Consider the following 72089-nt stretch of genomic DNA (forward strand, 5'->3'; position numbering starts at 1 on the left):
GGAAGTAACGTCTGGATATGGAACCAAATTGTTCCCAACCCCAGAGGGAGTAGTAACATATCCTTCATTTTTTATAGCAATATTTACACTGCTGTCTTTGTTTAACTATGGTTTTACTAAAGCAACTATTTTTCTTATAGGAAAGAGCCATGGTGTTAAATGAGCTACATAATGTAGTACAGCAAAACACAGGTAAGATTATAATTCTCATGTCTTATCAATTTTGAAATCTTCGCTAGTTTTGTCCAAAAATTTAAATTTTTTATTGCCTGTTTATTTCCTGTTTCATTTACTGGATTTTCTTTTTCAAAACTGTAGCACACATTGAAACTACAGCTGCTATAAACATGAGTTTTGCTTGACAAAATAAAACTTTTAGTAAATACTTTTTACCTTTCATTTTTTTATTTAGTAATAGTAAAAAAATGAATTCTAAGGTATACAATTTTTGCATCATATTAAATGTTGTTAATACTTTAAACCAGGGTTTCTTAACCTGTGGTTCATGGACCCCTTAGGGGTCCATGGGTCATATTTTGAGGGTCCACCGACTGCTCCTAATTTTTAAAACGTTTGGATCAATAATATTTAATTAACATTGTTTTTTTTTCTTTATAAAACGTGAAAATACATACATATTTGAAACTATGTGATCGAGATATCCCAAATTCAGTAAGGACTGCACCACAGCCCTCTAATATCCCTGTCATATTTTTAACATCCTCCACTAACCGGCTTTCAGTTTGCACCATCAGGGGCGACCCCCTGATGACGTCCGCTGTACTATTTTTATTATCCCCTATCAAGCTACGTACATTTGATACCTTGTTCAGGTTACTAGATCTAGAATTTTTTACTAAGAAGAAAGCCCAGTTTTTGAAATCTGGAACATTAGACAAACTTGGATTTGGTATTCAACAAAAACCTCTGGTTGAGGCATCTCTCAAAATTGCATATCATATTGCTAAAAGCAAGAAACCGCATACTATTGGAGAGACGTTAATTAAGCCATGTGCGCTGGAGATGGTTGAATTAGTTTTTAGATTGGAACAGAGAAAAAAAAACTTGAGGCAATTCCATTTTCAAATAATGTGACACATTCAAGAATAGTTGAAATTTCCTGCAATATCTTGAAAAAGATCATCGATGAATTGAAAGTATCGCCATTTCCCTTTAGTATGCAACTGGATGAAACTACAGATATCTCGAATTATAGTCAGCTTCTTGTTTTTGTTCGTTACGTGTCTCTTGACACTATCAAAGAAGAATTTTTATTTTGTGAGTCTCTTTTGCAAACTGCAAAGGCAGTTGATGTTTTAGCAATGTTAAATGTTTTCTTTATCAAGCAAGACTTTAGCTGGAAAGAAAAACTTCATTCACTTCGTACAGATAGAGCACCTGTGATGCTTGGCAATAAATCTGGTTTTTCCCTGTTGATAAAAAAAAAGTCTCCTAATGTTCTTGTTACTCATTGTTTTTTACATAAACATGCGCTGGCTACAAAAACTCTGCCAACCAGCTTAAAAGAAGCATTATCAAAAGTTATTAAAACTGTAAATTTTATTAGACGTAGAGCTCTTAATCATCGTCTCTTTAAACCGCTGTGTCAAGAAATAGACGCAGAACATGAGGTGTTTCTGTATCACGCGGCATTGCGCTGGCTGTCACGAGGGCAGGTTTTGAAACAATTTTTCATGTTGAAGATCGAATTATCACTTGTTCTAGAAGAAAAAGATAACTCATTCTTCGAATATTTAAACAAAAAAGATTTTATCTATAAATTGGCTTACCTGGCAGATAATTGTAACCACGTGAGCAATATAAGTCTTTTAATTCAAGGACCCAATATCACCATTATGGATGCAACTGAGAAATTACAAGCATTTTAATTGAAGATGCCACTTTGAAAAAAAAAAGAATTCAAAATGAGATATATGCAAACTTTTAAATGTTGGACGAAGTGTTTTCTGAAAATGGATCTTGGCAAGATAATTTGTTACTGAATAACTTAAAATATAAAATCTGTGAACACCTGGAAGTATTTCAAGTTTCATTGAAAAAATATTTTAATTTAGATGAGATAAAGATAAAAGATGAGTTGTGGACTCGTCATCCTTTTCTTTGTCATATTGACTGTATCGATGATACGAACCTTGCCAAAGATGAGCTTATTGATCTTAGAACAAAGTCCTTGCTAAAAATGGATTTCGATTCAAAAACACTCTGAGAGTTCTGGTCTTCTGCGAAAGAAGCCTACCCATTGCTTGTAAAGCGAGCTATTTCAGCTATAATTCTGTTAGTTACAGTGTATCTTAACGAAGCCGGACTTTCCACAGTTGTGACAATAAAAACAAAACATCGTTATCGATTGAATGTTGAACATATTATGCTCGTTGCTTTGTCGAAATTAATCCCTCTATTCAATTTATTAATTAAGGAAAAGCAGTAACAACCTTCAGACTAAAAATTTTAATTTTAAATATTTTGTATACTATTGAAATAATAAAATTAAATGCTAAAATAAATTAAATACTAAAAATTGATGGTATTTGCAATTTTTTTTTCTCAGAGGGGTGGTCCGTGACTTCTTAAGAAATTTTAAAAGGGGTCCATTGTAACAAAAAGGTTAAGAAACACTGCTTTAAATGGTCTAATACAACATTTGAGCGATGTTGACCGATTAGTTCCTGAGAAATCAATTTTTAAATATAAGACTTTTTCAAACAATACGACTCAAGTATTTTTAAGAATACCACTTTTTCAAAATTCGATTTCTTAGGAACTATTCGTCCGATTTCATTAAATTTTGCATTTCACCATTTAAAATTGCATTATTTAAAATGATGCAGAAAAATGTACACCTTGCAATTCAAAATTTCTTCGGGCATTTTTAAATAAAATAATAAAAAAAAAAATTAAACATTTTTGCATTGAATTATCTATAGATAAACAAATTTTATAATTTTGTACGGATTTTTTTTAATTTTCGTTAAAAGTTCTTGAGATATAGCGTAATGCGCAAAGAGGTAAAATTAATATTAAGAACGAACAACCTGCATACGAAGGGTAATCGAGTAATGTTGATTATTTTGACAAGTCTATAACTTAAAACTTTCAAAAATCAACTGAGCATGTTCAAAATTAACCAGAATTTATTAAAATCATAACTGAAAATTAGCTTAAAACTAAAATAGCTTCACGTGACTCAAAAAGAGGCGGGATTATGACGTCAGAATCCACTTCCTTTTTAAACGGATTATGCCAAACCACAACTTATCTTACGTTTAAAGTGATGTTGCTTACAAAGGGTGTTTGATTCTATTCTTTTTTTTTGAAAAAAATTATTTACATTTTTTAAATATAATGCAAACTGAGAAGGATATTTGGTTTGAGAATTGATATTTTTTTTCCTCAAAAATTTCAATTTTGTTGCGTCATTTTGAATTATAAGTAAACTGGTTTATACGTAAGAAATATCTATATATACATAAGAATTTTTTTGAAATTTTTTTTCACATAAAGGTTTGATTACAAATAGGAAATGGAAGTAATTAAGATTGAGATTTTTAAGTACTGCCAGGATACCCTGCTTGTTAGGTTGTTGGGCCCATGTCCAAGTGATCGTGAGTTCGATCACCGCTGGCCGAAGACTCCGTGTAGTAAGTGGTGACCGATGCCCGTTAAATCTGTCGGGTCACAAAGTCTTCTATGTTCACAAAACAAATCATATTTTTGGGGTACTGAATTGGAGATTCTCGAGTTCAGGTGAAAATTAGGAGACGTGGATGAATAAATGGATATATGAATGGGTTCGCCCTGTAAATGGACTGTGACGTATGTGTGTACGTATCTGAATAAGTATTTTTGACCATAGGTGGCTCCACTGAAGCACAAGAAACGCACCTCTGCCTAAAATTTGCTTAGTTTCACCAAGCAGGCTTGCAGATATTGGCTAGTAGCATTAGAAACAGAAATTTAAGCAAATTAAAAAATTAATTAAGCAAAAATAAAGACTTATTTTTTTAAAAACCTTTCTCCCTAAAAAACTGCAAAAAATAAATACTTATTCATTTATAATAACTTTTCTTAAGTATAATATTGAATTAATTCAGGATAATAAACTGAACACGAAAGTTGTATTTTTAAATTTTATGCTATTATTACCTAAAATATGTAAGCAAAATGCATTTTGAAAAATAAACGTCATACAAATTTTTTTTTAAAATAAATATAAAATCACAATGGCAATTTTTTGTATGTGTTTATACCATAGGTAGTTTAAAGAATTTAAAATGTGACGTAAAAAAAGTATTAATATATCTCAAAGAATTAAAACAGAGTGTGATTTTTAAATTTTCCTTTTTCAAAATTTGAATATTGTTAAAATTGGAGAAAAAAAAGTTTTGAAATTTTCTGTTTTATTGACAACGATTGAAATTTTTTTTTTTTAATTTCAAAAATGAAGGAAGCAAATTTGAAACATGATTTTTTAAATATTTTTTTCGGTTGAATTGTTTTTAATGCTTACATGATTGTTGCTAATATTGTTTGAACAGAATTACACCATACCTGCATTTTAAATCAATTCAAATAACTTGTAATAAAATTATGAATGAAGAATTGACATTTGATAGAAAATTCTTCATTTACCTATCAATTTACGAAAAGCAACGTGAAATTGCCTATTAGTACAATACACTCATTTCAAACATATTTCACTAACTTCGTTTAATACCAAAATAACTTGAATGAAGTAAAGGCATAAAAACAAATTATTTAATGCATATAAAAGAAAATGCTTTAAAAAAACCATAAGCATACTTCTTTGCAGTACTTTTTTCATACATAAATCTACAAGATTTTTATTTTATTTTATAACCGGCTTTGAACAGCTGTTCCAATTATTTGTTTACGACTAATAATAATAAACTCCACAGCCTTGTAATTTTGAACCTAATCCAGTAAAAAAGGATCTCATGGATTAGGTATTGGGACAAATTTTGCCTTAGCGGAGAATGATGGACTTTTGATGGAACTAACCCACATTTGTGTTTTATGAGGAGGAAAACCTCCCATGGTTAGCCTGACGGCAAGGGGACCCATGATCCGTCTACCTCTGAGGATATTTTTACTTCAGCACTGCGGTCGGTGCAAGCCGGGTGCGGAATTCGCATTGACCAGCCATCGCTGGGATTCGAATCCGGTTTACCGAAGACGAACGCTCTATCTTCTGAGCTACCTCGACTCTCTACAAGATTTTGAGATATTTCCTTTAAGCAATATAAATCTTAAATCGATTCTAATACGCGTACTTCTGACACATATATATATATATATATATATATATATATATATATATATATATATATATATATATATATATATATATATATATATATATATATATATATATATATATATATATATGAATGGGTCAGCCCTGTAAATGGGCTATGATGTGTGTGATAGAATTGGTATTTTTGACCATAGATGGCGCCACTGAAGCATTAGAAACCCGTATTTGCCTTAAATTCACTTAGTTCACAGAGCAAGCTTGCCGCAACAACAGAAATTTTTAATTTTTACTGGAGATGCAAATAGTTCTTATCCCTTTATTTATTTATTTTTGCTTATCTTTTTTTTTTTAAAAAAAGCCTTTCTCCCTAAAAAACTGCAAAAAATAAATACTTATTCATTTATAATAACTTTTCTTAAGTATAATATTGAATTAATTCAGGATATAAACTGAACACGAAAGATGTATTTTTAAATTTTTTGCTATTATTAGCTAAAATATGTAAGCAAAATGTATTTTGCAGAATAAAAATCATACAAAAAAATTTTCAAAATAAATATAAAATCACAATAGCAATTTTTTGTATGTGTTTATATCATAGATAATTTAAAGAATTTAAAATGTGACTTAAAAAAAAGTACTACATCTCGAAGAATTAAAAATAAGTGTGAGCTTTTTAAATTTTCCTTCTTTTAAAATTTGAATATTGTTAAAATTGAAAAAAAATTGAAATTTTCCATTTTATTTACGAGGAATACATTATTGAAATTACTTTTTTAAAATTTCTAAAATTAAAGAAACAAATTTGAAACATGATTTTTGAAATTTTTTTTCCGGACGAATTGTTTTTAATATTTACCTGCTTGTTACTAATACTGTTTGAACAGAATTTAAACCATGCGTTTATTGTAAATCAATTCAAATAAGTTTAAAATAAAATTAGGAATAGCGTTACATGAAGAGAAAAACCACCTATGGTTAACCTGACGGCAAGACTTAAACCCATGATACGTCTACCTCTGAGGATATTTTTACTTCAGTACTGCGGTTGGTGCTAGCCGGGTGCAGAATTCGACCAGCCATAGCTGGGACTCGAACCCGGTTCGCTCTATCCATTTGCCTGACTGTTAAAATGTTTTACATCCAAAATGAGTTTTAGTTTATTTTTGACCTGGAAATCACGAATGTATTATGTCTCAAAACGTTAAGCCCATTACAGGATATCGTTAACCCATCAAACCATTTTTCCAACAATTAAAATATGGCCAAAGCCAGTTATCTAGTTTTTGATTAAATTATTTCAAACTGGAATTTTAACTCGAAAGTTAATAAATTTTTGAACATCGTTAACTACCTTCTAAAAAGTAGTGAAAATGAATTTTCAATTAATATATAATCTTAAAAGCAAAAGTTTAAATTTTTCTTCGAAATGTTAGTCCATTGATCAAAATAACTAGCTCACCGAATATTTCGGTGGCCCATTAGGCAAAAAAAAAAAAAAACTATTAGTCATTCTTTCGATCGACGGTGATGAATCTGAAGTTTCCAGCAGTTAGTCTTTTAGGATAGTTTAGGATAGTTTAGGATAGTAGATTAATCCGTGATAAACGATATTGGGTTTTTAAAAGAGAGTTTTCAGAAAGTTTGAAAGTTTCAAAATATTTTTTAAAAAAAACCCTTTTAAATTTTAATGTTAGACTGACTTTTTACTTTGTTGCTTTCGCGTGTCGTTCGTGGCACTTGTTGGTCACTTTTGCGTTAACCCATCTGTAATTATCGCTTCCTTAAATAGGATAAAAATAATTTTTTCAAAACCAAGCTATATAAGTCATTTCTGACAACAAAACCCGTAAGTTTGAAATTTGCCTCCAAAAAGACATCGTTAGTTCATGTTAAACTATCAAAAATTTAATTAGGCAAATGTTAAATTTCATGGCTAAAAAAATTTTATTACTGCTTACATCTAAACATCTTTTTGCTGGTCACAGATAATTTTTCTACCAAATTTAAACATATTATTTAGAACTGTTAGCTTATTAAGCCTCTCATGTTTACCCGCTAAACATTTTTTCTCAGCCAACCCCTCCCCCCCCCAAAAAAAAAAGCAACGGCAAAAAATGGTTTTCAGCAGCAACAACAACAAAAAAAATAAAGTTTGAATTTTGTCTCAAAACGTCAACCTGTTATAAAAATCGTGAGAAATCAATCACCAAAACTTTTCTAAACCAAAATACGTTTTAGCTAATTAGTGATTATAAATTTAAACTTTTAATATTGCTTTTAAAGTTTGGTCAATATTAAGACCTTATAAGCCCATGGTAGATAACCTATTGAAAAACAATTTCCAAAGCAGCATTTTGTACATATTTGATAAATCTTGGCATTTATTTCTAAGTTTAAAATATTAAAACATATTGTACACCCAATTAAGGAAATCGTTAGCCCACTTAAACTTTACAACGAAACAAGTTGACTGAAATTTTACTGAAAAACGAAAATTATCAATTCCGTCATTGTTTATCCATGCTCGAAAATCGTTACCCTATCTGAAAAAAAAATTTAAAACAAATATTGGCTATTTTTTAACCCATAAACAAGCTCGAATTTGACCTCCAAACCTAAACCAATAAAAAAATTGTTATCCTGAGGTAAAGCACCCACCAAGAATAGGTTACAACCAAAACAAGTAAAAAAAACCTGTCTAAATTTTGTCTCCCCCCTGTCAAAAAAATCGTTAACTATCCCACCCCAAAAAAAAAACTATGGCCAAATAGTCTTAGCTTATTCTTTTGCCTACAAAACACGATTAGAATTTTCTTCTAAACAATAGCCCTTTGTTTTTAAATAGTTACTCCATACCGCTAAAACAATATGGAAACAGTTTATTTTTAACCAAGAATTTTCCCTACAAACCACTGTGGGCCAGAAGACCATAATCTTTGGCCAAAAGTCAAAATTAAATTTTCAACTAAAATATGTGTAAGCAGTTTTAATATAGCCCAAATTAAGTATTCATAATCATTTCAAACATTAGAATTTACTTTTTGGACCAACGAGAGTACAATGCAGTGAAAAATATGTTAAAAAACATTTTTTTAATGTAACTTTTAAATTTATATTTCAGAAATATGCATAGGAATTTCACCTTACTGTTGCATTTTTATCAGAGTAACTAGTCTGAAATTATAGAACAATTTTTCAATTTGTTGGATTAGTTAATACTCTTGATAAACTTATAGTTTATATCTTATCATTTGACATTTTACAATGTTTGAATCACTTTCGAAACTTATCTCTAAAAAGTTTCACGAGGTAATCTGCTAGACTTTTTGTTGTCTTCTTTGATTTTTCTTCTTTCGAAAAAAACCTGCCCCATTTTGCCCATATTGCAAAGGTGATCTAAATATACCGAAAAAAAATTATGTTTTTTTTCTTCATGTTTCCGCGTTATTTTGTAATTAATTCGCGTTATTTTGTAATATTACTTCGGAATTATAATTTGCTTTTCATTTTTAATATGAAATTACGAAAATTATTATATTTTCATTGATATATTTAATTATTTAAACGTACTATTTTATTTATTTTTTTTGCTCGCCATATTTCAGCCGCCATTTTGTTTTATTTTTTTAGGGAATTTTGTAACTTGTGCTCTTGTAAATACTTATTACAATTCTAGATTTGATTTCTAGATTTGATCTATTTGATTTCGAGTTATTTATTTATTTATTTTTTTGCAATTTCAGGTTGTTGATGTTGCTTTTATTTAAGAGGAAAGAGAAAGCCTTAAAAATGCGACTATTTGACACTCTGTTCCAGGTGAGGAGACAGTAGCTATTATTTTAACAATAAATTGCTCGAAAAGTCAGAAAAAAGACGAATTTATGAAAAGATAAATTTAAAATGTTTTTTTATTCCTGCTAAGCTAATAAGTTGCTCCATATCTAACTATATAACTCGTATGCAAATATAAGATTTCGAAAAAAATCATAGGCAAATGGTCGAAAGGCGATGAATAAATTCATGAAAAATGCATAGTGACAGATTTTAATTTGTATTAAAACCTTCCCTAGCAATATCAAAAAGTGATAATTCAACTTCCTATTCTCATGACGTAATAACATAATATATCAGAATTTTATTATAATAAAAAAATCAAAATAAAAAATATTTTCAAAAACCACGGTTTTGTAGTGGAAAATAATAATTAAAAAATAAAAATTTGAAAAACGAAAAACGTGGGGTGCATGAAATACATAACAGTAATATTATATTAGTGTGTGTATGTGTGCTCATGAGAATATGTGTATGTAAATCTGTAATTGTATCTGAATGTGGATGTGTATGTGGAATATGTTTGTGTATATGCGTGTATGTGGCTGTGCATGTGTATGATTAAGAAAATTTGTATATGTACTGCTATGTATTTCATGCACTCGACGTTTTTCGTTTTTCAAATTTTTATTTTTTAATTATTATTCTCCACTACAAAAACGTGGTTATTAAAAATATAATTTTTTATTTTGATTTTTTTTACTCACTTCCAAAGTCTCTTTTCACTCACTGTACACAAAACTTTTCAACTGACATGTGACACTCATTTGAAATAATCGAATCGACAACAAAAGACAATCGTCTTCTTCTTCTTCCTTATCCCCAAAATTAGCAGGGCTAAACTATGTCCATGAAATTCATCACCCGGAGGAAGTCGGCCACCATAAGTGTGTTATTAAGAATGTCCCTTTTGTCCAGACCTAGACAGTCCAGTATATGTTGGGGGGAAGCCTGCATGTTGTGGCACCTGGGGCAGTTAGGGTAGATTTTAATACTACCCTCAAAAGAAAGGGACTTAAGGTGGCCGCTGATAAGCCTGGTAAGTGCAGTCTGGTCCTTGCGGTTGCACCGAATGTTGAGTGCACCTCCTGGACTGGTGCTCTGGTACCAGTGATGTTTGGGGGGTACGAGCCAGGAAGCGAGGTCTTCTTTTTTCTTTTTTGATGCCAGCTCCATGAAGGTGAGGGAATTTGGACTTATCAGATTTTCTTTCGTCCCCTCCTTAGCCAGAGTGTCGGCGATGTCATTGCCCAGAACCCCAACGTGAGAAGGGATCCATTGGAGGTGGACTTCACGCAATCGTGAGAGGATTTTAATTTTTTGTAGGATTGAAGCACCTGTTTTGTCTCTCACCTTCCTCCAATGCGTTAAGTATTGTATGGAGCTGAGGCTGTCAGAGAGGATCCAGATGTTATTTTGATCCTGTAGTGTTAGAAGAGAATCCAGGGCAGTATCAATAGCAATGAGTTCACTTCTAAACACCGAGCAGAAATCAGGATTCCTTTTGGAGAGACAATCGTGAAAATATTAATTTTTCTTTAATTTTATTTTACTTTGTATGCCTTTTTTCTTTTCATTTTCATGCATTGTCATCCAATTCTGTACTATGTGCCAGATTTGAAGTCTGTAGCTAGTCGGGAAGTTAGTTTAAAATCGATTATAAAATTTCATCCGAACAGACATGGTCGAAGGCAAGTTAATGTAAACGTGGTAAAAACTATAGAAAATTGACTAAAAATAATCAGTAAAGACGTCGAACTATTATTGAATGCCTCAAATTAAATATGTCAGAATGATAATTCGAAGTTCAAGCGTCGCAATCTCATATAAAATAGTATTGAAATTTCAAAATCCATGAGGAAATGATCAGTAAACGACATGGGTTAGTCGCTATTCAGCGTGTTAGATCAGCAACTTCTAGACAAAAGGTCTCGGCATGGATCAATTTAGTTCTCAGACATAAAGAACATAAACTGCGCAGTGGATGAAAAATAGGAACGATGTCACTGCGTTCGGGCTACTAACAAGGGAGACTAAGGAGGTGTGACTCGACAATTTTGAAATAAACTAGTGGGATGTATGCCTTGGTTTGGACAGACATATCGACCTTCATGTGTTCGATAGAAGTACAGGTCAACGATGCATGGACGCTATCCTTGGCCCCCCATGTGAGACTTTTCCGCACAGTATATGAACCAAATTTCAACTTTATCTACGATAACGATCCTACACATAGGGCTCAGTTCGGAACGAATACCTCTAACCGGATGACATACCACGATTGGCGTCCCTGAGATGTCCCCCGATCTGGATCCCATCGAACAAATATAGAGACGCAAATCAAAGTTCAAATGCTATGAGGCTGCCTTGGTGCATGAGTGGGTGTGGTTGCCACAGTGATTAATAAGGACCCAAGTAAGAAGTATGAAAAACCGATGAGAGAGTGGTGTAACTGTTAAAGGTGATCATACACGCCATTAGACATGTATTTCTCTGACAGGGTGTCGGTCTGCTTCTTTGCTGTACAAATGACCAGTTTCGTTATTTAGGGTACTGATTTTGCGTATATTGGTCTAATGTCGAATGATATTTTGGCCAGGTTTGGTTTCCTTCTACTTTTTGTTTTTTTATTGTAAAAGGAAACTAGGAAACTATGTCTCATCAAATGTTGTCACCAGTTTATATCACAAAAAATAAAGTTCGAACAAAATGGGTCTAATACTTTCTGACAAATAGAATTCTAAGAAAGATTTTTTTTAAAATTCTATCTAGAGACGAAAGCTAGCTTCCATAGACATAATCTAAATCACTTTCCCAAGGGTTGGGAGACGGGATCTGTGTATAAAGAAAAATACAACCTTTAGGGGCACAGGCGATGAAGATCTTCTTAAAACTGGTTTGCGCCCACCTCTCCCATCCGCAGCTGAGATCGGGATCAGGAGGAATGTTTTAGATTCACTTAAAAAATTCCCAAGATGCAACGAAATACGCAAAAAGTTAAATCAACATAAAGGAATCCAAACTTACGATCGCAAAGAATCCGAATTCGACGGGGAAAAAATGTAGGTTTTGTGTCTGATTTCGTAACTCAAATGGTTATGGTTATCTCGTAACTTAAAATATTGTCTACACTAATGCTGCGAGGGATAGTAATGAACCTAAAGGTGAAAGAAGTTAAACGTTTTTGAAATGTTCATCAGTCTGCTATGAACGATTAGTGTTTTTAATACCGTTGATTAGCAATAGTCAAGTAACAAATATTCATAAACAAAAATTATGTAGGAAAAATTCATTACAAACTTTAAATAAAATTTTCTCCTTTCTTGACATTATTCAATGCTGTTTTACAGTGCTCCAAAAAAAAGTATAAAGTAGAGCTGAAAGTCACCAAATATGAAACACCGCTGTTATAGCTCAATATACAAATATATTTTCTGCTTGCAAATACAGCGTCGAATTGCTTAACATGACAAGTTTTTTTTTATTCCATATGGATGGTTAACTGAATATAAACAATAAAAAGCTTCTTAAAACCGGAAGAAATTTAGAAAACTTCCGGTGTATCCCTCCGCTCATGTTACGCTTACGAGGCGACGTGTGAGCAGGCTTAATATTCTAGGAAGTTTTATTATTTCGATTTGTGTTTAAATTTACGCGCAAATTTTACCACTCATAAGAGTTTTCTGTCATTTATAAATTCAAACAGGTCTTGAGCCAAAAATAAATTTTAAAAAATATGATAGCATAAATAAAGGGCAAGGTTATTTTTATTTTATTTTATAACCGTCGCTGAGCAGCCGACCCAATTTTCCGGTTTTCGACTACCAATGTTCAACTCCGTAGCCTTGTAATTTTGAACCCAATCCAGAAGACAAGGGAACTCTTGGATCAAGTATTTAGAGAAATTTGCCTTCGTGGAGGATTTTTTGATGAAACTAACTAGCATTTGTATTACACCACGAGAACCTCCTTTATATTAATTTTATATTATATTTATTATATGAGAACCTCCCACGGTCAGCCTGGTGGCAAAGGGACTCAAACCCATTATCGGTCGACCACTGAGGATATTTCACGTCAGCTCTGTGGTCGGTGCAAGCCGGATGCGGATTCGTATCGACCAGCCGTCGCTGGGGTTCGAACCCGGTTCACCTCATTGAAAGGCGAACGCTCTATCCCCAGAGCCATCATGGCTCTAAGTGTAAGGTTAGCCGTGCTGTGAATGTTATCCCTTATTTGGCTATATTTGTGTAAAATAGCACCGTTTGTTATTTTTTAGATAGTATTATAGCAGGCTTGAGTAGTTTCCCGAATTTGTCATTTGTTTCATTGACACTTAAGTTGAAAGAACGCGTTATACTTGAAAACACTACAAGTATGATAATAATGGATGGTGCTTTTTCTTTCAAGCTTGGGCTTAAAAGACAGAAGTTGTAAACCGGAAGTCTTAGGATGAATTTTAACCCCTAGCGCCCATCGCTCTTGCGAAATTCGCATAGTCATTGAAAAACAATTTGGAAAAAAAGTTTTAGGTTTTAAAGGAATGATCTCGAGTGAATATCAAAATATCAGAATATTATACGGCCACTGTAAATAGCTTATCTCAGGAATCCTGAAAGCTGTGGCAGTAAAGAGTGTATTGAAGGGGGTAAAAATCAGAAAAGCAAGAAATTTGAATCTGGAAGCTTGCTAATCTCGGTACAAATTAAATGCAAATACCATGCAGAAGCCGTTCGGTTTAAGTAATAATCCAAACATTTAATTTAAAAATATTAAGGAAAACTCAGATTGCTAAATGACACGAAAATACTCGTTTAGCATATTGCAAAGAAATACCTTAGAATTGGAGTGAAGTGGTCTTTTCTGATGAAAAAAAAAGTTTAGATATATCAGATGGCTGTCAATATTTTTGGCTAATGCGGTACTCCATACTCAACTTACTCTTACTTACTCGAGTAATGTGTAATGCAATTCATTTCATTCTGGTATATTGTTCTTATTATGTCATAATCTATGATTCCACTTAGAAAGAATAGAATTTACGGCTGGCGTAGAATAGGTTTGTTAATAAACATCCAAAATACACAAAACATGGTATAACTGCCTTTTCCACTTGACATTCAGGAATTTATATACAGTGTAATCAGGAAACAGAAATGACGTAAGAATGAGAATATTCTAAAGCATTCTATAAATAATAACTAATAAATAATAACATGGAGAAACGAACTCGGGACCTCCGCGTTTCCAGGGTAGTGTTTTTAGCCCGTCAGCCATGCCAACACATTCCGTGTCAGTATTATAAAAAAAAAGGTGATATTGTGCATTTTTCTCTCGTGGACCTCTTGAACCAGTAGAAGTGCCACTCATCGTCTCGCCCTGTAAAATGTATATGTATTAATAATATATGTGAATGCGTCATAATGTAATTTCAGAAGAGAAAACCTAACAATCAATTGATATTCACAAGAAACGTACCTTGACATAACCTTAAATCCGTCGCATTGTCCGTGAGATTGTTTTCACTCATTTTTTACAATTATTATCCACTAAGTTTGAAAATAAAAAATACTACCCTATTAAATTATATGTGTATCAAAACAAACTAAAAAAATATTTATAGACAAGCAATACTTTTATGCCAGTGAGAACCAAAACACTATGGAAATGAATGAGGGAAAACGGAATTAATGATCCAGCATTATATGATAAGTTGACTCAATATTCCTTTTTTCACAATGATTGAAACGGGGGAAAAGCAGTTAATTGATATACATTATAATAACCAATTTTCCAGAGCTGATAAAGTAAAACTTGGTTGTTAACTTTATGGTTTTAAGGAGTATAAAGTGTATATATATATATATAATCTGGAAACTTTTCAGACGCTGTGAATGAAGTTTTGTTGCGACAAGCGGTAACTTAAAAGCTTAGACAGTTCCTTGTATGCAGCAAGCTTAAATAAATGAAAATACAGATTAAGCAGAGCGTTAATCCAAAATTATGAGTATATAGAGTTCACGAGCGGATGACAGTGCTTTACCTAGACTTTTATTTTAAACTAGGTTCAATGTATTCTGTACATTAAAATATGCCAAAGTATGTAACTTAAAAATGTAATATTTTTAACTAATATAATAAATGTACATTGCAATTTTTTATCAAAATGACCCTTAGATATTCAATCAATATAGAAATTACTCGATACGATAAGTATCAGCAATATTTACTCATATAGAATTACTTCGTATATGAGAAATTTTCATTCTCTAGAAAAGTTTATGATCAGAATTTTTTTACTGAGTTTTTGTTGAATCTTTAGAAATACGTAAATTTGTATCCTAAAAAAGGACATTGTTCTATGTAAACTGAAACAAGACACAAAAAAAAACCTAATAAAATGAAATGAAACCTAATAAATCTGAATAAAACAAAAGTAAAGTACAACTGTGGATATACTATAGTTTCAGTTTTCTAAACAAAATCCTTATTCAGAGAATGACGAAAATGCATTAAAAAGTGAAGAGACAATCGCGTACGAAATAAAAGGCGTTAATAAACATGCGTGAGGTGCTTAACCGGGAACCCCAAAGAACCAAAGATTAGTTGGATAAATTTCTAGATAATGAGATACTAGAAAGATCATTAACTAAACTATTAGAATTATTCAAAATATGGAAAGATTTCTGGAAGTAAAGGTTGGTAGATGAAGAACAAAGTTGAATGATTTTAGCAACAGAAAACTCTAACCTATAATTAGACTTACATGTATTTATTACACATTTTTCATGTTTTTTATGTCGAAATTTAAGAGTATACTTATACACAAAGACTACACTGGCAAAAAAAAATTAAAAAATATCCTAACTATTAATATAAACTATAATTTATTTGTTTACTTGCTAGAAAACAACTTTAAATCAAAATTGACTCAAAATCAGAAATTCGCTGACAGATTCTTGGGTAAAATAAAACAATCGACTTGATGAAGTTTGAATTAGAAATTGAAAAAAAAAATACTATTTCTATTTCAATGTTAAACCAATCCTTGCCTGAACAAGAGTTAAATAATAGCTCTTCTTTGCAGTTTTTAAATAGATGAGTCAAGGTCTTAAATGCCCCTTTATCATCACTAGTTTATGGTGTAATTTAATAGTAAAATCTTAATTTCAGATAAAAACTTTTCTGACAAGAACTTAATAAAAAATTTGGTTGTATTGATATTAGTAATGTGAATAGGAAATAGATGAGAGGAGATGAAAAACGAAGAGCAAAAATAGAAACAAATTATTTAAAAAAAAGGGCAGTTAGGGGAGAGTCGGGTAGCCCCGCTCACTTAAGGAGTATTGCTTATATTTCTGTATAATACTGAGTAACAATCAACATTTTTGTATGTTTCTATTTTTTATCATCTAATTAGATAATGCAAAAAGAATAAACCGAAAAAAGAATAGTTAAACTTAAAAAAATAGAAATTTAAAAAAACATGTTTTCCAGCTCTTTTCGAAATGTGTCGGGTAGCCCCGCCCAGTTACAAAAATTGTGTTTTTTGGCTATTTTTTCAGGTGTAAATGAGAATGACCAATGTATTGACAATAGATAAACCTCATTTATCATTTTTATCACAAAATTATTTTATTTATTACATATTTATAAACTTTTAGTGAATTCTATCATTCAATAAAAACAAATATCATACTTTTTATCATTATTAATGTATATTAATATATTATAATATTAATATATATTTTTATTAAATATTTAACGAAAATAATTTAATTTAAGTAACAATAATTAATAACAATAGTTGTTTTTCAATATAAACTTATTTGATTGATCTCTTCTTATAAACTTAATATAAAATACTTCTTATAAAATTACAAATTCACTTTGTATTTTGATTGCATTCAAATGCTTCTGTAGATTGATTCGTTCACAAATAAGTGAAAATAAATAAGTAAGCAAATAGCTTATCATAATATTTATGATTTCTTGATATTAAATTTAATTTGGATATATCAATTACATTTTAAAAATATTTAATTTTTCATTTTTAAATATATAAATTTATGTTTCATGTAATATTAAAACATATATTTGTTGTTAAAAATGCATATAACATTCAAATTTGAAGCAATAGAATAATAATCTTTGCAACCGTACATTTATCGACGAAATAAAATTGGGCGGTGATACCCGACATTCATGTGAGCGGGGCTACCCGAAATCCAATTTTTTTGTAAATTTGTAATAACTCGAACAATTTTTTACATACAAATTTCTTTCTTTGTGCAAATTAAACTTAAGACTACATACTTTAATGCTGTATGTATAGAAAAAATTATCTTTTTAGTATTAAAATGAAGTTTTATCGAAACATTCAACCAATTTTTCTTAATTTCACGACTACTGTATTCAACATATTTTCAAAACTATTGTTTACCATGTTAACAGCTGCATAAATACTTGAAACTTTGAAAATAATCTTTTTTTAATACAACAATTAATGTCCGATGGCCCATTGACTTGAAAAAATATTCTATACACATGAAATTGACTGTGGGTACCCGCTGGGCGGGGCTACCCGACTCTCCCCTACATATTTTTTACTTTGCTAAATGTAAGAGTCCAATTTAGGATTTTTCTTTTTGACTTACATGATTATGCAGGATGTATCAAAACTGTACACATAGCTCAAAAAAATGTTGCTAGGAAAATCTCCGTTATTTTATTTCTCGAACGTTTTCAGGTATGTGGAAAAATGTGTGAAAATATTTCAAAGTTTAAACTAATAGGTGAACAGTATTTTCTCCTCTGCTGTGTCACAGCTTGGAGGAAGTGTGTGTTTTATTATTCTGCTCTTAGTAGACGTATGTATAGTTTGTTAATTGTATTTTTTGTCTTTGTATTTAAAGTAAGGAAATGTTTACTTTTAATGTTTTAGATAGTGATCAGTTGGTGGATGAGGAAGTGATCCATCAAATATCACTTAATATCCGACGTTTGTTGATGGAGGAACTGGACAGTAAAATGGCCATCAATGAATTTTGTGAGAAATGCGATATGGTCACAAGATTCCCTGCATTTCAAAGATATGGAAGAATTCATTTAGGTGAGTTATATTAACTTTTTTAAATCATTTTCCTACATAAAGTAAAGAATTCTTTAGTATCCAAACCAGAGTACATAAATGATGTTGAATAAATGGATGTCTGCCAAGTCTCCTCTTTTTTAACAAAGACTCCTGTATTTTACTATTTCCCGTTACCCTGTATGTTATTAAATTTCTCCGTGCTTGTAAAAGAAACTTAAGAAAAGAAAAAAACAGATGATAAAATATCCACTGATGGCAAAAATACTTCTCTTATTACTCAACAGATGGTGCTATTGCCAGTATGCTGAGCGTTAATAGTTTAAGTTGAGCCGTGATAGCTCAGGGGATAGAGCGCTCGCCTTCCACTGAATTGAACCCAGGTTCGAATCCCAGAGATGAATGGCCGATACAAATTCCGCATCCGGTTTGCACCGACCACAAATATCTTCAGTGGTAGACAGATCACGGGTTATAGTCAGACTTATTGTGGGAGTTTTCGTGTTTTTCTTCTCCATGGAATATTAGCAACTAATAATAATTACTGACAACTTAACACTGAGTTTGTTTTGATGTATTTTTATAAGGCATTAACATATTTCAGCCAAAGGTGCGCAGACTCACCATTTCAATAAATATTTTTTTTATTAACACTGAGTTTGTTTTGATGTATTTTTATAAGGCATTAACATATTTCAGCCAAAGGTGCGCAGACACACCATTTCAATAAATATTTTTTTTATTAACACTGAGTTTGTTTTGATGTATTTTTATAAGGCATTAACATATTTCAGCCAAAGGTGCGCAGACACACCATTTCAATAAATATTTTTTTTATTAACACTGTGACATATATTTTTCACTCATTTTATTTTTCTGCTGTTGTCAGGGGTTCTGAAGACATCCATAAATTATTAGTAATTCAATTGGAGTAAACACTTTCTATTGAGAAATTTTTAAACTAATCTGGTTATTGACGAATGAAATTTTTTTAAATGTGTAATTATTCCTTTTAAGATTTATCTTATGTTTTTATAATGGATTAAAATTGCAAGTCAGTAAATAAAAAAGAAATAAACAAAACAAATTTCATAAGAAAACAAGCGTTCAACAAATGGTTTGTTCATTGATTTGGTGTGCATATGTTACCGGCAAAGTATGAAACCCCGGCATTGTATAGAATGACAAGGCATTGTATAGAATGCCTGACGTTTTTAGGCAAAGTATGAAATGTGTGCCTAGACATTGTATAGAATGCCTAGGCATTCTATACAATGCCGGATGCTATTTAGGCAAAGTATGAAATAAACGTCCTGATGAGGTTATTATGTAAATGATGTGCATGTTACAGTGAATAAGCGAAATCGGTGGTTGTTGACTTTCACCGGTGAATGTTGATAATCACATAGTCGCTTTGGTGAATGTCCGAAATATTTATTACATCTGATTTGATATTTAATTTATCACAGGATATAATTGCTTTTATTCGATATTATTTTAATACTTTCCTGACGATATATTAGAAGAAACATCAGTGTAGGGTATACCGGGCAAATGTATACAGTGCAATGGCGCTTAACTAGACCTAGTATATATTTTGGACATTTACCAAAGCTCCCGTCATACTAGTTCTAGTTAAGCGCCATTGCCCCGGTATACCTTACACTGATGTCAATATTACTTACACTAAGGTCAAGTGCCACTGCCCGATATGCATTTGCCCAGTATACCCTACACTGATGTCTTTTTAAGGTCAAGTGCCACTGCCCGGTATTCCCTACACTGATGTTTCTTCTATTCTATCGTCACTAAGTATTAAAATATCGAATAAATGTAAAACTACCGATTTCGGTCATTCACAGTAACATGCATTTATCAAAAATAAAAATATTATTCTGAAAAAATACTGAGTGCAATTGAATTTAAATTAATTTTTGGTTGCTTTAAAATTAGTTCGTGTTTTTCACCAGAATGTTTAGTAACATTTTGTAAAGTTAATTCTTAATAACATGTTTGGCTGGAAATAATTTTGTTAAAGTTCGTCATAAAAGTAAATATAACACGTTTGCTGGTCTAGTAGCGATATATAAAAACTTCCCGTTATAATTTTTTCAATGTTTTTGCCAATTTTTTTCATTTACTTTTTTTTGTCATTAATATACATGAAAAAATTGCAAATCTTAATTTCTGCACTTAATTTTACAGTTCAATTTCAATTAAATAATTTAAAATGGAATACAGATTAGTTTCATGTGTTAACTTTTACAATCTAAATGACGTTAACTTTTAACAATCAGAAATTTTTTATTTAAAAATCCGACCCGGGTTTGCAAAAATTGCCGGGTACTTCTTTGTTAAGTTAATTAATACAATTATATCACTGCTTACGTTATTATAAAATTGTTTATTGTTATTTATTTATGTTTTAGAAAGGTAAATAATTGGCACTGTCACTGGTGGCATAAGTCTTTAATTTTTCAAAAAAGTGCTTAATTTTTTCAAGAAAAAGTCCTTGAAAGTGCTTAATTTTTGCTTTGTTAAAAGAGTGGGAACCCTGTAAAAGTAAATTTATGTAACGAAAAAAAAAGTTTATATATATTCTGATTTAATAAATGAAATTTTAATACTTAGTAATTTGTATGCATACAAAAGTGGAATTCGTATCCTTTTATTACAGAATAATATCGGAAGCATTATAATTATAAAAAATAATAATAATAAAGCACTTTGTTCATATATTTCTCGTTATTATAGGTCGTATCTGAGCCGATTTGTGTCGGAGTTTTGATTCATTTAATCCGGTGTTAGAAGTTTTAAGTCCTTTATTTAAATAAAGCTGTTCTCAGAGAGCGCCCAAGAAAGCGTGGTTAGTTAACTAAAATATAAAGTGACTAGTGCTGAAAAGAAAGATACAATTTATTCTACTTTCGCTTTTAAAATGTATTTTGGAATTCATATTTGCCCAGACAAAAATTGAATTATCTTAACCCCTTGTCCGTATCCAATTCGGGCAATTACTACACGTAGTTTGTGATGCCCAACTTCGGGCAGGAGAAAAATTAACGTTTCTATTTTGCGAAGCCCGAGCTGAGTTCGTTTCTACTTTAGTATAACTTCATTCACTAATTTCCTTATAGTCCTTCACTATTTTCTCATTAGTGGTCTTAGTTTTTTACCGATTACGACTTCAGTCGAGGGAGGGAAATGTGCGTGGGGGTTTGGGGATATACCATACTGTAAAAGATTAATATAATTAAGGTATTGAAAATCATATTGTTGTGTTTTTATATTATATTTAACTTCAAAATTTTGTTTCATTTGCTTTAATTGATTTGTTTAATTGTTTTGATTGAATAAGACTAGTGCTAACGTCTAATTGGCAACGTCTAGTAGTAACGAAGAATATATATACATAAAGCTATTTTTAATAGTAATTTTTTTAAAAATAATTAAATTTTAAGTTGCAAAGTGTACAATTCATGTTACATTATTTTAAAATAATTTTAAATTAAAAAAAAATTAAATGAAATCCGCGAAAAGCTTTTGAGATATCCAATTTTTAAAAATGTTCGCGATAAATTCTCAACCGATTGCATTTAAATTTTGTATTTTACCATTGCAAATTATATACTTTAAAATATATAAAAATTTACATAGCTTGCAATTCAAATATTTTTAAACTGCTATTAATTAATGTAATAAAAAAAATAATTAAATTTATTCTTTATGTATATCTATTTTTGGATAAAGTAGTTTTATATTTATGTTCAATATGCTTAAAATATCTTTGAGATTTAATGAATTATGCTAAGAAGTGAATTTATATTTATGAGTCTTAAATTTTGATTGCTCCCCCGCGAAATTATTAGGAGCAGAGTACGACTACACCCATATTTTGGCAGTCAGAAATCCAAATTTCTTTTTAAAAAATACCTCTGCTCTACGTAAGAGCGTCGTTTGGTAAGAAAGTGCGTTTTCGCATCTGATTTTGTAACATAAAATATCGGGTTCTCCATATATTCAGAATGGTAGACTTTTGAATCATTAATATTGAGTCTTTGCAGGCGAAGAACCGATCATTAAATCAAGAGTTATTCAAGGAGTTTTTATCTATTTTTTTTTATTGTGTGCACTACGCATACTATTCAGGTGTCTATGATAATTATGTTATTTTCAATTATCCAGTCAAAATTATGAATGTACGAAAGAAAAAGATTTTGTTTCATATTAAGTTCCTTGATTATTATGAATCTGATTACTATGAATCCTTTGATAAATATGACTGCTAATCTGGATATTTTGATTTTAATAGTTTATAAAATTATTACTGATTGAAAAAAAAATAATATTTTTTATTTTTATCATGAAATATTTACTTTCCGTGTATATATCTTAAAGTAGATATTTAATATTTTTGATAGGGATCTAGTTTTGGTAAAAAAGTTTTTAAGTCCTGAGGTCCAGTTCATTCCTAGGTCTAGCGCAATCCATCTTATTTGCCTCAATTCGCTTTTTTAAATTTTTTTATCACTTTTAATTGTCTTAATTTTGTTTTTACTTCGGTCTAAAATTTCGTGTGGTCTACATTTAAATTCCAATTGATTTCAACCCATTTTCGGCCAAAGTTACGCAAACGCAACATTTCAATAAATGTTTTTAAATAACAATGTGATGTATATTTTCCACTACTTTTATTTTTCTGCTGTTATCAAAGTTCTTAAGACAACCAAAAATTAATAGTAATTCAATTTGAGTAAACACTTTCTGTTGTGAAATTTTTAAGCCATGAAAGTTTTTTTTTTTATAACTTATAACGGTTATTGACATTTTTTCGAAAATGTGTAATTATTTCTTTTGAGATTTTTCGTTATGTTTTTATGATGGATCAGTGAATAAAAAAAATTTCAGTGAAAACCAAGCTCTCAAGTAAATGGTTGGTTTATTGACTTGGTGAAATGGTGCCTATTTACGCCCCATTTTATTTCTTAAATAAAATATAATTTTTTATACGCGAAATTTTGTGTTAGTCTAAATGAATGTAATATAAGCATATTTCAATGAAAATAATACCACGTTTTATAGAATTTATATACTTGGCCTAAAATGAGTTAATTGACTTGAATGTGGCGTTAGGTAGAATAAGTAAGATGTCCCATTTTCATTTACAAGAAAACTGCATTTCTTTAATAATCACACAAGTAAACGCTTAGGGCATACCTTTTCATTTATTTCAAAGGCAAATTGTCCCAATTTCAGAAGGATATTATTTTTTTGTTAATGCAATTTTTTATTGCTGCTAAAAAACTCTTCTTAATTTTATGTTATTGGATGAACTTATTATTATGTTATTGGATGAAATTATAAATATTTCCGTTTTTTTTTTTTTAATTTTGAAAATATTGCCCAAATGGGTTACTTTACGAGCTTTGCGGGGAATACCGGGCCAATGCATGCTAGGCATCTTTCGAAAAAACGTCATTGAAGGATATATTGAGCAAATGTATATCAGACTCGTTTAAAGAAACTTATTTTCAATTGTCTGAAGTAGGGGGGCGCAACATGCGCACCGTCAACTCTCTATATGCGGCAGCAGCCTGAACAAAATGAGAAAAAAAAATATATCTTTTTTTTTTTATTAAAAAAATTCCGAAATGTTTTAATTGCACAATAAAGTTTTTGGTGTACCCAATCTCAACTAATGTTAACTAATCTCAACCAATGTCAACTAATGTTTCGATGGTTAATGCTGCGGATTTACGCATAGTTTTAAAAATTCCAATATTTTTGACGCTCTTCGTGAGTGCCGATTTACGCCGTGAATCCAATGACTTTTCTGTAACTATTGCTACCCATTTTCACGCAGTTGTACAAATTGCGATTTTTTTATGAAATCGAAATATGTACTAACGTCTTGAAAGTAATGAAACGCTTTACCTGCGCAAACTTCATCGCAAATCTTCTCCTGATCCTTTTTTCTGAAGTTATCGCGCCGCATTTCGCGTGGTTTTTAAACTTTGGATATTTTTAGCACGATATTATGAATAGCAAATAACGAATCGCTCTTTCAGATAACCATTTTTAACAAGCAATTATTGCTACACATTTCTGCAAGGTTTTGAAAGTCCCAGTATTTTTATATAGTATTTTTATAGCTATTGCGACACTTTAATTTTCGAATCCCGAATTTAAATACATAACTTTTTGACGCGCTATATTTATGCCGATTTCACTGTAAATATAGGTCCCGCAGTGGACTGATCGTTAAGACACGGTTCCCAGCAGATCACCAAAGTCAAGCATCACTGGCTGCGGTCAGTGTGCTGGTGGGCGACCACTTGGATCAGTCTGCGTAGGGACCGAGGGTGTGCGGTATGGGTCCTCGTTAAACTGTGCTACCGTAAAGTGCATCCTCAGGGATGTTTCCCAGACCGTCGCCAATAGCCCATTGTGCAGGTCTAGTGCAGGTCTACAGAATTGTAAACATAAAGGGATTTTAATAGTTTTTACGAAAGTTATTTCTATGCTTTTCCCCACGGTTTAAAAAAACCCTGTTATTTTTATTGCTATTGTTTCACGGCACGCGAGTTTTGAATCGTTCATTAAAATAATCACTTACGTGCTCTGTGTTGATTTCAACACAAATATAAGAATTTTTTCGAACGTTTATTTATTTATTTTTGGCCGTTAATTCTAAAAGCCACATGAATCGTAATTAATATAAAAGTCACACATTGTTATTCGTATTCACACGATCTAAAAATCGCATTTCGTATTTACATTAACGAGATCCAAAAATCATCCCTTGCGATTCGTACTCATGAGATTTAAAATCACAAGTCGCGATTCGTATTTTGGCGTTTACAAAATCATTCGCTGTTACTGTTCACGAATCCCAAACTCATTAAATTATTTGCCTTAAGTTTAATACTGCTCATAGCAACAGCTTCTGTCAAAAGAATGTTTTCCAAAATGAATTTGGCTTGTTCAAAATAAGGAATAGCAAAATTAAGGAATTAAGGAATAGGAAATAACTAAACTAAATCATTATATTATCATTTTAATGATCCGAAAAAGCTATCACATGATCAAGTAGATAAAATCATCACAATATTTGAAAATTTTGCAAATTGCTGGATAACCATTAAGAAATTTTTTAAACACATTTCTACCGACCATTTAATATCATTTATGATTATATGCTGCGAAATGATTTACATATCATTAAATTTTAAAATTAAAAAAATGCAATCAAGATAAGTAGCATGAAGTAATGTAAATTTTAATTTTTTGTTAATACATGATTATTAATTGTAAATAGCGTTATGATAAAGTATTGGTCCCAAAGAGTAATAAAAACAAGTATCCTATTAGTTTTTTATTATTAAGGAAAAGAGTTCCTTCAAAATTAATGTTCCTTTCTTAACCCCTGCTTCCTCCAATAATTTATTTAAAATATATACTTTAAGGCTAAAGTATATTTCTTAATAAATTTCGAATCTTTTATTTTGTGCTGAATGGGTTTTGTTTTAATTTTAATCATTTTTAACTCTATAAACTTTTTTTTATGTAGCTTTCATTAATTTTAATAACTAGAATTTTTTTTAAAAATTTAGTTATGAACAAATTTTTTTATAATGAAATTTGTTTGAATGGACTTAAGTATTATGTAATGTGATAAAAAAAACATGATATTTCCCATTTTCATAATTTTCTTACTGAATTTCCCCCCCCCCTGATAAATTGATTCAGATTGTATAGTTTATTTTCTAAGTAATCAGTTTTGAAGTTTTTTTATTTTAAACGTTAAAAAATATTTAATTTTATGCCAACATATTACGAGATTAACTGATAAAAAGAATTTAGTGCCTTGAACAATGATGTTTATGTAGCAATCACTACTTACAATTACTAAATATGTTTGTCTAAGTACTTTGACTTGCGGCCCATCGTTGGTTAAACTGCTGTCCATGTGGCCCTTCACTCAAAAAATTGTGAACCCCTACTAAATATACTTTAAAGACGCTCAAAAGACGCTTATAAAATAAATTGAATGAGGACGCATTTTCGGCTAATTATTTATCAAACATTTTTTACGCATTATTTAGTTAAAAGTAATGTAAACGCTTCATTTTCGAATTAGAACAAAGATTTTACAATATTAAAAATTTCGTTCACTTCAAAAACCAAATTAATAGGAAATAACAGTCGACATGTTTCAATCACCCAAAACAGGTGCCCATTTTCAAGACATGCCAAACGTGAATGAAAAGAAACAAAAGTGATTTAAAATAAGAGAAAGTTTTCCACGAAAAATGCAAATAAATAAAGTTGAGAAACAAAACAAGAAAAAAAACCACTCTAACCGAGAAAGATTAAAAAATCCACAGAACAAGAAAAACTTCAGTGGCCGAGGAGGGCAAATTAAGGTAAAATGCATTTCCACTCAGTATGGAGAGGTGGTGGGGATCTAATATTTTTAACAAGGGAATGAGCATTCATTTTAATTTTATTTTATAACAGTCATTGAACAGCCGATCCAATTTTGGGGTTTACAACTACTAATGTTCAACTACGTACCTTTGTCATTTTGAACCCAATCCAGAAGACAAGAGAACTCCTGGATCAACTAATGGGAGAAATTTGCTTTCGTGGAGGACTTTTTGATTTAACTAACCCGCATTTGCTTTACATGGAGAGGAAGACCACGAAGAGCCTCCCACGGCTAGCCTGACGGCAAGGAGGGACTCTAACCTGTGATTCGATTCGTCTACCACTGAGGATATTTCACGTCAGCACTGTGATGAGTGCAAGTCGGATGCGGAATTCGTATCGATCAGCCATTGGTGGGATTCGGACCCGGTTCACCTTCTTGGAAGGCGGACTCTCTATCCCCTGAGCCATCACGGCTCAAGCATTCATTTTAATAAAACAAGATTCCAAGACATCAAGATGAGCTGATGTGTCTGTAATAGAAAAAAATATAGCACTGTCTAAATTGAATTCATGCCCGTAATTTCCAGTGTTCAGAAATGGATGATTTTTATTGATAGTGGACTTTCATGTTCCTTTAAGTCTAAATTTTTGAAGTGCGTCTACTTAGTCCAATATAGACCCCCGTTTTCAAGACATGCCAAACTTGAATGAAAAGAAAGAAAAGTGATTTGAAATAAAACTAAAAAGTTGTCTATCAAAAATAGAAAAAATTAAGGTGAGAAGCAAAACTAGAAAAAACCACAGTAGCCGACAAAGGAAAAAGATCCACAGAACAAGAAAAACCACAAATCAAGGTAAAATGCATTTCCACGCTTTATGGAGAGGTGGTGAGGAACTGATATCTTTAACAAGGGATTAGGCATTCATTTGAATAAAATCAGATTCCAAGGCATCGAGAAGAGCTGATGCGTTTTTGATAGAAAAAATTGTCAAAATTTTATTTATATCCGTAATTTCAACAGTTGATGATTGATGACAGCAGCAATTGATGATTTTTTTTTTGATTAACGGACTATCGTGTTTCTTAAGTCTAAGTCTTAAAGCCCGTATAGTTTGTCTGATGTAGTAAATGTCACACTGACAATGAACGTAGTAAATGCCCCAGTGATCATTAAAGCTAATAGGAACTTTAAAAGAAATAAATTTGGTTTTTGTTAACAGGCCTAAAAATTACTTTGAAACCAAAACAGAAGAGCATGTTAGCAATTTCATAACGAACGAGAGAAAAAAAACTTGGAAGTTTTTAAGGAAGGATCTCTGTAAGTATCTGAAGAAGCGGGACGCTTTAATCTAGTGTGTTTGAATCAATAGGAGAGAACACTGTCAAGAGCACACGAGCGGAGGATGTTTAAGGAAGAAAAACCAGAATAAAGATTAATTGCATGGAAAATAGAAGCATGAAATGCAGAAATGTTCAGACTATTTGGGTGATTATAATTAATATGAGGTGACCAAAAGACGGCAAAACGATTACGATAAATTGAGGTGGAAAAATGATCAGGCTACTGTGGGTTTTTTCTAGTTTTATATCTTTCTGTTATTCTTTACAATTTTTCAAAAGCAGCTCTTCTTTTTATATTTCAAATCCCTTTTGTTTTTTTCTGATCCACATCTGGCAAGTCTTGCAAATGGGTGCTTGTTTTTTAGTGCTTGAAACATGTATACTGTTAATTCCCGTTTGAATATTTTTTGAAGCAAGCCAAGTTTTTAATCGAGTAATGGCTTACCGCTTTAGTTTCTTGAGATTATTTATTTAATATAACAGAAATATTTAAATTTTCGATAGATAATGATAAAAATTTAAAATTAATTTTTAAAAATGGAAAATAACTACTAAATTCTGCAACTAAAAATAAAACCATGCGTGTAGAATTCAACTTTAATTTGTTAAATAAATCAATATTCTCTAAAATATTACATGCAAAGTATAAATGTGAACATTAAATTAATACAAATATTTGCTTACCATCAAATGAATCAATTCATTTTAAATGTTTAGTATCAAACAAAATGTCGCATTTTATTTTTTAAAAAAAAAGATAAATTAATCAATGTAAAATGTGAATAAAAACTACTGCTATAAATATTAAAACGCATGATTTTAAAAAAAACAGTGGTTTTAGTATTTTAACTAAAACAACTGTTTTTTTTTTTACGAATACTATTACGAATTTAATAATAAAATCAAACAAAAAAAAACACCATTAAGAAAAAGATTTCAGACTAAAGATTTGAATTAACAAATGTTAAATTTTACGTTGAAAAGTTAGGAAAAAATTAGTTAACTTTTTTCAATGATTGATTGAAAGACTGATACTAGACAGAGTGACCTAAAAAATGCCAACTGAATAATTTTATGTTTCTGAAAAGTTAATACATCTATAGTTCTGCACGATAAAACTACATTTTCTCTGCTGTTAACTACAATTACTTTATTACAACTATGGTTAACTACTACTATTTTTTTTTCCTTTTGAAATGCAGTTACTACTTAACTAATTTTAGAAGAGAAACATGCTTTACTGGAGAGAATAATTCTCGCCAATATTCAAAATGATTTACGATAAAAAAAATTGGCTTAGTTAAGTATGAGAAGTTATTAAGAGATGTTAATTCATCTTTGCATGATATAGTTTGTTATTCTAAAACATTTTTTACGAATTTACTTTTTTAACCTATAAACTCTATGTACTTTTTGACAGTAAATATTTAATTAAGGAAATGATACGAAATCATCAAATATTTAGGATTTAAATGATTAATGCTTTTTTTATTTCCTCCGAGAAATAGAATACAGTGCATAAAGATGAAAAAAAAATTGAACACCCTGAATAACTTTATATCCTAATGATCGGATCTTCACGTTCTAGGACTCAATCTTGATGGTTTGATTTCCAACGATTCCTTATTCGTGTACAAGATTTATTTCTTATTTGTTTATTAGATTAGAGAAAAAAAAACTTCTTGCCCCGAAGCATTAGACGAAAATATTTTTTCAAGGGAAATCGCTACTGACGTTTAGAGTTAAAATTCAAACTTGTTGCTTCTAGGTCAAAAATTAGCTTAGCCCCTTCCCACCCACTCCTGTAAAAATCAAGCGGTGAGCTTTCGTCTCATATTTCTCGTGCCCGTGGTACTTCCGGGATAGAGCGTTCAAAAGTAAAATACCAAAATGGTTACTACGCGCAACTGTTTTTTTTTTTTTTTTGTATCGCACTGCACGCTACACCACTTCTTTTTTTAAGAAGCGCACTACACTACAAACTACGAAAAAAAGAAGCGACTACAGTAGTTTTGCTACTTGTATACGCTGCTTATCTCCAATCGCTATTTTATTATTTCTCTCTATGTTAAATTTCCATGTTAAAATTTCAATATTGAAATGTGTTAGCAAATTTAATTAACATTGATGATATAAATGTATTTTAAAAAAAAAAAACAACTTAATATTACAGTAACTGTTTATCAATAGTATAAAAATACAGAAAGAACAAACGACGGAGAAAAAAACACCTTTCCACAATGCTTTACTATTCCCAGTATTGGTTAGGAGGAGAGGAAGGTGCAAACCCATTTCAAAAACCTCTGCTACTGTACTACTGTTTCCTTAAATGTTGTTTTCTCCTTTATACACAAGAAGGCACCTAAGATTGGGGAACTAGTTTACATTATGTCATTGAAAGCTAGACTTCATTCCCTATGTATATTCTTTGATACTACTACTCGTTCAGATAATTGCATGAATTATTGAAATAGTTTATTTTAATGGCATTGCTTTGTAACTAAAAATAAACTCAATCTTTTTCCTAATTTTTTTCTTTTTTAAATTATAGTGATATTTCACACTTTTCCCGATTGAATTATTGGACGGAAGGCACTTTTAGATAATAATGAAAAAATGGATTTTAAAGAATTGCTTATAATTTCTAATGCAAAAAAAAGGGGGAAAAAATCAAAATTTTTTATTTTTTAAAATTGTTTTTAATTTTTTTTTCAGGTTGGAAACAGTAATTTAGAAAGATTATATGAGAGGAAGACTCCCTGTGATTGGAGAGTTCTTTTTAAATGTGAGGTAATTCCAATGTTCTTTGCTCCAAAATATCTATTAGTAAATAATTCATCATGTGGTTGATCATGTAACACTGCAGATGAAAATCACGCTTCTCTTTTTGCGGATAAAATAGTGTTTTGATTCAATTTAAAAATAATGGACATGTATTTCTAAAATTATTATTGCGTTTTTGTCAAAGATAAAAGATTTTTCTTTAAGAAAATAAGGACGTAATTTTTGCAATTAATAAACCGAAATGTTTCACTGTGTGATACAGGGAGTTATATAACACAGAGGGTTTGATTAACCTTCCCTCAGTAGCGCTAACATATCTCGGAAATTTTTAATGTAATAAAGTTTTTTCTTTTATACATGTTTGTGTATGTGTCATAAGATACAGTCAGATAGGGTGATTTTGTGCAGGAATTTTCAGTCTTCCAACTTTGACCTAATAAAAAAATAGTTAAAAGATGCTGAATTGTACAGCATCCAATCTAAAATTTGTTGTTAGCCATCTGGGAAGTAATTGCACGTAGTTAAGTGCTAATTTGAAATGTTTATTATTTGTAAACAATCAATTAGTCGAATGCTCGAAGTGACCCCGGGATGGGGTGACTTTGTGCAATGCAATTAAATAATGACTTGGTTCAGTTATTTTCATTCACTTTGACTTAAAATCGTTTAAAAAACAATATTTAACATTGTTAACGTACAATACAATTATATTACATGTAAATATGTACTATGTATTAACAAATCTACTTAAGATGAACATAAAAATTTAGTTTTTAGATTTTGTAACATTTTTAGACATTTTTTTCTTATTAATTAAATTTCAGGTAACTTTTTTTATGATTTTTAGGTACAATCAAACATTTGACATGAATGAACAGTTGAATGAATTCTCTCATTTAAAGCCCCCAAATTGCCTCCAACTCGGAATGATCCTCTCTTATTAACAGTCTCTTATTAAAAGTCTTAAACAATTAACATATGGAAATTAAATGAAAAATAACAATTGTTCGATAACGTGTTTCGGTGAATTCCGAACTTTTTTGACGCTTTCGAAACTGATAAACCATTTTTTACTTCTGCCAAACATTTTTCTAACGCTTCTTTCGTGTAGAAATCACAATAATTTATTGCTCCAGGCTTTCTTTTATAAATTCTTGGCACGTTTCTCTCTGAAAGAAAAATTACACAAAGTCACCTCAGGGTGCATTTTTTTATTAATTATTAAATAACTAACATTACAATAATTAAAAGCAAAAAATTATGCATGATATGTTATCTCAATTGATAAGACTTTTAAAGTATGACCTACCTTTTTGGCCAGGATAACTAGAACTTCTTCAACCGAGCAGACTTTCCAGCCTCCGATTTTGCGACGTTAAAAATTTGAAACTGTTTGTAACTTGATCTCTCAATTTTCCAAGAACGATGATGTTTACAGTGCCAGTTCTTAGTAAACCATTAGTTCGTTATGTTGACAACTCAAATCAGTTGATACCGAGCTTTAAAAAAATACCCCTAGATGGCACGACGCAAAAATTAAAAAAATAACAGTTTGCACAAAGTCACCCCCATCTGACGTTATCAATTTTTTTTTTATTTCCTGATTAAAAGGTGATGAAATATCCACAAAAGTTTGAATACTAAAAATGAGACTAAAATTCTCTAGTTTTCAGCCCCGAATGTGCATATTAGAAAATATCTCCATTTAATTATTCATTTTTAATATTTTACAGACATTTTTATCTCACGAGGCATTAACAAATGGAATCAAATTTGTGAATTTTTCATACGTATTGCATATGAATTTAATAATCCAAATAAAAACTCAAACAACACTGCAAAAACTTTTTTTTTCATTGGTAAATTTTGAACGTTCACTGAATTGTAGATTTGCGATAGATAAAATGAAATCACAATCAATACAAAATCAAGTATTGGGAATGAAATCATATTTTTATGTTGAAGTCATACTTTTATGAAACTCGCAAGTATTCAGCTTAGGGCTTGCCTGCAACAAAAAAAATTAGATTTTTTTTTTTTTTATCATTAGTAAATTTTGTTTTTAAACTAAATTAAAGATTTGAGATGTATAAGATGAAATTTAAAAAAATGACCACCTCCATTGTATTAAATAAAAAAGAAAAGAAAAAGATTGTGCTAGGCCCTAGCACAATCTAGGGAATTAACTGAATTCTGGAAAGAGAGCGTAGTAAAGCCCTATCCTCATCTTCTCCTATAGCTCCTACGTCACAGCTACAGTGAAAATCAGGATTTTTCTCTAGCAGGTTTTGAGCATATCCGTCCTTAGACTTACTTCCGTCGCAAGCAAAAATCTCTTTTACAGTGGATATATTAATTGCAACTTCTTTATGAAAACTATTTATTATTATTCGATACATCAGATTCGTTAGAGAAATTGAATCTTAAAAATTATTTACCCCAAAAATCCTTGAAAAACATCGAGTTTGGAGTAAAAGTCACGAAAATATTCGTGATCGGTAAACACACTGGTCCTGCACATTTTAATTATTATATGAAATATTTTCTTTTATAACCGTCTTTGAACAGCCAACCCAGCTTTTTTTTCGGGGGGGGGATTACGACAACTAATGTCCAGCTCCGTAACCTTGTAATTTTGAACCTAATACAGAAGACAAGGGAACTCCTGAATTAAGTATTGGGAGAAAATTCGCTATCGTGGAGGGCTTTTTTGATTAAACTAACCCGCATTTGCGTTACATGGAGAGGAAGACCACCAGAACCACCCACGGTTAGCCTGACTACAAGGGGATATAATATTTATATTTCTTTAATAAGATTTGTATCAAACACCATATAGTGATTTAATTTCAGACTAATCAATCGTTTAGCAATAACTTTTTTATTTTAATTATAACCATCGTTGAACAGCTGACCCAATTTTGGGTTTACGTCTACCAATGTTCAACTCCGTAGCCTTTGAACCCAATCCAGAAGACAAGGGAACTTCTGAATCAAGTAGTGGGAGAAATTTTGACTTTGGAGGACTTTTTAATAGGACTAACCCTTATTTGCGTTACATAGAGGGAAAAACCACAAAAACCTCCCACTGTTAGCTGGACGGCAAGGAGACTCTAACCCATGATCCGTCTACCACTGAGGATATTTTACGACAGCACTGTGATCGGCTCAAGTCGGATGCGGAATTCGCATCGACCAGCTGTCGCTGGGATTCGAACCCGGTTCACTTCATTGGAAAGCGATCGCTGTAACCATCACGGCTGAAATAAAGTATTATGAAAATTTTTAAAAAGCAAATTTTCTATGCTCTGAAAAGTTATATTGCGCACAGCTTATAAAAATTGAGATTACATAGTCTCGGCTGATTTTTGAAGTATTATGTTAATTTGATATAAAGTGTTAAAATTTGTTGCAAAAATATTTTATAAATTCTTTTAAGGAAGCAGATGAACATTGGTGTGTTTTTTGCTTCATCAGCTCTTACAATGGCCAACATCGTACAAAATAGAGGTTTTAGCTAAATTCTGACGTAGAAAACACAAGGCAGAACTCCACGTCAAAAGTAGGCTTCTTGTAGGAAATTGTTAACACACACTACGAAAATTTCTGTCTATGCAAGTTTTGACTGCTTTATGATTGAGAAAGATAAAAGTTTGAATTTAAACTCAAAATCAAACCGTTTCGACTATATCTAGCAAGAAGTGGTGGTCAAAAAAGGTTTTCACTAATTTTCGACCAAACAACCGCGTGTTTACATTTTTCTCCAAATGTTAACAGTTACTAGGGAATCCTAACAACAATTTTTGCTGTTACAAATGCCAAAAAGGGACTGCAAAACATTCTGTATCCAACTTCAGATAAATGGATTAAGTTTGAGAGTTAAGAATTTTTGATTTGAAGCAACATTTGAAATCATTCTGCGATACGTAAGCACATGGAGGAAAATAGTTATCCAACGAAGCTTTTTCCTCGGTTAACCCTTAGAAAGAAGTTAATGGTTGTAGCAAGTTCTAGCGAACTTTTGATCAAAAAAACAAAAGAACATATTACACATCGGCATCTGGACTAACAGCAAAAGAAAATCTACACAATCCTGTATGTCATCTTTTTACGTGTTTTCCTTTTTAACCCATCAGATGCATGAGCTAAGTGAATGAAATGCATATATATGATTAGTGCTGAAATCACCTTTAAAATAAGCTGTTACATTAAAGATAATCTAGTGCAGCCATCTTGTGTGTAATAAAAGAATTAAAAAAATTCGGTCACAACTGACAAATATGTTTAAACCATTTTGGTTCTTCACTTTTGAACACTCTATCCCGGAATTTTCACGGGCACTAGAAATGGGAGACGAAAGCTCACCCTTTGATTTTGACGGGAAAGACAGGGAAAGGGCTAAGCTAATATTTGACCTAGAAACCACAACATAGTGGGACAGCGTCCAAAGTTTCGTGGTCAAAATTAGTATTTCGATAAAATATGTTTCAAAATTTGGAGGGGGGGGGGTTATGCGCAGGTAAATTGAATTCATAGTTAAAATTTTGAAATACACTAAAAATACCCCAAAAAACAAAATGGCGGTTGAGATACGGCGAGCAAAAATAAAAATAATTATATAGTACGTTTAAATAATTAAACATAGCAATGAAAATATAATAATTTTCATAATTTTATATTAAAATTTAAAATCAAATTATATTTTCGAAGTAATATCGCAAAATAACGCGAAAACATGAAAAAAGAAACATATTTTTTTGTTTTACGGTATATTTAGTCCACCTTTGCAATACGGGCAAAATGGGGCAGGTTTTCTCAAAGGGAGAAACATCAAGGAAGCAAAAAAAAAAAGTTTGACTAGTTATCTCGTGGAACTTTTTGGAACTAAGTTTCGAAAGTCATTCAAACATTTATAAAATGTCAAATGATAAGCTACAAACTGTAAGTTGGTCAAGAATATTAACTAATCCAACAAATTGAAAAATTGTACTATAATTTCAGACTAATTACTCTGATAAAAATGTAACAGTAAGGTGAAATTCTTATATTTATTTCTGAAGTTACATTTAAAAACAAATTTTTTGGCATATTTTTCATTACATTATACTCTCGTCGGAAAACAAATGAAGAGAGTTGTCTCAATTTTCTCTCCCCCCCCCCCAAAAAAAATTTTTTTTTTTACTTTTCCACTAAAAAACAATTATGGCCAAATAAAGTTTCAGCTTAATTTTTTTACCTGGAAAACACTATTAAAATTTTACTTTAAACAATACCTCTTTGTTTCTTAACCGTCACTCCATAGAAGAAAAAAATATGAAAATAGTTTTAGATTATTTTTAACCAAAAAACTAAGAATTAGAATTTTCTGTTGTAACGTTAGATTTTTATAGGAAATCGTTAACTCACAAAAAATTTTTGTTAGCCTGTCAAACAAAAATCGAAAATTCTGATCAAAATAAAGTGAGAAATTAATCTATATCTCTTTTGAGTCATACTCTTTTTCATAATTTTTTAGGAAATTTTTGAAATTGTGCGCTTTGAAATACTGATTATAATATTTGATTTCTAACTATTTCCTTCTCAATTTCAGGTTTTGGCCTTTAATTTTCTTAAGAGAGAAGATAAAGCCTCTGATAGCAACTAAAATGGAACTGTTTCCTTCTAAGTTCGAGGTGACTATAACTATTATTTTTACAAAAAAAAAAAAAAAAAAAAAAAAAAAAAACTCAAAAGTGACGATTTTCAAAGAATGTCAACTTAATTAAAACTTTAATTATTAAAAATTTTTTTGCCAAACTAGTGAATTGCCCCATATTTATCAAATTTGTATACAAATATCAGATTTCGTAAAATCATGTGGAAATGGCTGAAATTCAGTGAATAAATACATAAAAAATACACAGAAGCGGATTTGAATGTGTATTAAAAGCTTCGTGAGCAACATCAAAAAGTGATAATTCGAGTTCCGTAACGCGTGTCCTAATAATATCACAACTCAGAATCTTATCATTAAAAAAAATAAAATGGACTGAAAAATGATCGGTAAACGACATCAAATTATTATTAAATGACGCAAATTGAATGAAGTGCTTATTCTATACACGGGATGCGTAGCGTTTTTAAAAAGTGCTTAAAGGTGTTTATTTTTGAGGGGAGTCGGAGTTTATTTTCCCCTTAAAGGTGCTATTTTTATTTGGTGTTTGTAAAAAGTGCATAATTTTCTATCTTTTAAAAAGCGATTTTTTCTTTGCCGCATCGATTGTCGTTCTAATTTACAAGAAAATTCATGATTTTTACGTTTCTCTGCAATATTTATCAGAAATTAGTTATTTTATCATGATTATGTAAAGTTTTTGAAAATGTTTCCTTATTTTATTGATTTTGTGTTCATAAGATAAAAACTTAAAACGATAGAAAAAAATAATTTTTATTATTGTACAGATTTTAATTTTTTTTTGGAAAGAGATTAAAAATATTTTTGAGCACTTAAAAAATGCATAGAAGGTGCTTATTTTTTGTTGAAAAATCTGGCTACGCACCCTGTATACAGTAAAACCCCCCGGCGTAATTCATATCATTTGTTTCTTCGTATTCACATCTGGCAAGTCTTGAAATTGGGTGCTTGTTTTTGAGCGCTTGAAAATGTATACTGTTATTTCTTGTTTGAATATTTTTTGAAGCGAACAAAATTTTAATCGAATAATAGCTTAATGATTAAACATTCAATTGGAGTGAACACTTTCTGTTGAGAAATTTTAAAACAATTAAAGTTTTTTTAAACTTAAAATGGTTATTGACAAATTAAATTTTTTGAAAATGTCTTTGAGATCCTTTTGAGATTGATCATTATGTTTTTATGATGGATTAAAGTTGCAAATCAGTAAATAAAAAAGAAAATCCTTAATTTTTAAACATAAGACTTTTTCAAAAAATACGAATTACGCATTTTTAAAAAATTTCTCAGGAACTATTCGACTGATTTCCCTAAATTTTGTATTTCGCCATTTTAAATTGCATTATTTATAACGATGCTAAAAATGTATACCTTACAATTCAAAATTTCTTCGACTATTATTAAATAAAATAATAAATTTATGATAAATAAGCATTGAAAATTTCGACATGGATTTATCTTTAAATATACCAATTTTATAATTTTGTACAGAATTCTTTTAATTTTCGTTGAAAGTTCTTGAGATATAGTGGAATGCGCAAAGAGGTAAAATTAATATTAAAAATGAGCAATCTGCATATGTAGGGTAATCGAGTAATGTAGATTATTTTGTCTATGACTTATATAAAACTTTCGAAAGTCAACTGATCATGTTCAAAATTGACATGAATTTATTAAAATCATAACTTAAAATTAGCTTAAAACAAAAATCACTTCACGTGACTCAAAAAGAGGCGGGATTGATTATGACGTCCGAATTCACTTCCTAGATAAGAGAATTTAGCTGAACCAAAACTTGTCTTACGGTAAAGTGATGTTGTTTACAAAGGTGTTTTATTCTAATCTTATTTTTGATGAAACTGTGTTAACTTTTTGATATAATGCAGGCAAAGAAAGATTTTTGGTTTAAAAATTGATTTTTTTTTTCAAAAATTACTATTTCGCCATGTCATTTTATATTATAAGTAATACCTAGTCTATAAAAAGAAATATATATGCATACATAAAAACTTTTTTGAATTTCTTTCACCTGAAAGTTTGATCTCAAATAGGAAATGGAAAAATTTAAGATATGGAGTTTTAAGTAGGGCCAGGTAAATCTGGTTAATAGGGTGCTGGGTCTATGTCCAAGAGGTCGTGGGTTAAATCACAGACTTCCCATATAGCAAATGGAGTACTAATGCTAAACTCAGTAGCCTTGAATTTTGAACCTAATCCAGAACACAAGGGAAGTCTTGGATCAAGTATTGGGAGGAATTTGCATTTGTGGAGTACTTTTTGATGGAACTAACCCGTGTTTGCGTTACATGGAGAGGAAAACCACGAGAACCTCCCACGGTTAGCCCGGCGGCAAGGGAATATAAAATTTATATTTCTTTGATAAGATTTACATCAAACACCATATAGGGATTTATTTCCAGACTATTCGATCTTTTAGCAATCATTTTTTATTTCAATTTATAACAATCGTTGAACAGCTGATTCAACTTTGAGTTTACGTCTACCAATGTTCAACTCCGTAGCCTTGTAATTTTGTACCCATTAAAGAAGACAAAGGAACTTCTGAATCAAGTATTGGGAGAAATTTTGCCTTTGGAGATCCTTGTAATGGAACTTAACGCATTTGTGTTATATAGAGAGGAAAACCACGAAAACCTACTTCTGTTAGTCTGACGGCAAGGGAACTTTCTTTCCTTTCCATCCAGACGCGGATATGTACCTAGGTAAGTAAAACCCTTACCCATATAATCCGCGTCTGGCCACTATTCCAGCCAACCCCAACCAATTATTTGAAATTTCGAAAGAAAGGAGGTTACAAACTTGTTTATAAATATACAGAAATATTAATTTGCTTGCATATACAGAAATATCAATCATAGTTTAAACAAGAATATTTTTTAAAAGTATATATGGCATATAGAAAGTGACAATAAATGAATTTTGAAAAGTAAATTATTAAAAAAAAAATTTTTTTTTAGTTCTCCATTAAAATTTTGATTTTCAGGTATTAAATAATAAAAGAAAGTAATTAAAATGTTATAATAATAAATAAAAAATTGAATAGAAAAGATATGTATAATATTTACAACATACGGCAAGGGGACTCTAACCCATGATCCGACTACTACTGAGGATATTTTACGCTAGCACTGTGGTCAGCGCAAGCCTGATGAGGAATTCGTATAGATCAGTTATTACCGGGATTCGAACCCGGTTCACCTCATTGGAAAGCGATTGCTGAGCCATTATGGATCAAATGAAATATTATAAAAAATTTAAAAAAGCAACTGCTCTATGCTCTGAAAAGTAATATTGCGTGTAACTTATAAAAATTAAGATTACATAGTCTCGACTGATTTTTGAGGTTTTATGTTAATTTGATATAAAGTTCGTCTTAAAATGCGTTTCAAAAATATTTATAAAATCTTTAAAGGAAGCAGATGAACGTTGGTTGGTTTTTTGCTTCATCAGTCTTTTGTAGGCCATCACCCAAAAAAAGTTTATAGTCCAAACAAATTTTAGCTAAATTCTGACCTAGAAAACACAAGACTGAACTTTACGTCAAAAGTAAGCTTCTTGTAATAAATTGTAAGCACACACGACGAAAAGTTCTGTCTATACAATTTTTGACCGCTTTATGAATTAGGACGAAAAAAGTTTGAATTTAAACTAAAAATCAAACCTTTTTAATCATATCTAACAAAAGCGATATGGTCAAAAAAAGTTTTCACTAAGTTTCGACTAAACAACCACGAGTTTTTACTCCAAATATTAACAGTTATTAGAGAATCGTTAACCCAACAAACATTTTTGCTGTGACAAACGCCAACAAAGTTGCAGCCAAAACAGTTTGTATCCAACTTCTGTTAAATGGATTAAATTTAAGAATTAATAATTTTGATTTGACGCAACATTTGAAATCATTCTATGATACGTGAACACCTAGAGGAAAATTGTTATCCAGCTAAATTGTTCCTCTAGTTAACCCTTAAAAAAATTGTTTTGTAGTGTGTCTACCACTACAAAAATATTTTTCCAATTCACTAGTACCAATAGCCCATTGTGCAGCTGTAGTGCGACGTAAATTAACAACAACAACAATTCACTAGTATATAAGACGTGTTACTTGATTCTTTGGTGGGGTACCTTTTCATAGATGAAGGTTGACATTGTCGATAACTGCTCTCCCCACATTGGTGACCCGGACGTGATGTGAACACGCTTACCTTGATGGAAACTCCCTTTTCGATTTGAACACGCCTACTTCGATTTGAACACGCCTACTTCGATGGATGGTTCCCATTGAACAGTTGACTTGCTACTTGTGACTGGTACAATATCTACCTCGCGCTGTTGCAACTCAGTCTCGATCACACACAGCGTATACACTCGACTGTTAAGGCAACACAGGAGCGACCACAACCGTGAACTTAATACAGCTCTCACAATCAGCACGCAAAAAGTACGGTGATCTTAATACAGCTCTCCCAGCTTCTCACGAAACAGCAATGAATCAACTAGTATCCGTTCATCGTATATTATCGTAGATAAAATTATGGTGGGGGAGTACTATAGTGTGTCTATGGTGGGATACATTTTCATAGATGAAGGTTGACATTGTCAATAACTACTCTCCCCACACGTTTGTCTCCTCACTCCTAGCAAGCTTTTGATCTAATAAAGAAGAGAACACGTATCTGGAACTCTCCCTTTCAACAAAAGAAAATCTACACTAACCTGTATCTCTGCCTGTTTTTTCATGCCTAACTTTTTAACCAATCAGATACATACAGTGTGAGGGTACGATAAACCCAAAAACAATACTCATGTAAATGATTTATAATTTGTTTTTAATGATCAATATATATCTTAAAATAAATAAACAAGCAAGTCTTACTAAACCACGATGAAAAATAAAGCTATTTCAGTCTGTCTATGGGAAGAATTACCCTCGCCATTTGTCTAGGGCAGTGGCGGTGGCTATGGTTACAAGGTTTAACTATTTCAAGTAAGAATGTTGGGCCACTATTTAGGATAGGATTTAGCTGGTTTCTGTAGCAGCAGACGACCTTAGATTTTGTTCTAAGGGTAGTTTTTTTTATATAGACTCTGTACATTTAAAGTCTAGTCTAGTTTTTATGTAGACTATAAGTCTTTATATAGACTCTATAAGTTCCTATCTTGTTTTCCGCTAATCCGGTGATCTTTCTCACATTGCACTTATTCGTTTTGTAAAATATAATTGTCTTTAATTTATTAATAAATTTTTATTTAATTTTGTGATTTGAAAATGCTAATCACATTTTGTTTTCTTTGCAATTTTTACAGAACAATTGTGGCCTTTGCTTTCCTTATAGGGAAGAGTTATGACGTTATGATGTGATGCTCCATAATTTAGGTACGGATTCCATTCTTATGTTCCATTAATTTTAAAATCTCCATGTGTTCTGACTAATCCTTAAATTCTTCACTTTTTACTTCGCAATAAAGATTCCAAAACAATTTAATTTTTATTCGAGATGTAGTAGAAATATTATTTTAGTTTTTTGAAAAACTCTTAGTGCAACTTAATGATGCTAACTGTTCCTTTTGCTGGCTTTTTTATTCTCTGTAAAATGTGAATTTCAAAACATATTCTCTTAAACTCTCAGTATTCTGAATTCTCATTATTCAGCAATCAGACTCCTTTAAACTTGAATTTTGATGTAAACAATATTTTTTTTTTCATTAATTTAAAAACTTTTACCCTAATACTCTACAATCATTAAAAAATTGCTTTGCTTTCATGTTTTCTGACAATATCTCGAATGATACCTTACAAACAGAGAAATTTTCTAGTAATATTTTATAAATGTTTTAAATTTCAGTAAAGATTAGAAAAATTCGGTAACCTCCATTTACCCATCGAAACTTTTTGTTTGATTGACCGCTAAAAAATTCCCCACAGAAGTTGTAGCTGATTTTTTGACCAAATCAGCAAAAATTTGGATTTACAATCTGAAGATATTAAATTTAATATATCATCGCTATCCCGATAAGAATTTTGTTAATTTATCCACAAAAAATAAATAAATAATAATAATATTCCTCTAAATAAGTTTCAGCTAATTTTCGACGAATTTTTCCTAACTAATTCGGCGAATAAGTTTAAATTTCGCCTCCAAGTTTAAGCCCAGTTTCGGACATTGTTAACCTAAGTAAGATAATTGTTTGCCCATTTGTCAAATTATGTTTAGGATTAAATAAGTTTTAACTATGTATTGACTTAGAAACCACAAGATAATTTGCTTCCAAACAGTGGCCCATTGTATGAAATTATTAGTGCATTTTAATAACATGACAAAACAAGAACAAACTATAAACCTTTTTGTCCTTGAAACAACAAATTTGAACTTTGTCTTGAAATGTTAACTCATAGTAGCAAACCATTATCCCACCAGAAATTTCCTGCGACTTATAAATATTTGTCCAGTGTAAGCATTGGTTACGAGGTTTTCAATAACAACGACCTTTTCTAAAGAAAGCCAAGCTAGCCAATTTTTTCCAAAAAAAAAAAAAAATCCGCCTCCACTCGTTAAAAAAAGCTAGACTAGGAAATATTCATTCCATCTAAACTTTTCTTCAGCAACCATCCCATATAAATACATGGTTACGTCGAAATAAACCCCTTAGCAATCTTACTATGTTAAGAAAATCTGTCATAAAAGTGTCTATTTCTTATTCAATAAAATTATATACATAGAAAAGGTGTAAGGATAGTATTTCTGCATGCAGTTTTGATTTTCGAGGTTTTTCTTAGCTTGAAATTTAAAACTCCATGCAACTCTGACACCATATTGTACTCAATATTAAACAATATTTTATCAGAAAATACAAACCACGTGTATTCATAAAGAGCATAAGTAGCTGAGCTAAATGTACGAATTATATATCACAAATACATATATTTGGATGGTGCTTGACATCTTGTTTAAAATAAACTCTTGTTATATTAAAAATAATCTGGTGCAGCCATCTTGTATACATAAAAAAAGAATTTTTTTAAAAATTCGGGGCACAAGAGTCGGATATGTTTAAATCATTTCGGTGCTTTACTTTTGAACACTCTCCATCCCGGAAATATCACGGGCACGAGAAATGTGAGATGAAATCTCATACCTTGATTTTGACGGGAATCAGCCGGAAGGGGCTAAGCTAAACTTTGACCTAGAAACCACAATTTTGAATTTTACCTCTAAGCGTCAGTTCATTTTCCAATAATATACCGTAAAAACAATTTTTCCAACCAAAAAATACCATTTGCCTGACTGTTAAAAAATTTTATATCCAAAATCAGTTTTAGTTTATTTCTGATCTCGAAATCACGAATGTATTATTTCTCAAAACGTTAAGCCCATTACAGGATATCGTTAACCCATCAAACCGTTTTTCCAACCATTAAAATATGACCAAAGCCAGTTATCTAGTTTTTGATTAAATTACTTCAAGCTGGAATTTTAACTCGAAAGTTAATACATTTTTGAACATCGTTAACTACCCTCCAAAAAGTAGTAAAAATGAAATTTCAGTTAATATATAATCTAAAAACCAAAAGTTTCAATTTTGCTTCGAAATGTAAGACCATTGATCAAAATAACTAGCTCACCGAATATTTCGGTGGCCCATTAGGCAAAAAAAGCTATTGGTCATTACTTCGATCGACGGTGATGAATCTGAAGTTTCCAACAGTTAGTCTTTTAAAATGTCCATTAATCCGTGATAAACGGTCTCGCAGTGGACTGATTGTTAAGACACGGTTCCCAGCAGATCACCGAAGTCAAGCATCATTCTCTGCGGTCAGTGTACGGGTGGGTGACCACTTGGATCAGTCTGCGAAGGGACCGAGGGTGTGCGGTATTGGTCCTCGTTAAACTGTGCTACCGTAAAGTGCTCGACTTCGGTTGCAGGTCGTCGGGTTACCGAAACGGGGGTGCCATCCCCTCTGCAGAGGATCAAAATTGTGATGGCATGTCTTCGGATCATCCTCAGCGATGTTTCCCAGACCGTCGCCAATAGCCCATTGTGCAGCTCTAGTGCGACGTAAATGAACTACAACAACAACAACCGTGATAAACGATATTGGGTTTTAAAAAACGGTTTTCAGACAGTTTAAGAGTTTCAAAATATTAAAAAAAAACCTTTTAAATTTTAATGTTAGATTTGCTTTTTACTTTGTTGCTTTCGCATGTCATTCGTGGCACGTGTTGGTCACTTTTGAGTTAACCTATCGGAAATTATCGCTTCTTCAAACAGGCAAAAAATATTTTTTTTCAAAACCAAGGTATATAAGTCATTTCTGACAACAAAAACCGTAAGTTTGAAATTTTCCTCCAAAAGGACATCGTTAGTCCATGTTAAACTATCAAAAATTTAATTTGGCAATTGTTAAATGTCATGGCTAAAAAAGATGTAACAGAATTTTTGTCCTTGGCGTCACAAGTTTAGGTTATGCCCTAAAACGTTATGCCGCTGTATAAATTGCTTTTTTTAAAAAGAAAAAATTTTCCACCAAAATAAAAATTACAGTCAAAACAGCTTTTAGTTAATTTTTTAAAAACTCTTAACACTTAGAAATGAAACTCAAAATTTCCCAACGAATTGTTAACCCAGTGAGGACAAGCTTCCATAATCCCAATGTTTGGACACAAAAATGTTACGTCAGCGAACCTACTTACATCTTAACATCTTTTCGCTGGTCACAGCTAAATTTTCTACCAAATTTAAACATTTTATTTAGAACTGTTAGTTTATTAGGCCTCTCATGTTTACCCGCTAAATATCTTTTCTCAGTCAACCCCTCCCCCCCCTCCCCCAAAAAAGCAACGGCAAAAAATGGTTTTCAGCAGCAACAACAGAAAAAAAAAAGCAGAAGTTTGAATTTTGCCTCAAAACGTCAGCCTGTTGTAGAAATCGTGAGAAATCAATCACCAAAATTTTTCTAAACCAAAGTGTGCTTTAGCTAATTATTGATTATAAACTTAAACTTTCAATATTGCCTTTAAAGTTTGGTCTATATTAAGACAGAATAAGCCCTTGGTAGATAGATAACCTATTGAAAAACAATTTCCAAAGCAGCATTTTGTACATATTTGATAAATCTAGGCATTTATTTCTAAATTTAAAATATTAAAACCTATTGTACACCCAATTAAGGAAATCGTTAGCCCACTTAAACTTTACAACGAAACACGTTGACTGAAATTTTACTGAAAAACGAAACATTTCAATTCTGCCATTGTTTATCCATGCTCGGAAATCGTTACCCTATCTGAAAAAAAAATTTTTAAACAAATATTAGGTACTTTTTAACCCATAAACAAGCTCGAATTTGACCCTCCAAACCTAAACCAATAAAAAAAATTGTTATCCTGAGGTAAAGCACCCACCAAGAATAGGTTACGATCAAAACAAGTAAAAAAATCCTGTCTAAATTTCGTCTCCCAGTCAAAAAAATAGTTAACTACCCCACTAAAAAGAAACAATTATTGTCAAAAAGAGTCTTAGCTTAATTTTTTACCCAGAAAACACGATTAAAATTTTCTTCTAAACGAAAGCCCTTAGTTTTTAAATAGTTACTCCATACCGCTTAATCAATATGGAAATAGTTTATTTTTAACCAAGAATTAGAATTTTCCCTACAAACCACTGTGTGCCAGAAGACCATGATCTTTGGCCAAAAGTCAAAACTAAATTTTCAACAGAAATATGTGTAGGCAGTTTTAATATCGCCCAAATTAAGTATTCATAATCATTCCAAACATTATAATTTACTTTTTGGACCGACGAAGAGTACAATGTAGTGAAAAATATGTTAAGAATTTGTTTTTTAAATGTAACTTTTAAATTTATATTTCAGAAATATATATAGGAATTTCACCTTACTGTTGCATATTTACCGGAGTAATTAGTCTGAAATTATCGAACAATTTTTAATGTGTTGGATTAGTTAATACTCTTGACAAACTTATAGTTTATATCTTATCATTTGACATTTTATAATGTTTGAATCACTTTCGAAACTTATTTCCAAAAAGTTCCACGAGGTAATTAGCTAAATTTTTTTTTGTTGTCTTCTTTGATGTTTCTTCTTTCGAAAAACCTGTCCCATTTTGCCTATATTGCAAAGGTAGACTAAATATACCGAAAAACAAAAATTATGTTTTTTATTTTCATGTTTTCGCGTTATTTTGTAATTAATTCGCTTTATTTTGTAATTTTACTTTGGCAATATAATTTGCTTTGCATTTTTAATATAAAATTACGAAAATTATTATATTTCCATTGCTACATTTAATTATTTAAACATACTCTATTATTATTAATTTTTTTTTTTGCTCGCCATATTTCAGCCGCAATTTTGTTTTTGTTTTTTTGGATATTTTTAGTATATTTCAAAATTTTAACTATGAATTTAATTTAACTACACATAAAAAAACCCAAATTTTTGAAAAAAATTTTATCGAAATACAAATTTTGGCCACGAAACCTTGGATGCTGGCCCACTGTGCAAACGTTAAATTTTTATAGGAAATCGTTGACCCACCTAATTTTTTGTTAGCCTGTCAGACAAAAATCGAAAATTCTAATCAATATTTATTGAGAACTTTATCTCTTTTAAGTTACTCTCTTTCTCCCTGTTTTAGGGAATTTTGTGCTCTTGTAAATACTTATTTAATTCTAGATTTGATCTATTTGATATTTAGGTATTTATATTTGCAATTTCAGGTTGTTGCCTTTATTTAAGAGGGAAGAGAAGGCCTTAAAAATGCGACTATTTTATACTAAGTTCCAGGTGAGGAGACAGTGGCTATTATTTTACCAAAAAATTGCTTGAAAAGTTAGAAAAAAGACAAATTTATGAAAAGATAAATTTAAAATGTTTTTTTTCCTGCTAAGCTAGTAAGTTGCTCCTTATCTAACTGTATAACTCGTATACAAATATAAGATTTCGAAAAAATCATATGAAAATGGTCGAAAAGCGATGAATAAATTCATAAAGAATGCATGGTAACAGATTTGAATTTGTAATAAAACCTTCATTAGCAATATCAAAAAGTGATAATTCAACTTCCTATTCGCATGACGTAATAACATGATATATCAGAATTTGATTATAATAAAAACTATAGAAAATTGACTAAAAATGATCAGTAAACGACGTCGAATTATTATTGAATGCCTCAAATTAAATGTGTCAGAATGATAATTCGAAATTCAAGCGTCGCAATCTCATATAAAAAAAATATTGGAATTTCAAAATGCATGACGAAATGATCAGTAAACGACTTGGGAGAGTCGCTATTCAGCGTGTTAGATCCCATCGAACACATATGCGACGCAAATCAAAGCTCAATTGCTATGAGCTCAAGGCTGCCTTGGTGCATGAATGGGTGTGGTTGCCACAGTGTTTAATAAGGACCCAGGTAAGAAGTATGAAAAACCGATGAGAGAGTGATGTAACTGTTAAAGGTGATATGACACGTGATATTAGACACGTATTTCTCTGACGGGGTGTCGGTCTGCTTCTGTGCTGTACAAATGACCAGTTTCGTTATTTAGGGTACAGATTTTGCACATTTTTCTTCGTATATTGGTCTAATGTCGAATGATATTTTGGCCAGGTTTGGTTTCATTCTACTTTTCAGTTTTTTTATTGTAAAAGGAAACTATGTCGCATCAAGTGCTGTCACCAGTTTATATCACAAAAAATAAAGATCGAACAAAATGAGTCTAATACTTTCTGACAAATAGAATTCTAAGTAAGATTTTTTTAAATTCTATCTAGAGACGAAGGCTAGCTTCCATAGACATAATCTAAATCACTTTCCGAAGGGTTGGGAGACGGGATCTGTGTATAAAGGAAAAGACAACCTTTAGGGGCACAGGCGATGAAGATCTTCTTAAAACTGGTTTGCGCCCACCTCTCCCATTCGCAGCTGGGATCAGGAGGAATGTTTTCGATTCACTTAAAAAATTCCCAAGATGCAACGAAATACGCAAAAAGTTAAATCAACATAAAGGAATCCAAACTTTCGATCGCAAAGAATCCGAATTCGACGGAAAAAAAATATGCGTTTTTGTGTCTGATTTCGTAACTTAAATGGTTATCTCGTAACTTAAAATATTGTCTACACTAATGCTACGAGGGATAGTAATGAATCTAAAGGTGAAAGAAGTTAAACGTTTTTGAAATGTTAATCTGTCGGCTATGAACGATTAGTGTTTTTAATACCGTTGATTAGCAATAGTCAAGTAACAAATATTCATAAACAAAAATTATGTAGGAAAAATTCATTACAAACGCTAAATAAAATTTTCTCCTTTATTGACATTATTCAACGCTGTCTTACAGTGCTCCAAAAAAAAGTATAAAGGCGAGCTGAAAGTCACCAAATATGAAACACCGCTGTTATAGCTCAATATACAAATTTATTTTCTGCTCGCAAATATAGCGTCTAATTGCTTAACATGACAAGTTTTTTTTTAATTCCATATGGATAGTTAACTGAATATAAACAATAAAAAGCTTCTTAAAACCGGAAGAAATTTAGAAAACTTCCGGTGTATCCCTCCGCTTATGTTACGCTTACGAGGCGACGTGTGACCAGGCTTAATATTCTAAGAAGTTTTATTGTTTCGATTTGTGTTTAAATTTACGCGCAAAATTTTACCACTCATAAGAGTTTTCTGTAATTTACAAATTCAAACAGGTCTTGAGCCAAAAATAAATTTTAAAAAATATGATAGCATAAATAAAGGGCAAGGTTTTTTTTATTTTTATTTTATAACCGTCGCTGAGCAGCCGACCCAATTTTCCGGTTTTCGACTACTAATGTTCAACTCCGTAGCCTTGTAATTTTGAACCCAATCCAGAAGACAAGGGAACTCTTGGATCAAGTATTTAGAGAAATTTGCCTTCGTGGAAGACTTTTTGATGAAACTAACTAGCATTTGTATTAGACCACGAGAACCTCCTTTATTTTAATTTTATATTATATTTATTATATCATGAGAACCTCCCACGGTTAGCCTGGTGGCAAAGGGACTCAAACCCATTATCGGTCTACCACTGAGGATATTTCACGTCAGCTCTGTGGTCGGTGCAAGCCGGATGCGGATTCGTATCGACCAGCCGTCGCTGGGGTTCGAACCCGGTTCACCTCATTGAAAGGCGAACGCTCTATCCCCAGAGCCATCATGGCTCTAAGTGTAAGGTTAGCCGTGCTGTGAATGTTATCCCTTATTTGGCTATATTTGTGTAAAATAGCACCGTTTGTTATTTTTTAGATAGTATTATAGCAGGCTTGAGTAGTTTCCCGAATTTGTCATTTGTTTCATTGACACTTAAGTTGAAAGAACGCGTTATACTTGAAAACACTACAAGTATGATAATAATGGATGGTGCTTTTTCTTTCAAGCTTGGGCTTAAAAGACAGAAGTTGTAAACCGGAAGTCTTAGGATGAATTTTAACCCCCTAGCGCCCATCGCTCTTGCGAAATTCGCATAGTCATTGAAAAACAATTTGGAAAAAAAGTTTTAGGTTTTAAAGGAATGATCTCGAGTGAATCTCAAAAAATCAGAATATTCTGCGGCTACAGTAAATAGCTATCTCAGGAATCCTGAAAGCTGTGGCAGTAAAGAGTGTATTGAAGGGGGTAAAAATCAGAAAAGCAAGAAATTTGAATCTGGAAGCTTGCTAATCTCGGTACAAATTAAATGCAAATACCATGCAGAAGCCGCTCGGTTTAAGTAATAATCCAAACATTTAATTTAAAAATATCAAGGAAAACTCAGATTGCTAAATGACACGAAAATACTCGTTTAGCATATTGCAAAGAAATACCTTAGAATTGGAGTGAAGTGGTCTTTTCTGATGAAAAAAAAAGTTTAGATATATCAGATGACTGTCAATATTTTTGGCTAATGCGGTACTCCATACTCAACTTACTCTTACTTACTCGAGTAATGTGTAATGCAATTCATTTCATTCTGGTATATTGTTCTTATTATGTCATAATCTATGACTCCACGTAGAAAGAATAGAATTTACGGCTGGCGTAGAATAGGTTTGTTAATAAACATCCAAAATACACAAAACATGATATAACTGCCTTTTCCACTTGACACTCAGGAATTTATATACAGTGTAATCAGGAAACAGAAATGACGTAAAAATGAGAATATTCTAAAGCATTCTATAAATAATAACTAATAAATAATAACATGGAGAAACGAACTCGGGACCTCCGCGTTTCCAGGGTAGTGTTTTTAGCCGGTCAGCCATGCCAACACATTCCGTGTCAGTATTATAAAAAAAAGGTGATATTGTACATTTTTCCCTCGTGGACCTCTTGAACCAGTGGAAGTGCCCCTCATCGTCTCGCCCTGTAAAATGTATATGTATTAATAATATATGTGAATGCGTCATAATGTAATTTCAGAAGAGAAAACCTAACAATCAATTGATATTCACAAGAGACGTACTTTGACATAACCTTATAAATCCGTCGCATTGTCCGTGGGATTGTTTTCACTCATTTTTTACAATTGTTATCCACTAACTTTGAAAATAAAAAATACTACCCTATTAAATTATATGTCTATCAAATCTAACTAAAATATTTATAGAAAAACAATACTCTTATGACTTTTATGCTAGAGAGAACCAAAACAATATGGAAATGAATGAGGGAAAACTGGATCCTACCACGTGATTTCCTGGCCAATAAAAATGTAGCGTTAAACGTTTAACGCAACCTTGTTGGAAGGCGCATAAGAAGTATAACTTCAAAATATTATATAAGTCCTTTAGTCTTTAGTATTACTTTCTGAGACTTTATACTTTTTTTCCATCACTGCATCACGCAGAGGAATTCTGAGTGTGTCACTCAGAATTCCTCTGCGTGATATTTGTCTCGCGTATTGTCCTTCCATGCGTTAATCCTTCAAAATTGAGTCCCGCAGTGAGCTGATCGTGAAGACACGGTTCCCAGTAGAACACCGAAGTCAGGCGTCACTAGCTGAGGTCAGTAAGAGTGTGAGAGACCACTTAGGTCAGCCTACTTAGAGTCAGAGAATGCGCTGTATCGGTTCTCGTTAAACTGTTCTACCGTAAAATGGCCCCGCAGTGGACTGATCGTTAAGACACCGCTCCCAGCAGATCACCGAAGTCAAGTATCACTGGCTGCGGTCAGAGTGAGGGTGCGTGACCACTTGGATCAGTCTGCGTAGGGACAGAGGGTGTGCGGTATGGGTCCTCGTTAAACTGTTCTACGGTAAAGTGACCGACTTCGCGTGCAGATCGTCGGGCTACCGATGCAAGGGTGCCATTTCCTCTGCAGAAGATCAAAATTGTGATGGCATGTCTTCTGATCATCCTCAGGGATGTTTCCCAGACAGTCGGCAATAGCCCATTGTGCAGCTCTAGTGCGATGTAAAGGAGCTACAAATCCAAATCTACCGTAAAATGATCCACTTCGCGCGCAGGTCGTCGGGGGATCAAATCAGTGGAGCCATCCCCTATGCCAGTGTTTCCCAAACTTATGAATTTTGTGTACCCTTTCCAAATTTTTCGTAACACTGTGTACCCCTAATAAAGAAATTAATGTATTTTTTACTATAAAAAATGCACAAAAGTTAAAAATCACAACTGGCTGTTGACACCACTAATTATTAACTGTTAACTCTGCAAAAAATAGCCAATAAAAAAATACGTAATCGTAAATTTTCATGGCTAGTTTTGTTTATAAATATAAATTTTTGACATATGTTGCAAGATATTTTGCATAACGCGTACCCCCGTTAAACTGTTCCCGTACCCCTGGGGGTACGCGTACCACACTTTGGGAAACACTGCCCTATGCAGAGGATCAAAATTATGATGACATGTCTTATTCCTCAGGGATGTTTCTCAAACCGTCGCCAATAGCCCATTGTGCAGCTCTACTTCGATTTAAGTAAAGTACCTACCTATTTATTTATTTTTGGTCTATACGGGAATGAGATCGCTGACTCGCTGGCAAAATTTGGCACAAATGAACCTCTGCCGGAAAGTTTGGCACTCACATCCTCGGAAATTCACTCCATTAGAAAGAAAGGTGTCCAGCTAATCTGGAAGACTTCCCCGGTGCATATCTGGTACTCTGGGGATAAGCCGGATTGTGCTTTGACCTTCAGAGGTAATAGACCGCTCACTAGATTCATCAGTGGTCACATAAAGTGCATGAGGTATGAACAGCAGCGAAAGGTCTATCCCACCTGCAACAAATGTTTTTCCAGTGCAGCCAGCCCGGTCCACCTCCTTAGCTGTGTGGAGTTTGAAAAGGAGGATTTTCTGCCGGACCCGGTCTTGTTTTTTGATTTCCTGGGGGTGAATGGACTCATGGACCAGTGGGGATGAGAAATAGCAACAACACCTACCTATTTAGCAATTTTTTTTATAACATAATAAAATTTTATAGGGATTGGCTTATTTTTGGGAGAGTTATTGCTGTTTTTGTAATTTTTCCTTAATTTATGATAGCCAGTATTATTGTGGAATAATACACTGCTGGACAATTGCTAAGGACTGATAACACTATCATCCATTGCAACCACAAAATGAAAGGAAGCAAATTGTGCAAAATTAGAATAAGTGCGGGATATAGTAAGAAGAGGTATGCGTTTGCAAATTTTTTTTCCACGTCTGTTCATCACGTGATAGCGCTGATAAGAGCTTTAAAGGTTTTGACGCGTGTGGAGTGTTGTTGTTTCAAGTCAAAGTTTTACAGGAAAGACTTAGTTGACGAACTTGAAATTTTCGGCATGTCTTCCCGATATCACTTAGATGATTTTAAGCGTGGCCGAATTATTGGAAAGATCGAAGAAGGGCGAAAAATAACAGATGCTGCCAGGGAGTTCGACATCGCTCACAGCGTTGTTTCACGGCTGTGGAAAGCATTTAAAACTACTGGAATGTGTAGTAGGCGGCAATGGGGAGGTCGTGTTAGAAGTACGATGCCTGCAGAAGACAGATACATCGTTCTATCAGCAAAAAGTAACAGGCGCACCTCAGCTCAGCAGGTGGCAAATCAGTTTCTTGCTGCCACAGGAAAGCAGATCTCCCAAAAAACTGTTGCCAGACGTTTGAGGGGAGGAGGACTATACGCCCGCAGACCTGTTGTGTGTGTCCCATTGACCAGACAGCACCGTACTGCCCGTTTGCAATGGTGTCGTGAGCATCACAATTGAACTGAACAGGACTGGGCTGACTGTTCTCAGATGAGAGTAGGTTCAGTCTGTCATCGGATTGTAGACGCCAATTGATCTGGCGCGAAAGTGGTACTGGTTATCGTCTAGAAAATATCCAGGAAAGGGACCGATATCCGACATGCAGTGCCATGGTGTGGGCCGCCATCATGATCAATGGCCGCACGCGCCTACATGTTGTTGCGAATGGGACTATGACGGGCTAACAATACATTGATGAAATTCTACTTCCTCATGTTCGTCTTTTCCGTGGTGCTGTCGGTGATAAATTTGTTTTTATGGACGACAACACAACATGTCATTGAACACTCGCTGTTCAGGATTGTCTGGACAGCGTGGGTATTCATCGCCCCGTATGGCCACCACGTTCTCCAGATCTAAACCCCATTGAAAATGTTTGGGATGCTTTGGAGAGGCAACTTGCCGGTCGAAACTATCCGACAAACAAGAACACCCTCATCCGTGCACTGACAATGGAATGGGATAAATTGCCTCAACAGCTGCTGGATAATGTTTGCAAAGTATGATACGACGTGTAGAAAGTTGCATCACACTCCTCGGTGGACATATCCCGTACTGACGCCTTTCTTCAAGTTGCCTGCTGACATTTAGATGCATTGTTCAATTTTTCCGTACTCAGCATCAAATGAAATTTTTTTTTCTTTCAGATGTTTCATAGCTTTTGTACATTCCAGAACAATGAATATTCTTTATTCTAATGTCTGAACAGTGTGGCAACTATATTTTATCCTACAAGGCCGCATGTCTCACTTAATGTTATGCTACATTGCAATTTGTGATCTGTCCTTAACAACTGTCCAGCAGTGTATAATTATGAAGAAAGATACTTTTGAAGAAATTTTACTCAGCGTTAATTCCTTCACTTACGTTATTACGAGGGAGGGGAGTTAATTCTTTCACCTTTCACTAACGTTACTGGTAACAGTGCAGGAATTGTTAATATATATCATGTTATTAGAGAAATAATTTTTTGAAAATGCACCACTTTACTGGATTCTGTTATGGTGTTGCAGCGTTTTTTTTTCCATAAAAATCTTGTGTTAGAAAAGTTTTCAAGGTTTGACTACCATATGAATAAACAAAAGTTTAAATTATCTTGGTACCAAGGACTTTTTTTTCATGTTCTGGTATTTATGAAATAAATGAATAAATAAGAAAGAAGTTATAACCCAAACCAAATTTAGAGAATTTATAACCAAAAAAACAGATATTTGAATTCCGTCTCCATTAATTAAATCGTTCTGGAAAATCATTCACCCATCAAAACATTTTGTTAGCTACCCCGCTTAAAAAATTTGTGGTTAGGAGAAATTTTAGCTAATTTCTGAACTACAAACCAAAATCCTTAATTTTTTTACAAGTATTAATCCATATTACGACACCATTAGCCTAATGAGCAACGTTGAATTTTTTTTCAATCACACAAGTTTGAATTTTACTTTAAAATGTATCATTTCTTCTCAACCAAAAGCTTTTAACTTCAACAGCAAATAAAAAGTAATGTATAAAACAAGCTATAAATAATTTTTGACTATAAATGCACAAGTTTTAAATTAGCCTTCAAATGGTATAGAAAATCGTTGGAACAGCATAGTCGGTTTTTTGCTTATTTTCAAGCATTAGAGTAAGTAATTTGGAAAAAAGTCATAACTCTTTTTGATAATAGTTTTGATTTAAATAACTGTAGTAATATTTTAAGAAAAGTTGTTCAAAATATACTTTTTGTTACAGGGTCTGTCACAAAGGGAGTTAAATCTGTGGAGAAGTTTGATACGTTGCCAACACAAATTAAAATTTAATAAGAAGTGATCAGAAGAAATTGTAGTATCTAATGCGAAATTGAAGGATTTGAGGTAAAAGTTGACATCTTCGAAAACATCTTCCTCAACATGGGTGACCCACACGTGATTTGATCACGCCTACTTCGATGAACGGTCCGCATTGAACAGTTGACTTGCTATTTGCGACTGCGTCATCGTCCTCCTCACGCTGTTGCTTATTGGTCTCATGTACGCACAACGGGATTCTACAAACACTCGACTGCTTACAGCAATACAGAAGTGACCACTCGCAACCAAGAACTTAATACAGCTCTCACGACAAACGCACTAAGCTTGGTGATATTAATACAGCTCTCCCCATAAGTACTAAAAATTCTGTGAACTTAAACACAGCTTTCTCGGTCTTTCGCAAATACTGCAACTAGTTGTATGTGTTCATCGAATTCTATCTTTGAAATAATTGGCTCAAGCGAGTATTGGCTCAAGCAACGAACCTTGCTGCATTCCCCATATTAAAATTCTTATAGGTGATGCAATAATTTTTTTTTCATAGCGTCTCTGTCTTCCACAAAGTTAAAAACAAAGGCAAATTGTGTGGAAGCTCAATCTTATTCAGTTCGTTTCTGAGAGTTGCCCAGTTAGAGTGTAGTTAAAGACAGATCCACCCCAATTGTGTGCTTATTTTCCTGTTCAGCTGCTGTAACGAAAGTCTACTAAGACATCCGTCCACTACCGAATCAATTAATTTGAAGGTACTAGATAATAGACTAGTCTCTTGGTAATCATCTAGAATCTTGCCCCAGACCAAGACAAGGGAGATGAGCCTATAGGATTCAGGCAATCTTAGATATCTCTTTAGTTTACCAATAAGGGCGACCACGTTATATAATTTTCCATTATTTTTGGAAAAGATCCCGTTTTCAGACATTTATTGAAGAACTCCAGTAGCCAATGACGATTGATACAGAAGATATCTCCGAAAAATTTCCGCCCGGCGCCTGATTTTAGAGTTAATGCATTGTGAATGGAGGACCATTATTTGCCACGTTACCTCACCGGTGCATGTTCAAAATCAACCTCCGGAAAATGATGTGACGTAATATTTTCAACAGCGCCCACTAAACCTATTAGTAGTTGAATCATCCTGCTTAGTTTGGACTTGGTCTCAAGCACTCGCATTTGGTAATAGAGAAGATTAGTCGATTGTAAACCATGTTTAAAGACATTTTCTGAACCTTACTTTTAGGAAATTTTCGTTTACTGTCTTATACTCTATATGTTTGTAATACGATGCACACAAAAAATAAGTTGCATCAATGTATAATAGTAATCTCATTATTGACAAAAGGCTCAACGGTAAATCAACATGCCTCTTTAGGTTAAGCCTCCTGAATACTATAACAGATCTTACATTTAATTACTATGAATATGCTAAGCCAGTGATGTAATTAAAAAATTATTTTGTGTGTGTTTCATTTTTACAACAGAAAAAAAACATTTTAGCTGAATAGGGAAGTAATTGGGTTCTTTTTAGACATATTTATTGAAGTTAGACTCTACTGTAAAATTTAATTCATAAAAAAATTGGTAAAGGGGACAGCTTGTGGTGAAAATATATCTTCGCTAAAAAGAGGTGACTGCTTAGGAGTAAGATATGTAATGTCAGCAAGCTAATGCTGAAAACAATAGTTAAAATTAGAAATGGCAAATCTATTAACTAAATTCAAAGGAAAAATACGATATGAAGTAAGTTATCGCAGACTAAATTTGCTTTCAGCAAATAAATATTGCAAGAATAAACTGAGACATCAGTGTTTTGCAAACTGGAGTCTATTTAGCCTGGTCATATTCTGTTAAAAAAAGTTAGATTAATATTAAATCACCGTTTTTAGTAAATTTTAAAAACAGATAAGTACTAAAATTTATTATTACAAATTCTGTAACAATTCTAATGCTTAAAACAGTTGAGGTAAAGGTCTTGGGTACAAAACAAAATTAATTTCACCAATGTCTCATTTATAATGTGAACAATATTGTATTATACAATGTTACCATTCTCAAAGACTGATTAGTTACTCCCTGGTAACAAATATTAAATGAATTCCATCAATAATTAAATTAATAAAAGATGATAAAAACCGTTATGTAGACTGAAAAACCCTGGGTGAGGAATCCGATAAAAATATAAAGGATTCAGTATTAATAAAATCAAGTACTAATACTAATTGTGCCTTCGAGTACTTATAATTCGATCCTGGTGCGTAGCGTTTTTATTGGGTGGCATTAAAAAGTGCTTATTTTTCCCTTTTCGAAAATGAGAATTTTTCTTTACCATGTCTACTTTCGCGAGGTAATTTGCAAAAGCGTGGTTTTCATATTTTTTCTATTCAATTTTTTTGTACATTTCACACAACCAAAATTCATTTCGGCGTACCGTGGGTCCATAGCTTATGAAAGAGCCAATCATTTTACACGTTTGATGAAATACTTGCGAGTTTGCATGTCTACTGAGCTGAGATCGGTTAAATTTTTGCGCTTTCATGTGCAACTCCTTTGCATTTCGCATGATAATCTCCATTTCAGGCATCATTTCCACCGTCTGATATGAACCGAAAAACCTCTTGATCTTTCTATAATGGCTAATATAATGTTATATTGTTAGAAACTAATTATTTTTGTCATGAACATGTAAAGTCTTTGAAAACTATTTGGTTAATGTATATAGTGCTTAAAATATTCTTTTAGTGCTTAAAATTTACTCTAAAGGTGCTTATTTTTTGTTGAAAGTTTTGGCTACGCACTCTGATGGTCGTAGGTTAGATAACCATTAGAATTATTTTGGTTTCATTAATTGTGGGATATAATACTAATCAAATAACACTAGCTGCAAGAATTTATTAAGTAATGATGTTTGTATAGATCAAATATATAGTGTATTAATCATCTTCGAGTAAGACTAATAGTAAACGATCTACCCCTGAAGGAGTTTGTGGATAAGGGTTTCAAACTTCACGTGAACTAAACACAACAAAACTACAGAAAAGTAAAATCGAAACTAAAAAGATTGATACACATAGGAGAAATACCAAAAGTCGAAAAGATGATAAAAGAAAACAATAAAAATTTAAAGTGATTAAAACATCTAAGTGAATAAAATTAACCAACAGTAAAAGTGTCAAAAATACAGGTAAAAACATATAAAATAAGTAAGGTTAGGTAAAACATCAAATAGTAAAAATATGAAAAATCACATTACATGCAAATAAGAATAGAATAATTAAAATAGTCGACTGAAAGTTAAAGTGTCCCCCATTCAAGGCTAAGTACCTCTAAGATTAAAAATGTTCTAAGATAAACCAAAGTATCTCTAAAAAGGATAAGCACTCAAAGATGACACCGGGTAAAATAGAGGGTGTTCACCAATATCAAAATTATCGATATCAAGATCAGTGTGCGAATCCTCAATTTTTTTTAAAATCTATACTCAAACCTGCTATTATTGGACCAGCTCATATAACCAGCCTTTTAATAAAACATTCGAGCTCACTATGTTTCTATCGGCATTCGAAGATGCTATTATTTTTATCAGTTTCCAAAAACAGGGTTTTTCAATCAACATTCACACCCAATTTTCATATTATTACACGAAACAGCTACATATCTGGTTAGAATTTGCTATAATTCGAACAGTATTTTTACGCACTCTTTTTTTAAAAAAAAAAAAAAACAATTACTTGAACCCACTGCCTTTCTCTCGTTACTTGACCCTGCTATAAATAATATGGTCGTTTTTCAAAACAATGTGAACGAAAACTGTTCCAATGCTAGCAAATTCCCATATCAAGTTTTGAAAAAATGGTAGGTTCTAGTATATTGATTAATCTCTCATATATTGATTAATCTTCTCATTGCAATTAGAAACATCAAGCACTATATTGACGATAATCTACCTGACCGAAAAATCAGTGCCAGATTAAGCGGGGCCCTAAGGCATTTAAATTTTTGGGACCCTTAGATTCAAATTTTTTTTCTCGTATATCATTTATGTATTCAAATATTAAAGTATTTATATTTCATTTAAGAAAGCATATTTAAAATAAATTAAATTTTACTTTATTTTGCTAAATTAGAACTAACAAATAATCATAACATTTTGAATTTTATTAACACTTTACAAAATCAACGCTACTATAAAATTGGAATTCAAAACTCTTTTCTGTTTCTGCTCTTGAGATCAATAAACTCCTCTATACTGTTATCAAAATTAATTTCATGGAGAACATCTGATTCGATCAACATCAAACTTACCATGTCTAATCGTTTTTGAAACATGACGCTTCTTTGCTCACTCTTGATTCGTTTCATTTTCGAAAACGAGCACTCCGTAGAACAATTTGTTATCATAAGAGTTAGAAAAAGGCGAAGAACAGTCAAAATTTGAAATTAAAAAGCATTTATAAATTTTATAATACATTAACTATAATAATACTTATAAATAATAACTAAAATAAGTCATAAATAAATATGATTAACATTACGTAAAAAAATTATCGTATTCTTTTAATATTTATTTGAAATTTTTTATTTTCAAAAAATCCATTTTAAGGGGGCCATGGCCTAATGGGTGACTGCGAAAAATATATCGAAATATAATATGCCAGGACTAAATTTGAGTTTGCAGTCAAGATTAGATTTAAAACTAGAAAATAATGCATTCTGAATATAATCATGATTTAAATCATTTGATTTTTTAAAAGAAATGACTGATTTAAATCAGCTGCGATTTTTTTTAGAAAAAACATTAACTTAAACAAACTTAATTTTCTTTTCATAACATTTAATATAAACATACTTAGTAAAAAAAATTTTCATTTAAGTTTAAAATATTTTCATATAATGTAATTAATTAATACATTCTTAAAGGTGTGATTTTTTGAAAAGTCTGATTTCATTGATTATGAATATTCATTGATTATTGATAATCATTGGTTTTTAAGGAGCTAATTTTTACTACAAAATAATAAAAGGCATATGCATTGAAATTAAAAAATGTATTGATTTAAATTATTATTTTAAAACAAATAAATCAATAATTTAAACAAATTAAAAAAGATTTCGATTGAAAAAAAAATTTATTTAATCATAAAATATTTTTTTTCTTCTATAAAATTAATAAATACATTATTTAGGGAGCGATTCTTTTAAACCTGATTTTAATGATAATGAGGATTTTTAACAAAGAAATATCGAAATGGATATGCCTGTAAATTATGATTACAGTGAATGCGAATAAGAAGGATATGAAACTTTCAAATTGTAATTCTCCATTAAATATATTTAAAATAACTTTCTGACTAGAAACATATTTCAATTATACCCATTTAGTTTTTTGTTATTTAATTTAAAATGCAGTGTTTTTATATCTTATTAAATCTGAAGTTAGCGTGAATTAAGACTTACTCAATCCAAAGTGACAATTTTTTTTCAGTTATGTTTTCTGATCTAAACTAATTTACTCTTCATTTGGGTATCTAGTTGACAAATTGTCTTCCAATTTTTAGCAGTCGTCAGCAAGTTGAGCTTGAAAAATACAACTGCGATTTTTCTCAACTCGGTGATTAGTATATAATAATAACTTCCTCCATTTTTGCAAGAAATAATAACTATTTTAGTTACATTATTTTTAAACAATATTAAGTCTTATTAAAATCTTCTGTCAGATGCTATAGATGGTAACTTTAAAAAAAAAATCTGATTTAAATCAAATAGGTATGATTTTGTGATTAAAACATAATCGTGATTTTTGCAAACCGCAGCTTCTGGTGAGCGTTGTAATTATTAACTTTTCAGTAGAAGAACGATAAAAATTCAAGCATTTTCTGTGCATATTGTTTTGTAAAAATAATATGCAGAAGTTTGGTTCATATAGATTGGTTTAAAATTCATTTAAATGTTACTACTTTAAAGTAAGGTTCTTGCAATTTAATTAAAACTAGGAGGCTTCGCCCCCTGCTCGCTGGCGCTCGCCAACTCCCGGAACTGCTTTCGCAGTTCATTTCGGATTGCTTCGCAATCCGATGCTTGCTTTGCTCGCGCATTGGATACGTTCTTAACGTCTAGCTTTTGTATACTTTTTTGAACACTGAAGTTCCGAAAACTTTAACTGCAGAAAATTCTAAACCTGTGCATTTCAATATTAATTTGAAATTGCAAACAGTTCACATATTTTTCTTAATCACACTATTCTAAATTTCAGTTGTTGAGGAAAGTAAATTTTGTTTTAAAGTCTTTCCCACCAGAGGGCTAAAACCATGTGTTGTAAAACAATATGAAATAGTACTGAACGCCGGATGTAAAGCATCGGCTTCGATAAAGATAATTTTGTGAGATTTTTTTTTGATAATTCGGTAAGAATTGATTAGACGTCTGATATGTCTGAGACGTCTTGCGCACCGAAGCCTATCAATTAAAACGTGTTAGCGTTTTATATAATATAGATTAGCCATATGATGCTCACTACGTGCTCTTGCGCGCCGAAGCCTATCAATTAAAAATGAAAACTGTTGCCAACGCGAGAAAAGAAATATCGGTTTTATTGGTACGTATTAGCGTTTTATATAATACTAGGAGGCTCCGCCCCCTACTCGCTAACGCTCGCCAGCCCCCGAGAATTGCTACGCAATCCTATGTGGTTCACGTCGTGAACCATGGCTCGCTGCGCTCGCTCGCCAATGAACACAATGTTCTAGCACAAAGACATAATATATTATCATCAAAAACATAGTATTTTATCATCAAAGACATAGTATTGTACTTATGTAGAAGAATTCTACCAATGTTCTTATCGGCTTTTAAAATGTATATTAGCTATTTAGATTGTACATGGTGAAAAAATCAAAACATTAGCTAAATAAGAAACATATTAGCAAAATAAATTATCAAATATTGCTTCACTAATATTCTGCATTTTAAAGCGTGAAAATTCAATGCATAAATAAACGCGAAATATAAAAAATTTCAATGCATTCAATACAAACACTTAAACGTTTTTTGGACGTTTAGGTAGCTCCCAGTAGAAAAATATCAATTCAACAGCGGCCTTTTAAAGCATTCTCACTTCAATTAATTAATTAATTCCTAATTGGGTATACTATAGCCTACGTCACAGGTTGTGTTATTCCTACTAAATTTAACCCAAGAACGGCATTTTCTGCGAGCCTAACTTCAAGCCACAAATAAACAAACGAAGTGTTCGATCGTTTAAATAGCTGCTCGCCAGATTTTATTGCATTATAAAGAAAAGTAATTGATATTCGATTTTTGATTAATAATTGATTTATGTGGATAGTGGCATAGAATTTAGCATTGCGTCATGGTAAATGTTATTCCTACTAAGTGGAAGTAGTTGTGTTTTTTTTATGTCATACCCAATTGAGTTTAAATTAAATATTGTCATGTTTTTAGTGCATGAATCTGAATTGAACAACCTGATAATGCTCACCCTGGTTATTGTTATCTGGTTGCTCACTACGTGCTCTTGCGCGCCGAATCCAATCAATTAAAAATGAAAACTGTTGCCAGCGCGAGAAAAGAAATATTATCGGTTTTATTGATACATACATACGTACGTATTAGCGTTTTATATAATATAAACTGCTGTTTGTAGAAAATGCAACACCATGAAGGAATCATCAGAATCAAATAAAATTCGCAGCAAATGTCAATTATAGGATATTATGCAAATTAATAAAGTTTCAGAGCCATCGCGCGTGCGTGGCGCGCGCAGCGCCCTCTGAATTGATGCTGAAAGCGTATAAATAAAGTGCTGTAGCGGGACGTTGAAAATAGTCTATGATTATTTGTTAGTGGCAAACGTTTAGTGAGACCTGAGTATGCCTCCACGACGGAAGAATAAGAAATTCAAGCAACTTGCGGAGTTTGAACGAGGGAGGATAATCGGCCTTCGAGAAGGAGGATTTTCCTATCGCGCAATAGCAGCTCGTATGCAGCGGAACAGTTCCACAGTGATGCGAGTTTGGAAGCAGTGGACCGACGAGCACCGAACAACTCGAAAAACAGGCACTGGACGACAGAAGGTGACGTCAGAGCGCGATGATCGACACCTGCTCCGCATGGCGGTGAATGATCGCACAGCTTCCTCCAGGCAGCTGGCAGCACATTGGTCTACTGCTACAGGTGTACAATTGTCGGCTTCGTCAATTCGTCGTCGTCTGCTGCGCCGTGGATTGCGTGCAAGGGTGCCATTATACAGGATTCCCCTCACGGCGGATCATCGACGGCTGCGTCGGCAGTGGGCTCTTGAGCACAGAGACTGGCGAGCTGATTGGCACCAAGTTGTCTTTTCAGATGAATCACGCTTCAATTTGTGGACCCATGATGGCCGTGTTCGTGTTAGACGTTATGCCGGTCAACGCTGCCTTCCTGAGTGTATTATTGAACGACATAGTGGTCGAACACCCGGAGTTATGGTCTGGGGTGCGATTTCGTATCATGGACGATCCAATTTGATACGAATTGAGGGTAATCTCAATAGCAACAGATACGTCCGTGAAGTGCTACAGCCCGAAGTCGTTCCTTTCCTTCAAGGCATCCCTGGAGCTATCTTTCGCAGGATAATGCACGCCCACATGTTGCGCGGACTGTTAGAGACTTCTGTTCAGCACAACGCATGCAACTTCTTCCTTGGCCTGCTTATTCGCCGGATATGTCGCCCATTGAGCACGTGTGGGATATGGTTGGTCGGCGTCTCACTCGTGATCCGCGTCCTGCAGTTTCCAAAGACGAACTTTGGTTGCGCATACGAGCGATATGGAATTCTCTTCCTCAAGCAGATATTCAACATCTGTTTGACTCCATGCCACGTCGTATAGCAGCACTTATTGCAGCGCGTGGTGGCTGCACCAAATACTGATTTCGGACGCTTAATTTGTTTCTTTTGTTTTGAAAATTTCATCATTTATTTGTATCAGTACAAGTCGTTTCTGCATTAAATTTCATTTGATTCTGATGATTCTTTCATGGTGTTGCATTTTCTACAAACAGCAGTTTAGATAGATAGATTTAGTATTGCACCCAGAACTTGCACTTTTTAACAAACTTAAGGCGACAAGAGAGGCAAAGATGCTTTTTTTTATTCGGGTTTTAACTTTTTATCCAAAAAGAGACAAGAGGGCATCAAATGTTCTCGAAAAAAATCGCATTGTGCTAATTGAAATTTAGACCTTTTTTCAAAACTTCAAAAATCCCTTGTCACCTTAAAATTGACAAAAAGTTTTTTTCAGCGTTTAAATATAGTTTGTATTTTAAAATTGCTGAAGTAAAAGCAATTTAAAACATAAAAATAACTATTAAATATATGACATAATTGACCAAAAATGGAGGAGCACTATATCCTCCCACCTCATACTTGCTTCTGACGATTATTATAGGCGAAACCACTATTTTATCAGAAATTGTTTTACTGCATGATTGAAGTAAGAGGGATGGTCACAAGGGTTGTTTTGAGCTCACCACTCCAACCCTTCTCATGGGGCTTAATAAGTTAGCAACGCAGTCCACCAGGTTTTAGAAAACCATTAGAGCAATCCGCTATCACCGGATTAAAAGAGACTAGTTTTGAAATTTGATCAAATTACAGCTGGTTCACTTACGGATTGAAAAAAAAAGGTTCGAAATTAGTTTAATGACAGAAAGATTGAAAAGTTAATTGGTCAAAAGAGACTGGTATAGTAGGTTTAAGCACCAGGAAAAAGTTAGTGGGTTCGAGTACATATCGGAAAAGAAAGTGATCGGAAATTTTTCAAATGATAACGGTTTCGAGTAGAGATATAAATAGTGAGTTCGAGCTAGATAGACTGGTTGTTAAAGATTGCTCAAATTATAACAGATCAGGGGAAAAATAGAAAGTTATCGGTATTTTCCACCGAACACTGAGCTAAGCGTGAAGGTAGCGGGTTCGAATCCCGCTTTTACACTGGATGTATCTTCGTGCTGTCCTTCATTTTGACAAAGGTTTATAAGCCTAAATTGATCACACAAGCTTGCAAATGTATAAAAATCCAATAAACTGTTATCCATTATACTTCTATGAAACACTAAGCTGAGGTAATAAAAACCTCTAATTTGCAAGAAAAATTTAGCATGAGAGTAAAACACATGCATCGTAATTTTCGATAGTTATCTTTTAATTTTATTCATTATCAACTTTAAATATCAATGTAATTATCCCTATTTTTATTTAGTTAATATTCACATTATTTTAAGTATTAGACTTCTGGATTTGCATGTTCTTCTAAGCGGATCTTTTAAGTAAATATGCTTTCCAAAGGGGGTCCACTTTACTAAAGTTTCCGTGAATTAAAATTCTGCATTAAAGTGAAATAAGACCAGTTATTTCAGCTTTGACCACTTAGAAAGTGGGAAAATATTTTCGAAATTACAAATTATCTTTAGGAATAGTTTTAACAATACTATAATTTTGAATATGCTTGCATAAATGAGTGCTACCATGCACTGGATACTCTCTAAAATTGGTCAACTCAGAGGACGAGACTAGAAATCAAATATTAAATTACTTTTATCTGAAAATCTTGCCTGGCAACAAATAACTACTAGGTACATCTTCAGGTCCCTCGCTAAGGATTTTAAATATTTAGCCAGTAAATTTGCCAAATATCAACATTATTCGCTCATTTTCGAAAGTCTTCGCCAAATGCAAGTCTTAACAATTTTTTATTATTAATTTTTTTCCTCGTAGCAAACTATTTTACAATAGTTCGTATCAAGATTTTGGACTCAGTTCTAATTGGTTATGAGTCCTAATTGGTTATGCAGCGTTTCTAACGAATATGTGACTGCAATCAAATAAAAATACTGATTTTTTTTTTAGAAAAATTCATTTTGACGTAGTTTTGAGGATAGAGTAAAATATATATTTGTCTTTCTAGTGGAAAAAATCCTTCGTCAATACTTTTGCCGAAACACAATTTTATTCACCAAATTTACGATTTCATTGTATTTTGCGAAGTGCCGAATGCTTACCCAAGTCGAAATTCTTGATGGTTCCATCAAAACATTTTGATGGTTTATGTTGGTTTCAGTACGATTTATGATGATCCAACATCATTTGATGGACACCATCATCCAACATGTTTCGTTTTGCGTTCATGGTTTTTGATATGCCAACAAATTTCCATCATTCCCTGATGGAAAGTGCTACTTTAATACTATGATGGTTTACCATCGAGAGAAGTTTGATTCTTATGAACCATCAATCCATGATGTTATATTGGGAATTCTTGATGGATCTCTGGAAACCATCAAAACAATTTGTTTGTTTTTTATATTAGACCATACTAAATCAATCCGAATTCTTGCATTGAGATGATGGTTTTTCATGATCGTCTCAACATTTGATTTCTAGGAAACTATGATGGAAATTTCTGATGGTTCAACTTGAACGAAATATCAAAACAAGTTGCTATTCTTATGCAGGACATCATAAATCAGACCAAATTCTTACATTGGGGTGAAGGTTACTTACGTTCGTTACCATCAAAAATGTAATGGTTTATGATGGAATTATTGATTGTTACCATCAAGATTTTTGACTCGAGTAGCGCGGGCGTTGCATCTATGATAATCACACAGAAAAAAATTGAAGTATACACAACGAACAGAATTCTAGGGTTGGATAAAAATTCTGAATTGTTCACTTTTGACCGTATTTCATACGAAATTCACTAATGGTAATCTTTAAAGTGTTTTACTTTAAAAAAATCATTTATTTTGCAATTCAAAAGAATTCTCAGTAATAAAGCACTTTAACTGTTTTGAAACATTCCAATTTTACAAAGATTAGTTATAAGCCCAAATATTCTATAAAACAAAAGTACAGTGTGCAAAATAAAAAAAGCAAACACCCTGAATGACTTTTGATCTACTGACCGGATTTACACGTACTATGTATAAACGTTAATGTCCAGAATGCCGAATCTTAAATATGCTAATGAATTAATACAGGCGATCAAGTTACGTACTTCGTACGTAACTTGACACTCAAAATAGGGGGGCCGGGACAGCCTGTTTGGCAGAGCACTGGGCCCATGACCAAGAGGTCGTGGGTTCGATCCCTGTCTGCCAAAGACTAATGCACGCTACATCTGTCTGGTCACAAAGTCCTCCATATTCCCATAACAAATCATACCTCTGGGGGCATTGACCCAGGTGGCTCCTTGTCTTCTGGATTGGTTGAAAATTACAAGGCTGCGGAGTTGAACGTTAGTAGTCGTAAACGCAAAATTGGGTCCGCTGTTCAACAACGGTTGTTCTTGGCATATGCCTGTTAAGTCCGAGGGGTGCGATTGTTCTTGATTAACACAGGGTTGCATGTTGTTGTTGTTAATTTACGCCGCACTAGAGCTGCACAATGGGCTATTGACGACGGTCTGGGAAACATCCCGGAGGATGATCCGAAGACATGCCATCACAATTTTGATCCTCTGCGAAAGGGACACAGGGTTGCACGCATATTTAGTCAAGTTAATTGCAAATATAATGATTTTAATCTAAACATTATGAAGCAGTAAATAGTTTTATCAGTAAACTTAATAACATATTAGAAAGAAAAAAGGTAAAAATCTTTAACATTCCAACTTATTGTCAACAATTTAAGATTAAAAGAAAGATATCTTTAATTGAAAAATTTACAACCAGGGCTCAAAACTAATGAGTGCCCGCGATTGCTAAATTTTTAATCAGATCATCATAGAATAAATAATCCATGATGAAATATTCTATTTTGTGCTATATGCTATTTTTTATTATTTAAAATCATATAACTGAAACAGTTAACCATTCGTTAACAATGATTGCTGGTCAGGGAGGCCATGGATTAATCATTCCATTGACCAGCAATCATTGTTAACGAATGGTTAACTGTTTCAGTTATATGATTTTAAATAATAAAAAATAGCATATAGCACAAAATAGAATATTTCTTCATAATTAGGAATGAAGTTCCATTTGACAATTTCATATTCTATTATTGCTCATATTCTACATTATATTATTACCCAAATTGTCCATAATCTATTCTTCATTAATTTTTCTACTCTCCATATTCTATGCTTTTATATTCTCTGAACTTATATTTCATTTAACATTCACACTATTAACTTAAAATAAAAATTCAAATAGAGACAAGCAAATAGACCATTGAAACTGTGTATGAATTAGGTAGTAATACATTTTAGTTACTTGTTCATTGTACCAGTGATTATATTTTCTTAATTTCTATCCATGATTACAATAAAGCAGGGATCCCCAACCCTATGCCCGCGGGCACCATGGCGCCCGTCGATCGATCTCGGTGTGCCCGCTTCTTGTGCCCAACGATAAAATATTTTAGTTTTCCATTTTCCCATAAATGATATGCAAAAATTAATTTGATAAATTACTAAAATTGTTACACGTAATGAGAATTATTACCGAAATAGTTAACTTAATTTTAGCAGCTCTTTTGCGACTTTGACTCTTCAAGGCCCTGTTACAAAATCCTGATGATGCTGACTTCATTTTACATACTGAAGTACGTTGGCTCAGTAAAGGCAAAGTACTTGATAGATTTATACATTTAATCGAAGAAATAAAAAATTATCTTGCAACCAAAAATCAAATATTTTTAGAACTAAGAAATCCTGTTTGGCTAGGAGATTTGTCTTTCATAACAGACGTAATTGAAAAACTAAATAATTTAAACTTGGAGTTGCAGGGAAAAGACAAACTTATAGCAAGAATGATATGGGCTATAAACTCGTTCAGAACTAAGTTAGTTTTCTGGATTTCACATTTGAAAATGAAATCTCTTGCGCATTTTCCAAACATGAAAAAAATGATAGGCGACAGTGAAATAGTCTTATTAACATTTGTCATCAACCTCCAATTGCTTCAAGATCAATTTGAAAAGCGCTTTCAACAATTTAATATCATCGAGCCTTTTTTGTAAATCCTTTTACCATCAAATAAACATAACCGAAATAGCAACATACATTTTAGAACGTCTTCAAGTTAGGCGAGAAAAAGTGGAGATAGAAATTTTGCATCTTCAGAATGACATTATCCTCAAAACTATTATATCAGATGAGAAATTCTGGAATATAGTTGACAGAAATAACTTTCCATTCTTAAAAAGAGCAGCATATAAAATAAAGTATTTCCGTGGTTCCACATACTTGTGTGAATCATTGGTTTCGACAATGAATTCAAAATATAGATCCCGAATTACAGATGAACACCTTGACGATTGCTTGCAAGTAGGAATTTCATCTTATTCTCCCAATTATGAAGCGCTGGCCAGTAAAATGCAATGCCAAAGATCACATTGACTGTATTTTACATGTTTTATAAATAATTTTTATACTTCGTATGCTCTGCAAGCAATTTAGTAATCATTTATTTTACACAAGAATATTAATACTAATTATATTAATTTCATAAATTAATTTTTAAAATTAAATTATTTGTGCACTATAAGTGTGTATTATTACCTATGTCTAGCAACTAAAAATTTACCTTGAAAAAATAAATGGTGCCCGCCATTTGACCGATATTCTGGTATTTGCTCTTAGGTACAAAAAGGTTGGGGACCCCTGCAATAAAGTATCAATCAGAACAAGTTGGAACTGGAGCCAACTCTAGAACAATGGATTTTTCAATTATAAAGTGAATAAAAGTAAAAATTATTATTCTAAAAGAAAATAAAGCTTCAGGGTTAAAAAAAAGAAGATTTAACGAAACTAAAATCATGCATCTTTTTTAAAAGAAAACTAATTATTATTTGCCTTTCAGTTAATATTATTTTTCCAGCAACACCATTTTCATTCTTTAGTAATAAAACATGCCAAAGATGGAGAAAAGAAGTATGTATACATATATCACAAAAAAATATCTCGATAAATTTTTAGCAAGCTGAGATGGCTCAGGGGATAGAGCCTTCCAATGAAGTAAACCGGGATCAAATCCTGGCAATGGCTGGTCGATATAAATTCCGCTTCCACGACCACAATGCTGACCCAAAATATACTGAGTGGTAGATGGATCATGGGATAGAGTCCCTTGCCGTCAGGTTAAACGTGGGAGGTTTTACTCTCCATGTAACGCATATACGGGTTAGTATGCTTAATTAATATGGGTAATACCTATTATATGAATTAAAAAAAAATTTATTTACAAAAATTTCAAGTTAATGGTAAATTTCAATATTATGTCTAGTGATGCTGAATACAGTTAATTTCCATTTGAATGGGATGAACTGCAAAAAAAAAAAGGGTTTTGTTATGATTTTGTTTATTAAATTTGTCAGTATATACTGCTCAGTTTTGTTCACAATTTCATTGTATTGATCAGTACCGAGCTATTGCTTTTTCATTTTATTAATCCTGTTCGAAGAGAGGATATATTGCTAGTTGAAAATAAAAAGATGTTGAATTACAGTTATCAAAATTAGTTCGTTAAAAAATTAGTAAACTAACGTTTTTCGTTTCCCGAGACTCTGGCTTTTCCTCAAGTCAAAAGCAGGCTTTTGTTCAATACTAATCAGTATTTTAGTCAAATAGCTTCTACTAACCTACTATTGGATTTATTTTCTAACTTTTATGAAGTTTTTAATTAAATATATTAGCATTAAATTCTAACTTGAGATTCATTTAAACTGAAATGGTTGTAGTGATATAGTAGTAATAGCTTGTATATTAAGTAAATTGAGTACCTTGGATATATAATACTATAAAATAGTAGCTTTCTCTATCATCTTCAAGAAAGGATAAATAAATGAGATACATTTCCTTTTGAATATATTTTTCTTTTCATTTATTTATTTTCCAGTGGTAAGTAAGAGTACAGCATATGTAAAAAGAATAAAATAGGAAGAAAAAAAAATAGTTTGATGAGAGAAGTTTGATCAGAGAATTTAAAGCATGTCTACTTCTTTTCGTTAGACAAAGAGTATTGGTAGCCAGTTTGACTCTATGATGGTGTAATCACATAAGGTCTATGACCGTTACTAGTGGCAACATCCTGAGAAAAGGAGCAGCTAAAAATCTTGTTTGCTTAGTCAGCTGTAAAAATAGAAGCATTTTTCTTGATAGAAAAATAGAAATCTTGTTACCTTAAAATTCTGCAGTGGGTCAGAATCCAATCTAAGACTTCAATTATATTAATAACTGAGAACTGTGCCAGAAAATAAAGAGTTTAATTAATTTAATGAATTTAAAAAGTATACAATTATATTTAATACATATTGCAAAATCAATGACTGAAATGTTAAGGCACAGAGATAGTCTTCAAATTAATTGAGAATCTGCGTAAACCATTGTAGATACATCAATCCTGGTAAACATATCTCACAGAAAAGCTTTTAGCAGACAATGCTGTGAGACTGTTCCCCGGGACAAATATGAAATAGAACAAACTGCATTGTGAATACTAATTACATTTTTAGATTAAAAACAAACTACATTTATTACAG

The 72089-nt window shown here is 32.2% G+C and overlaps 1 long non-coding RNA gene across 2 annotated transcripts; it reads left to right on the top strand.

Annotated features, from left to right (window-relative positions):
- Positions 1–9034: 9034 nt before the first annotated feature.
- LOC147802128 (uncharacterized) lies at positions 9035–57129 on the top strand. Of its 2 annotated transcripts, XR_015429744.1 has the most exons (7): positions 9035–9115; positions 18075–18242; positions 30712–30786; positions 36371–36452; positions 41783–41852; positions 47219–47285; positions 55494–57129. It is a non-coding gene; the product is annotated as an uncharacterized LOC147802128 (long non-coding RNA). The 2 variants fall into 2 exon arrangements; XR_015429745.1 differs by lacking the exon at positions 47219–47285.
- The last annotated feature ends 14960 nt before the right edge of the window (positions 57130–72089 follow it).

Source organism: Parasteatoda tepidariorum, chromosome 10, assembly GCF_982258835.1.
Source record: "Parasteatoda tepidariorum strain Cologne lab strain chromosome 10, Ptep-v5.0, whole genome shotgun sequence".
Lineage (NCBI taxonomy): Eukaryota > Metazoa > Arthropoda > Arachnida > Araneae > Theridiidae > Parasteatoda > Parasteatoda tepidariorum.